Source organism: Poecilia reticulata, linkage group LG19, assembly GCF_000633615.1.
Source record: "Poecilia reticulata strain Guanapo linkage group LG19, Guppy_female_1.0+MT, whole genome shotgun sequence".
Lineage (NCBI taxonomy): Eukaryota > Metazoa > Chordata > Actinopteri > Cyprinodontiformes > Poeciliidae > Poecilia > Poecilia reticulata.
The window spans coordinates 8,804,861-8,865,808 of NC_024349.1; the positions used below are offsets into that span (position 1 = coordinate 8,804,861).

The 60,948-nt window shown below is 37.4% G+C and overlaps 4 protein-coding genes across 8 annotated transcripts in view; 3 read left to right on the forward strand and 1 right to left on the reverse strand.

Moving 5' to 3' along the window:
- Window positions 1–25,183, reverse strand: part of taok2b (TAO kinase 2b) — a 35,107-nt gene extending 9,924 nt beyond the window's left edge. The window contains exons 1-17 of one of the 2 annotated variants that reach the window (XM_008436795.2): window positions 24,600–25,175; window positions 20,532–20,672; window positions 19,513–19,584; window positions 18,538–18,639; window positions 16,899–16,944; window positions 16,720–16,816; window positions 16,436–16,549; window positions 14,965–15,056; window positions 14,789–14,882; window positions 13,058–13,139; window positions 12,090–12,257; window positions 11,040–11,246; window positions 9,708–9,937; window positions 8,847–9,024; window positions 8,643–8,771; window positions 7,063–7,266; window positions 5,973–6,212 (exon numbers count right to left, since the gene is read on the reverse strand). In XM_008436795.2, the coding sequence (XP_008435017.1) occupies window positions 5,973–6,212; window positions 7,063–7,266; window positions 8,643–8,771; window positions 8,847–9,024; window positions 9,708–9,937; window positions 11,040–11,246; window positions 12,090–12,257; window positions 13,058–13,139; window positions 14,789–14,882; window positions 14,965–15,056; window positions 16,436–16,549; window positions 16,720–16,816; window positions 16,899–16,944; window positions 18,538–18,639; window positions 19,513–19,584; window positions 20,532–20,663 (2,187 nt within the window). In that variant the 5' untranslated portion in view covers window positions 20,664–20,672; window positions 24,600–25,175. Of the gene's footprint in view, window positions 1–2,400; window positions 6,213–7,062; window positions 7,267–8,642; window positions 8,772–8,846; window positions 9,025–9,707; window positions 9,938–11,039; window positions 11,247–12,089; window positions 12,258–13,057; window positions 13,140–14,788; window positions 14,883–14,964; window positions 15,057–16,435; window positions 16,550–16,719; window positions 16,817–16,898; window positions 16,945–18,537; window positions 18,640–19,512; window positions 19,585–20,531; window positions 20,673–24,599 lie in introns of those variants that run through there. The other variant, XM_008436794.2, reaches the window with a different exon arrangement.
- Window positions 25,184–28,084: 2,901 nt separating this feature from the next.
- Window positions 28,085–34,974, forward strand: LOC103481391 (interferon-induced protein with tetratricopeptide repeats 5-like). The gene is made up of 10 exons (XM_008436797.2): window positions 28,085–28,262; window positions 29,147–29,371; window positions 30,411–30,600; window positions 31,514–31,705; window positions 31,805–32,032; window positions 32,962–33,103; window positions 33,180–33,303; window positions 33,381–33,534; window positions 33,812–33,859; window positions 34,682–34,974. Exons 1-10 carry the CDS (start codon window positions 28,258–28,260, stop codon window positions 34,877–34,879), a joined length of 1,506 nt encoding a protein of 501 aa, XP_008435019.1. The 5' UTR covers window positions 28,085–28,257; the 3' UTR covers window positions 34,880–34,974.
- A 3,310-nt stretch (window positions 34,975–38,284) lies between these two features.
- Window positions 38,285–44,813, forward strand: cabp5a (calcium binding protein 5a). The gene is made up of 7 exons (XM_008436798.2): window positions 38,285–38,532; window positions 39,824–39,873; window positions 40,196–40,226; window positions 42,452–42,595; window positions 43,603–43,712; window positions 44,251–44,398; window positions 44,491–44,813. The coding sequence occupies exons 2-7, from the start codon at window positions 39,826–39,828 to the stop codon at window positions 44,517–44,519; spliced, it is 510 nt and encodes a 169-aa protein (XP_008435020.1). The 5' UTR covers window positions 38,285–38,532; window positions 39,824–39,825; the 3' UTR covers window positions 44,520–44,813.
- Window positions 44,814–47,321: 2,508 nt separating this feature from the next.
- On the forward strand, window positions 47,322–52,827 carry nif3l1 (NIF3 NGG1 interacting factor 3-like 1 (S. cerevisiae)). 4 transcript variants are annotated; one of them, XM_008436799.2, is made up of 7 exons: window positions 47,322–47,474; window positions 48,475–49,046; window positions 49,670–49,826; window positions 50,069–50,192; window positions 50,854–50,992; window positions 51,147–51,230; window positions 52,447–52,827. In XM_008436799.2, the coding sequence occupies exons 2-7, from the start codon at window positions 48,485–48,487 to the stop codon at window positions 52,629–52,631; spliced, it is 1,251 nt and encodes a 416-aa protein (XP_008435021.2). In that variant the 5' UTR covers window positions 47,322–47,474; window positions 48,475–48,484; the 3' UTR covers window positions 52,632–52,827. The 4 variants fall into 4 exon arrangements, with proteins under 4 accessions (XP_008435021.2, XP_017166237.1, XP_017166235.1 ...); XM_017310748.1 differs by having other exon boundaries at window positions 48,594–49,046; XM_017310746.1 differs by having other exon boundaries at window positions 47,322–47,469.
- Window positions 52,828–60,948: the final 8,121 nt, after the last annotated feature.

A 60,948-nucleotide genomic window follows, 5' to 3' on the forward strand; every position in this document is an offset into this window, starting at 1 on the left:
AGAATGATTTGAGCAACTAGTTACTCAACTAGTTACTAGTTGAGTAACTTTTTGGATAAAAAAAATCTGAGTAGTTTTACTGCACAGTATTTTTTTAATTGAGTAATATCTCTTTTACTCACATTTATGTTCGAGTGAGACCTCTTGTTTGTAGACAAGCTTTGTTCTAAAATAAGACTCTGGATATTGTTACTGGAATAACTTTTCCTTATTATATAAATTACCTGCAGTAAGTTTTGGTTTGATAAGTTTTATTTTCTTTTTGCCTGAACTTATAGTTCTGTAATGACAGGGCCGGTCCAAAGTCATGTGGGGCCTTAAGCAGAACTTGACTCAAAAAGTTATAAAATCATAGCATGTCAAAAAAAAGCAAAAGCAGCAAAAGAATCGTTTTAAATATGGAATTCTGGTGACGTTTGACATTAATTTTGCAATGTTTACTTCCTTATTTTGCACGTCAACAACTTGCCGTAATGTGAGTTGATGGGTTGCCGTACCTCTGCAGGTGTGTGATTACCCACCTGTCTGTGGTCTCAGTCAGTCCCTCAAAAACCAAAACTGCTCTGCTGAAAATAGAAAGCTGATAATCTGATGGGTAAACGAACCAAAACACCAAACATTATGATTGGCTTTGTAGAAAATCTTTAAATAATGGTTTTAAATAATGGTTTTATAGTAAAACCCTCCTCTGATTGTCTATATCATATATTTTAACTTAAATTTGTATCTTATGGAAACTTGGAAAGCGTTACCATTTCCTGTTTTCCTGTTCTGATTCAGATCTGGAAAACACAAAACATCATCAACATGTTTGGTGTGGAGGAAATGTTCAGTTTTAATACGTTTCTTCTAGCTGGAGGTAATATTACCGTTTCCGAGGAGCCTAGTCAAAGTTCAGGCTTGGAGCTCAAAGTTATAAAAAAAATATATATATATATATATATATATATACGTTTTATTTAAAAAGCTATTCAGTAATTAAAATACAAGCTCAACAGCTGGAATGCCAATAAATGTAACTCCCCTGATAATTGCAAAGTATTTTTAACGGAGTATCGGGATCATGCTGAAAAATAAATATATTACTAGAAAAAAGTCATATTATGAGAGTAAGTTCAGCATTATTGGAAAAAGGTCAATATTTTGAAAAGAAAGCAAATATTACAACTTTATTCTGTTAAGACTATTCTGGTAATATTATGACTTTATTCCAATATATATATATATATATATATATATATATATATATACTTTTCTTAGGATGGCCATAATTTGCCATAATTTTTGACTAAAACGTACAAAAACACAATTTGTTTCTTCCAAAGTCTTTACACCTTTCACATCTTTTCAGAGATTTCTGCCACATTTCTGGAAGTCATACTAACCAGTATTATGTAAAACTTTATTTGCTGAACTTTGTTTTCTAGAATCATAACCGTCTAAATGTCTGCTTTATTTCTTCCGAGTCATTTTTACGCCGTTATACAAGATCACCAACACAGCTGAATGGATTTCACTTTAACAGTATTTTCCATAACATTCATTAACGTTTTGGAAAAAATAAATACTAATGGCACTAAAAAGTGTTACTTTTACTTGAGTACAACTTTGATGTATTTCTCAGCTCTTGTTGCTTAATTAAATGGAAAAAAACACCAGAAATGCACCAAACTTACAGTTTATGTTGAAGTGAGACCTCCTGTTTGTAGACAAGCTTTGTTCTGTTATTTTTAATCTGCTGATTTTGGAAAATACAAGAACGATGCGGCACATTTATCAGTCTAGAAGCATCTTTAAAGAATAACATCGAAGCATAATTTTAATTTCTACATTAAAAACTTTTTTTACTTGGTTGAAGAAAAATACTCTGATAAACGTCAGGAAAAAAGCTGAAACTCATCAGAATTAATAAAGGCTTTAAAATATTTTATTTAGTGAACTGAGTTACTGAAATAAATGAACTTTTCAATAATATTCTAATTTATACACGTTTTAATTTTTTCAAATTAATTTGTTAAGATCAAACAGTTCTTGAGTAGCAATTTTGCAAAATACTTTATTTTGTTGAAAACGTTTTCTTCACCAAAAAATGTAGATATTTTTAATGTGGAATATATTTATGCTAATATATACCACAAATTAAAGCTGTAAAACATTTTTTTCACATAAATATACTGTGCAAATCTAAATATAATTATATGCGAATTTTAAGAGACGTCATCGATATAACTTTGGCGAATTATTGATCGTTTCTGTGACACATTGACAGAAAACGTCTGATGATGCAGGAGGAAGTGAATGAGGATTCTGGGTAATAAAACAAAAAAAGGAGAATAGAAAAATGAGGTGACAAAGACGAAAGGGGGAAAAAAAAATCATAAAAACAGACAAAGACAATGATTTCAAAACAAAACAATTTATTTCTGTGCAAATGAAAATCTAACAAATAAAATGTTTTTTTTAGAGCACACAGCCGTACAGAACGCAGCAGTACTCTTTAAAATACTGCATAAATTAAAACAAACAGGGTGATAAAACTGGGAAAAACACAATGCAACATGTAAACAGAAAAACAGGTGAAAACTGAGCGAGTTACAATCCAACAAACTGATAAAACTCGACTTTTTCACATCTACAAGTTTTTATTTTATAATCCTCCATGTAAATAAACGGCTTAAATGTTTTTCCTTCATTTTTATCCCTAATGATATAAAACTTCCTGTTTTTACTGGAGCACTTTGGTGTTTCTGTTAGAAGATAAAAAATGTTTTTTTTGCTATTTTTAAGCAAAATGTGTAAAAAAAAAAAATCCAACATATTTTTTTGGTTTTAGCTTCTTAAAACAGTTTTGGTCGGTCGCTGAATATCTTTGGTTCCTGATACCAATAAAATAAAATAAAAGTCACTTGAGGTGAAGAGTAGCTGCACTGTTTTTGGAAAATTTAAAGACTTTAATTGAAAAAAATAAATAAAATTTTGTTCCATAAATCTGGATATTTTTGGTCGTTGAGTTGCTCCGTTTTTCACATTCGTGTTTCATCAATCCAGCCCTGCATTTCGCCAAAGATTGTCAACTAAATATGGCTTCAATAAAGTTCTATATCAAGCTGATATATTAAATATAATTTTATTATATTATGCTTTAAGTATTACTTAAGAGATATCTTTGTTTTCTGCTCTACTTCGTCTCTTCACAACAGACTAAGACTTGTGCAAAGGAGGCACTTTTCTTTTTAAAAAGGGAAATGTTTACACGGTAAATCATATCAAGACTATTGCATCGAGCGCAATAAGGTAGCAAAACTAAATGCGACTGAAAGATGGCTGATTTCAGCAGCTTTATGTACGAAATGGTTCAAAAAACTGAAACCAGAATTTCTAGAAAAATCAACAGCCTTAAACTATTCAACATTCTGGTTTTTAATAGACCGTTTTATTGGCACTACTGGTTTATTTTCATGACTTTAAATGAGTCTCTTATTACTGCAGAGAGAAATCCAACCTTTAATTTAAACACTTTTATTCGGGATTCCAATGGTAAGAAATTAGTTTTACCAAATTCACAGAAAACAAAATTATAAATCGTGTTTTTAGTTGTGGTGGTAATTAATCCCTGATTCTTGAATAACTGTAACTGCTTCCCTTAATCACGCTTCAAAATGGGAAAGACAAGAAAACATGAAATTCCAGTAAGGGCAGTTTGTGTTGGTCCTAATAAAACAGGAAGTAGCTTGTAGAAAACAGCCATATTTAGATTAGGAGTGATGTGTATGAAGGCATGGAGGAGGACCAGTAATGCTGTGGGCCTGTTTCCGTTTTCCCCACAAAAAAGCTAATTAAAATTCAAAAAGGTTGGATTTCTCTGTTTCTTTCCATCAATAACAGACGGATTTGATTGGAAGCGACGGTAAATATGGCCGCCGCCGTTTATTGCACTTCGATTAGCTAGTGTTGAGGGCGACGTTAGTGAAACCCTTCTGAAATCATAAAACCTTTTTTAAATTTAAATTATTTTTCACAGCTTTTTAAATTGTTTTTTTTTTTTTTGCATAAAGGAGTTTCATTCACGGAGCGTCGTTAACACTGAAGTATTTGTTCTCGGCACACATTCAAACGAGACGATTATAAAGAAAAACAAAATAAAAAAAGATTTAAAAATTAAAAGAAAACGGTCTTAAAATAACCATAAAAAGATTCTTCTTAGAAATTAAGAACAAAGTAATAAAACTGATGGCGGTTTAAGGAACTTTTACAAAAAGCACAATGAGGAATGGGGATAATCTCTGGATTAGCTGGAGATACACTGCAAAAACACAACAGTTATAAAGTCTTTTTAGTATTTTGGTCTTTCCAGTGCAAATATATCTTAGAACATTTGAAATAAGACAAAAACGGCTAAAAGTAACTTTTCATCAACATTATTCACAGATTTTAAGCCAAAATGGCCGATCATTTCACATAAAATAACAATGAATTATTTACTAAACCCAGCTCCTACTCCTAATTCCTGCTGAAAAGTTATTTTTGAAGTGTACCAAGATATTTGCACTAGAAACTAAACCAATGATCCTTGTTAAGTTGTTGTGTTTTTGCAGGAACCAGAACCGGGTCACTTCCTGTTATCTCCACGGTCGGAGTTTCCCTCTCTCAAACCTGCCGGATGCGGTTCGCCTCAAGCCACACTCCCATCTCGTTTCCTCGCGATACATCCTCATCCTCTCCTCCCTCATCTTCCTCCTCCTCCTCTCCCTCTGCCTCCTCTCCCGGACCTCCCGCGGCAGTAACCGTGGCAACCGGCTGGGCAGCTCTTTCCTCAGGAGCCCCAGGGTTCGGAGTTTGACCCGGACACGCGACGGGAGGTTCGTAACGACACGCCTGGCGAGTTTCAGGATCACGGTGTTGGCAAAGTCCGCGAGGACCCCCAGCGGCCGTCTCCCGAATCGCCCGACCCAAAGCAGCAGCGTCGCCAGGCGCGAGTTGCCGTGGCAATGGCGGCGGGCATGATGCTCGGATGGCAAGCTTTTCAAAGGGACAGGGATCCGCGACTGGCGGACGCCCCAGTTGCGCCCGGCTTTGGGGAACATTTCGTAAAGGTTCCGCTCCGCCACGCCGCCCAGAACCGACTGCAGCATGGCGAAAAGGGGGCGGGGCAAGCGGAACAGCACGCGCATGCACAGGCGGTTGAGCTTCCGCGGCGCCCGCTGGAGGAAGCTCCGCGCCGGCCGAACGGCAAGCGCGACGAGCAGAAAGAGAGAAAGGAAGATGGCGGGGGAGCTGAGGAAGGAGGCGGAGACCAGGATGAAGGGGATGTAGTAGAGCCCCAGGCTGATGGCGAGCGCCAGGCTAAAGACGCCGCCGCCCCACAGGCTGAGCCACAGGAAAGAGGACAGGGAGAGAGCGCAGCAGGAGCGCAGCAGCAGGTAGGAGAAGAAGAGCGCCAGGAAGGCGAGCTCGGCCGACAGCACGACGGACGCCAGCGAGGGCAGCGGCGGCGAGCGGCGCAGCGACAGCAGGAAGACTGAGAGCAGCAGCAGCGTCAGGTTGGACGGCTGCGCGGCGGCAGAGAGCGAGAGCAGCAGGCAGACGGCGTGGGAGAACAGGGAGGGGAGAGAGGACTGCGGCGGGGGAGGCGGGGCCGCGGCGCCGACCGTGTCCAGCTCCTGCGGCGCGTCAGGGAAGTAGAACTCTGTCAGGTCATCCAGCTCGGACGGACATCCGTCGGCCATGCCGCGGCCCTCTTCTTCCTCCTCCTCTTCATCAGACTCAACGTGACACGCCTCGCTTTGATCGCCCTCGTACGCCCACTGCACCCCCTCTACCTCTCTCTCTTCACTTTCTTTCCCTTCCTCTCTAAACGCCTCGTCGTCTCGGAGCTCTGCGGCTCCGTCCGGCTCATCCTCACACTCCTCCACGTCGTCGGGCTCTAAGCCCCGCCCCCCCGGCTCCTCCTCGCCGTCCCGGCCCTCACTCACTTTGAGGCTTTTGGGCTGCTGGCGGACCTCCACGGCGTGTTTCTGCCGCAGCTCCTGCTCGCGCCGCTTGTTGTACTCCATCTGGTTGGTGAGCTCAGTCTGATGCTGCGTGCGGATCAGGTCGGCGCGCGTCCGCTGCACCACGCCCAGCTGCCGGAACTCCAGCTCCTGCGTCGACTCGTGGTGCCGCAGCAGCATGGCGCACTCCAGGTCCTTCAGGGTCTGCTTCTTGTTCAGCTCCTGAACAAGACAGACAGGAAGAGGAGCAACGCTGGTGAGTCAAGGGTCAACGTTAGAAAATCAGGATGGTTTTTCACTGATACTTGGGTTTCCATGGAGCCACAAGCCACCATCTTGTTTAAAAGAGCGTTTACAGCTTCTGTTTATTTGGACTTCAGGTCAACACCACAACTGAATCATTGGGCTAAACTACAATATTATTACAAGAAAACAGCCGTACGACAATAAAGTGGTAATAATATTAGAACAAAGTTCAATTATTACAAATATTGCGAGACTAAAGTCGACGGACGCCAGTGGGGCTGTGATTACAAAAAAAAATTAAATACTATTATGAGAAAACAGTTGTACGATAATAAAGTTCAAATTTTACAAGTTGGGGTTATAGCACAAGAATAAAGACATAAAATTACCAAAACATTTTAAAAAAATTTTAATCCGAGAATAAAATAATAATAATAATATAACAAGAAAGAAGTCATAAGACAATAAAGTTGAAATACGACAAATCATAATATTACAAGAATCGTAATTTTAGGAGAATAAAGTCACGCAAACATTTTAAGAATCTAAATTTCTGTTTTTGTAAAAACTGTCAACATGAAGTACTGCTGAAACAGCAGTGAGGTAGGAGAAATACCGCCACCTGTGGGTGGAAGTCAGCATTACTTAAAAATTTGCAATACATACATACATATATGTTAATTTAAAAAAAAAAATCTTCCTTATCATTCGCACGCCAACTGATCTGAATCAAATCACTATTTACCATCAGCAGTGATGGTACCCATTCATTGGATTTATGTAAAAGTACCAGGATTACATTGGGGCTCCCGGTCAGGGGTGATACCTCTCTGAGCAGATCCTGCTCCAGGTTGTGGCGTCCGAGCAGCATCTTCCTCTTGTACTGGCGACTCTGCAGCTCATAATACTGCCGCTGCCTCCGCAGCAGGCCGGCTTCTTCCTCCGCCTGCAGCTGCTGCATGCACTCCTTCTGGTGCACCAGCCACTCCTGCTTCTCTCGCTTCGGCGTCGACTGGTTCTCGTTCAGTTCCTACGGAGAAATTGCAAAACGAATAGAGAGGGAAGTAGGTCAGCTACGCTAGCCTGACTTTGACAATCTTAACAGGTAGGTGTGCTGCAGAATTTGGTTGAGTTAAAAACAATAAGGCGACCCACACAGCAACTCTCTGACATCGGTAGCGCAGATGTTTAAATTAGCTAATCAACCACAGTTAAAGTTCAGATGATCACTTCACTTATTAATAATCGCAAAATGAACACCAAATCTGAAGATGTAAAACTGAAACGGACTGAATATTCTGTTCATTTGTGAGGGAAATGTTTTTGTTTTTTAGTCCTGATACATCTGAAAGCAATATCCGCTCTATCAGCTAGTGGGGCTGATAGAGCAGCCCCACTAGCCCCATAGCAATCGACATAGTCTGTCGGTTGCTATGACAACGGGCCGCCATAATGAAAAGAAGAAAAAAAAAAGAGGAAAAATAATGCGATGAGCGGTTTTGAGTTGTTCTTCATCGGTTTTTCTGCGTCATTTTTGGTGCACTGCAGTTTCCAAAAGATGAATAAACGACTAAAACTGGAATAAATATGTCGTTCAGTTTTTAACAGTCATAAAATAGGACAAAATATGTATTTAACAAACCATCTCTCATACTGGGGCAATTATGTAAAATTAATTAATTGTCCAATATAAGAGAGATTTGATTACTTCTCACCAGGAGTGGGCGACATTTTCCAAAAAATATTATATACATTATTAAATACCTCAATAATAACATCACAGACGATATTCCACATTTTGATTCTTTTTGTTATTACTGGATTCGGCCAAACTTCAAAACAGAGTTGTTTTTTACTTTGCATTATAAAAAGTCAACAAAATAAAAAATTATCTTTATATTTTCATATAAATAGCAGCGTGGCTCTACATGGCAAGTAAAGGAATCGTTTTCTTTATGAAGCTGCCAGATAAGTGGGAAACGTTCTCAAAAAGTGACCATCTGGTTTGGTTTTGCTCGTGTCGAAGCGTCTTCGGCTCGGCCTGTTACCGTAACACATTTTACCGGACGATAACTTTTGCTTTTAACAGTAATATTGTCGTTTTGAGACGGTTTATAGGTATTATAATGGTAATGGAATAATAATCCAAGAACACAAGGATCAATAAACTTTAAATTCTAATGAACATTTAACACTGGAAGACATTTTAAATATCTAAAACAAATAAGGAGAAGCAACAAATAAAATGAATTAAGTCCCTCTACACAAAACTATCCTTCAAATAAATTGGCTAGTTGAGACCAAAACACCAAATCGAAGACTTTTGTCATTCGGATTTTGAAGGAAAGAGAGAAAGATGATACATTTTGCAAACAGACTGATTGGTTACTGCGACAGGCGTTTAACCTCTTTCAGCTGCTCCTTGCGCTGTCGGTACTGTCGCTTCTGGGAATCCAGCAGGCCGGTCAGCTCCTTCTTCTGTTGACCCAGAATGTGCTGCTGGAACTTCTTCTCCTCCGTCAGGACCGCCTTCGTCTAAACAAACCAGAACGTCTCCATCAGAGGCACTGCAGCGGTTTGCGTCGCGTCACCCGGCTGCTCTAAGCTCACCTCCTTCTCCAGGACAGCCTGGTGCTTCTTGGACAGTTTTTCCAGCTCCATGGAGAAATTGTTCCTCTGGTTCTCCAGCTCCTTATCCAGCCTCAGTTGGTGCTCGTCCATCTCGGACTTCAGCTTGTTCTCCAGACCCATCAGCTGCTTCTGATGCTGCCGCCGCATCCGTTTATACCTGCGATGAGACCCAGCGCATCAAAATCACTCGGCAGGAAGAAGTTTAGCTTTTTCTTTTCCTCCCACTCTGATGTAATTAACGGGGTTTCTGGAGGTTTCACCAACACAAATTTGAGACTTTCAGACTTTTAAAATTACATTATGAATGCAATTTAAGACCTGTATCTCCAAAGAAATGTACAAACTTCATCAAACCAACTGGGGATGGAAATATCATAGCTAGCTAGCTAGCAAGGGAGTGTTAGCAGTGAGTCACAGAACCAAAGGAAGATGTAACTCAAACTTTGACACAAAAATCCCACAAGGAAAAAAAGACGTAGAAAATATGATATGAGTTCTGCCATGACGAAATTTAAGAAGTTTGATGAACGTATTTAAGGCCAACTTACTTTTTTAAACTAGATTTAAGACATTTTATGGCCTGGATTTTATATACAGACATTTTATACTTTTAGCAAGGGCATATTAGCAGCTAGTTAGCAGTAGCCACAACCACTTCAGTTCTTAAATTAATAATTTTTTAAGGCCTTAATTTTACATGTATAAATTTAAGTGTTTGTTTTTTTTTAGGTCTTAATTTTGGGTGAGTGAATTTAAGACTTTTTAAGGATGTGTAGACACCCCGTCTAAAGTATTCAACCTTCCCAAAAACAAGACATGTAAAGCGTTTCGTGGTCTCACCCAGACATCTGCTCCCTAAGAGCCGAGCCCTGCTCGTGTTCCTGGATCTGACGGGTCACCAGCGAGGCGGTTCTGATGGTGGCAAAGTGGTCTCGCCGTCGACGTCTGCCGCCGCCTCCCCCTCCGCCGCCGCCACCTCCTCCTCCTCCTCCGCCGCCGCCGCCAGACGAAGCTTCTCGTTGAGAGTCGACCTCTGGCTGATAGGGATCGTCGTAGATGTTGTCGTGGCTCTACAAAACGGAGACGGAAAAAGTTTTTAAACCGTTTTATTCAGCCTCTAGGATTAAAAATAAAACATCTTGGCTTTTGTGCTGTTAGCAGGTAAAGTTTGAGTCGTGTAATGTTTCTGAATTGGCCTTAAATGTCTGACTGGACGTCAATTTTCTGTTGAACTCCAAATTATTTACACATTTTTTTGTGGAAGCTGCAGTCTTCCCAACTGCAGCTGGGAAGACGAAACACTATTGGCAGCCAATCCAGAAGCGTTATTTATTTTTCTTGGTGCTGATTGGCTGAAGCACTGAGATAATCTAAAGTTGTGGATGTTAGCTTCTGCGCTAGTGCTAAGGCAGTTCCCACTTTTCATATTAATTTCATGTAAAGGTACATTTGTCGCTTGAACTGTTAAAGTAGTCAGTTCTAAGCATTTTTACAGATTATAGGGGTTCTCAAGTGTTAATGGATTTCAGCTATTCGCTCCCTAATTCTGTGAATACTAGGAAATTTATATTGAATTTAAAGACGCCAATTAAAAAGATGAATTCTTACTTATATTATTTTAAACTTCAATACAGACAAATGATGCCAAATTATCCCGCTTACTGACTTTTACTGTTTTTTGCTTTTGCTGTCATATCTACCCAACCACCCAGATTAAGTAATGTAAACCCAATGTGCAAATTTAAATACATTTCTTCACATAAGAACCTCCTTGATGTCCAAACTGGGTCTTCTGATCCGTCTTCTCCAGTTCAGAGTGCCTCAAATCATTGTTTTTGGTGAATAATAATTTATTTTGTTGCTGCTTCATTTTGCATATCTGCAGCTTAATAACTCTACTGTGAAGGTAGAAACAATAACATTTCCTCCCTTGCATGTAGAAGTGTAACTTTGTGTTGCTATTACTTCACATTTCCTGTAGGGGGTGCAGTTTCTTAAAAGTCAAAATTAGCCAAAACTGTTTGGTTTTAATTTTTAACAGACATTAAATGTACAAAAAACCCTAAATATTATAACTAAAGGATGTTGCACCAACATGCTAGTGTAGTGTTTTGGGGCTTTGTGGTCTTGTTTAGTGATTTATATTCTAAAATAAAGAGCGGCGTGTCTGACCAGAGGTTTGTGCAGGACAGAGCTGTTGGAGGTGACTGTGTGCTCGCCCTCCTGCATCATGGCCATCTCGCCGCTGTCGTCCGAGCCGTCGGCCAGGCTGTTGACGGAGCTGCTCTGGGAGCTGGCGCTGATCGACATGGACGGCAGGGAGTGGGAGCTCTCCATGCTGTTCACGGTGCCGGTTCGCAGCATGTACCCTTCCACATCCTGGAGGAAGCAAAGGGAAACTCTGGATTTAAACATTCGAGCTGCAGGGATGAACATAAATATTATGTTTCACAGCAGATTGCACTGGTTGATTTCAGAGACGTTGGGCCTCTTATAGTCAGTTTTTTTCCTGGAACAACAAATCAAAACAACTTTTCTTCACGATTAATGTTTAGCATTTAGCGCCGTGAGCTTCCTGCTCCTCCTACAAGATTTTATGTCAAAAATCCAAAACACAATTTCAAGTTCTGTTATTTCAGTTAATATTTTTAAAATTATATGTACAAACTTTCACTTTGAAATTAATTTATATTTCATAAGTTATAGGTAACATGAGTGGATGAAAAATAAACTAACAGATCATATTTTTATGATAAATTAAAATTGTGATAAATTATTCCATAAATTATCCCAATAAATAAAAACATTATCATTTATAAACCATTTTCTACTAACATAATGGTTTATTAATGCAGGTACACAATTTCTAAAGAACATTTAACATTGGTATATCTTACATGGAAGACATTTAAAATATTCAAAATACAACACTAATAATTAAAATAGAAAACAAAATTGGATTTCAAAAAAAAAAAAAAGACCTGGAAAACGGGCAAAAGGTGCAGGTACCAGTTATTTTGCACTTGATGTCAAACATTTGCTTAATTTCTCAAAATGACGGCTCTTCAACAATATTAAAGGGTTAGTGAAAACCTCCGAATGGAGATTATCGCTCATTTTAATTTATGATGCGATTGAGTAACTGATTTGCGGGAGGCTTGGCTGAACGGACAATAAACGGATGAAGGTGTGAACAAACGCAGCGCGTCTTCTCGGCCTCACCTCTTCCTCATCCCCTCCTTCTGGTGCCGGACCGTTGTGAGCCTCGTGAAACAGGATTTTCTTCATCTTGCGGTACTGCAGGTTGTCGAGCTCGCGGACGGCGTCCTTGGTTCGCGCGATCAGATCCATCACCACCGTCATGGGACGCTCCCTGCATAGGAAATGGTGCTGGGCGGCGGGACAGAGCGGAGACGGAATGAAACAACAGCTTTACGTTTCCAACAGGAGAATCCACAGTTTATGAGCGAATCTGGAAAATTTCAAGATTTTACCGTTTATGATTCAGAGCTCAGTGACAAAATCATGTAGGAATAATTAAATTAAATTACTCTTTAGGACAAAGTTTGACTCCTGGGCTTGTTTAATTGGCCCAAAATATAAATTATATATATTTTGTAATGTAAAAAATATGAATTTAGGGCTGCAACTAACTATTTTGGTAATTGATTATTATTATTATTATTTTTATTATTATTATTATTTTTAGAAATAATCGGTTAAAAATTACAGATTTTTTATTTAATCACTTAAACCTTTCTTGTATTCAACATTAGAAAAACAGTAAATATGCAAACAATTTGGTTCCATATTTAAATAAGAAAATAAACATTTTATCGTCTAACATGCAATAGCCCAGCTTTCCATTTACTGAATCTGAACCAAGATAAAACATATTCACAAATGTTTATACCTTAAATGCAAAATGTTTACATTTTGTACAGTTTTGGCTTAATGTGTTCTTTTTGTCACCAAATGGCCTTTTTGCGAGTCAGTTAATGATTAATCAATTTCTAAATTATTTGACAATTATTTTAACAATCGATTAATCATGATTAATCGCTTCAGCCCTAGATGTATTAAAATAAAATATCCTACAATTAAAGGCATTTTCTGTCAAATCTTCTAATTTCTCGGTTAGAAAACCAATCTGAAGACTCTGCCTGCCTCTTTCCTCTGACTGTCCGTACCTTCAGCAGCACATCAGAGGTAGGTCTGTCCTGGGCCAGCTTTTGCAAACAGGAGTCCACAAAATTGCGGAAATAATCCGACCTGGAACAGAAAACAAATAAAAATCATGATTTAGTAGCAGTTCAAAAAGGTTTAAAGACGCTGTCGAGTATCAGATTTATTTTCCACTGAAGAACACTGGTAACTTCTACGTCCTGTTTCTCTTTGCTCAATTTTTACCCAGAGCCAACGAACAAGACAGCGATTATCCCGGTTTGGTTTCAGTTAATCGGATCCAATTCCAGTTCTGAATTAATTTCAATGTTCTTGGTCTCAAAGAGGCTCAGTAATTGTTCTTTGTTCGATTCGAGGCTGGATGCAGGTTATGCAGAGGAGTTGAAGCTCCCAAACTGTGGAATGCTGCAACACTGAACATTAAAATTTAGCTTTAAGAAATTTAAGATCTGAGGCTTCAGATTCAGAGTGACCATTCAATTTATTTTACTCGCTCTTTTGATTTGTTGTATTTTCCGGCCTACAATTGCTTTTCCCCCATAGTTTGGCTGGTTTCCTCTTAATGACATTTTTTGACTGATGTAATGTAAAGTCCATAATATACGGTAATTCTTGCTGCCTATTCTGTTACTAATTTATGCTTCAGTTTCTCTGTACAGTGCTTATTGTTCTTAACCTGCTCTATACATAAAGCTCTAAAACATAATAAAGTTATCCCATCTTTTTACAATAATCATGATATAAAGGATGAAAAGGGCTTAAAAGTTTTCTCTAAATCAAATATAACTTGTAAGACAATCTCCAACAATTTCCTCTGAACAGTAGAGGCCCATGAGAAAACAATGAATCAGGTGGAAAAAATGTGGAAGCAAAGACTTAATTATCTCAGGGCAGCAAAAATATTCTAACCACATTTTACGTTTTTTATTAATCTAAACCAGTGGTTCTTAACCTTTCTTGAGGTACCAAACCCACCAGTTTCATAAGTGCTTTCACTGAACCCTTCTGTAGTGATAAAATTTTTTTTTTTCCAAATTCAAGACATAGATCACAAAGTCTTCTTAAAAGGTGGAGTCTCTGAGAACAGTTCTTCAAAATATAGTCAGTGTTTTCAGCAAAGTTGAGCTGACTGTCCAGGAACGACCCAAGGTATTTAAAATTTGCCACAGTTTCAACAGGTTGGCCATCGAGAGAAACTGGAACCACTTTAAGGTTTTCTTTAGATCATTTAATTAGCTCTACGCTCTTAAGAGAATGAAAAATTAATAATAAATAATAAAGACTCTGTGGTATTCTGATTTAGTAATGTAATTATATTAGTTGTGTTACCACCCCCACACCACTAGAGGCAGTAGCAACCCCGAAAAGATGTGACTAAGGAGCAGATTTAGAAGTACACCAAAGGCTGCAGAATTTGGTAAAAATTGAGCTTTGCTGAAGTAATTAAAGACACAAGTTCAAATCCATGCTGAGAGTGGAACTCCTTCAATCAGGGCTCCTCCGCAGCTCTGATTGGCTAAGCAATGTAACGTGATCCTCTRCAGCAAGTGATGGCAAAGCAGGGCGTCTTCACGACTTTACACAAGTGTGTCTTTACCTCCGCGGCAGTGGCTCCGCCGAACCCCTGAGACCGACTCATGGAACCCCTGGGGTTCGATCGAACCCAGGTTAAGAACCACTGTTCTAAAACTTTGCAAAAGGTGTTAAGGTTTATGGTTGTGAAATCTTTTTCTCACCAGTGATTCGACTGCAACACAGGGCTCTCGTTCTGGGCGATGTGGTATAAGGCACTCATAGCATTCATGTTGAACAGCGGCGGCTTCCTCTCCGCTGCGAAGCATCAAGAAAGAGGAAATGGTTTCAGCTTGTTGAATTTCTGTCCTTAACACGCTAACAGGAGTTTTCCTCTTACCCAGCTCTATGCAGGTAATGCCAAGTGACCACACATCCACCTTCCCGTCGTACTGTCCCTCATCCATGGCGAGGATCACCTCAGGCGCCATCCTGCACAGAGAAAACAACATTTCCATTCTTTTGTTTCCATTTGGTTGTGGAGCAACGGAGAGCTGCATCTCCAGGCAAATCCGTTTCCAGAGTCTGAAAAACATCGACTGACAATATTCAAACTCAAAAATATTTTATTCAATTCAGAGGGAAATGAAATGTTGCAACTTATATTCTACAATTTTCTTCAGAGTTGTAGATTGTGATAAACAGAGGCAGGAAGAATCTCCTCTAGCAGTCAGTGTTACAGCGGCTCTGACTGTCATAAGAGTCTCAGGAAGAGGAAACTGAGGATTGTAAATGTTCTTGATTTAATGAAGGAGACGTCTAGAGCAGGGCTGAAACGATTAATGAGATTCACTACAATTAATCGATTATTCAAATAATTATAAACTAACTATTAACCTAACCATTAACTGATAATCATTAAATGATCGAGCAGTTCCTAGAGGAGTGGTGTGTTGTTGCATTTTAGACATTAAATATTTATTTTGTTATTTAAAAGAGGAATTTATTTGTTTACTTGCTTTTCCCTTCAGGAAGTCGCAGTGTTTTATTTGTGATTTCATGTCACTTTTTTCAAAAGGTTGTGAATTATGTAAAGCTTTATTTTTGCCACAGCATGTTGGCAAAAAGTTGGAATTTCTGCTGATAACCCTCCCCCAAAAAATACACGATTCTAATATTTAAAGTACAAATAACATTTTCCAGTTCCTTCTTAAAAAAACACACTGCAAAAACACAAACTCTAGTTTCTAGTGGAAATATCTTCATACATATGAAATAAGACAAAACTAACTTAAAGCTAACTTATTAGCAAGATGTACGAGTTTATTAGAGTCAAGGAATGGTGTATTGTTGCATTTCAGACATTGAATGTTTATTTTGTTATTTAAAAGAAAACTTGATTTGTTCATTTGCATTTTTAATGCATTTCTAATATTGCATAAAAAAGTTTAAATAAAAACATGTAGAACGTTTTTATTTGATTAATCGATTAATCAGGATAATCGATTGATTAATCAAAAGTAATCGTCAGTTGCAGCCTTACTGTACACTAGCTTTTTGCACTGGTGCAAGTTTTCGACTGCAGGTTAGACTCAGTTCATCCCTGATTACCAACCAAATGTATGTAAACTTCTGAATTCAAAGAAAGTTGTTTAATAAAACATTTTCTTGCCACATTTTCTGGCATTTGGTGAATTGAAATAACTTTGGTAATTCCATCTAACTGATGTAAAACAAGAGAAGTTGTCTCTTTTTATTCTGTGTACATAAACAGAATTAGTTGGTTATTTCAACGATTTGTTAATCACGATTAATCGTTTCAACCCTGGTGTGTATGAAACATTTAAATAAGTGCGCCGTGGTTGTTTTACCAGTAAGGTGTTCCCACGAAGGAGTTGGCCGGGGCAACAATAGAAGCAGAGCCGAAGTCTCCCAGTTTGACCTGACCTGGTTCTGTTAGCAAGATGTTTCCTGCTTTCACATCCCTGACAGGCAGAAAGCATCAGATGGAAGAAAAACAGAAAAACCGAGGAAGAGATGAGATGTCGCTGCAGTATAAACAGTGTTGCATAAGCTTTGTTATCAGAACCGCTTATGCCTCTCGTCAGAAGCGTGGGCGCGGAGAGCGGGGCGGCTGAAGAGAAGCGAGGTTCACCTGTGAATCATGTTGTGAGAGTGAAGGTAGACCAGTCCCTGCAAAGCACCGTGGGTAATGGCAGCTATTTCCACCTCTTGGAGGGGTTTCTTGTGGACTGTGGAGAGAATTTTTACATTTGCATAAACGACAGACTGAAAACGCAGCGAAATCTCGATAAATGTTTTGTTCCCTTGTACCTTCTAGCAGGTCGGAGGCTGAACCCAAACAGTACTCCATCACCAACTGGAAAAGAGCAAACAGGAAGAGCGTTGTTGTTTGGAAACATCCAACCACACATTGGCCATTTTGTTTTGCTCCAGCGCAGAAGTAAAGCTGCAGAAATCTAGCTACTCATCAATGTTTTTATTGCTTTTTAACCTCATTAACTTTTTCAAATATGCCAAAGGTTTTCAGTAAATCGTCTCTGGGAATAAAAGTCTTATTAAGCCCAAAAGGAACCATGAGTTAAACCTGAATTCTAATCTCACTTCCTGCCGTTTCAGGAAGTTGTGGAGTCGAGTTGGATTAGTCAAACACAGACGCTGCGACAACTACGACATGCAAACAGCAACAGAAGTGGAACAATGAAGTGACATTACTGAAATAAATACCGGAGGTTTAGAGTTTCTGCTTTTTTAGTGATGAATTACAAATAGAAATAGATTTTTCTGTCATCGAATCAAAAAATGAGGCGACATGAAAGAGAAATAATGACTTTACATCGTCTCCTCCATTTTTTTGCGTTTTTTTTTTCCAATGTCACTTTTAAATATCCATCTTTTTTATTAAGCATTTGTAGCATTAGGCAGAGAAATATTAAAACTGTACATTTACCAATTAGAAAGAAATCTAATCACAGTCCCTCCAGGAAGTTGCAATGATTTTTTTTGTAATTGTTGTTGCCAAAAATTCCTGATTTCACACACACTTTTTTCAAAAGGTTGTGAATTTTTTAAGCTTTATTTTTATTCTTATAAAAAAATTCAAATTTCTGCACATAACCTTCCTAGAGGAAACAGGATTCTAACTTAATTCATATTTAAAGTGCAAGTAACATTTTTCAGTACCTTCTTTAAAAGAACACACTGCAAAACACAAAATCTTACCAAGTATTTTGGTTTAGTTTTTGGTGCAAATTTCTCAGTACATTTGAAATAACACAAAGCAAACTTATAGCTAACTTTTCAGCAAGACACAGGAGTTTGTTTAGAGTCAATAATTCCTGAATATTTATGAAAAATGACTAGTTCCATTGGAAAATTATTTCACTTATAGCAAGACATTTCCCATATAAAACAATCTCATATATTTTGCTGAAAATGTGCTTGTAAATTAGCACACCTGAAATAAAACAAAACTAAGACTTGAAACTAGACCAACAATACTTGGTAGGATTTTGTGTTTTTTGCAGTGCATCCTACTCTTAATACTTAATACAAATCAAGTCCTGAAGAGCTGGCAAAATGCAAAAAATAAATAAATAAAAAAAATAAAAAATCAAGTTAACATGAACAGTTTACACAGAATAAGTAAATCCTTCAGAAGATCTCAAAATGGCATTTGCCAAAAAAAAAAAAAGAAAAAGGAAATGTTACCGCTTCACACCACATTTTTGTCTTACAGGTTTGACTTTCAAGAGAATCGTTTTGAAACAAGAAGTTAAAATGGTCAAAATTCAGAAAAGGATGACATGCAGAAAATGTTACGGTGGTCAGAGAACATTTGAAAATTTTAGTGTAATTTAATATCAGATGGTGAGAAAAGTATTTTTTTTTTTAATTCAGTGCTTGTAAATGTGTTGCATTTGCTTGAGCTGCAGGTGCAGCGCAGCCTCACCCAGGCGGTGTGCTCCCTCAGGTAGCAGCCTCGGTACTCCACCGTGTTCGGGTGGCGCAGCTTCTGGAGGAACTTCACTTCCTTGATGATGTCCTGCCATTTCTGGAGCAGAAACAGAACCACCGTCACTGACCAGCTGACTCATTCACGGTTCGTACGGTAAAACTCAAACACTTTTCATGCATTTTCAGTGCCACACTTTGAGACAGAAACAATGCAAATAAACTAAAAAAAAGAGTTTTAATTCACTGTTATGTTAAATCATTTTTAATAGTACTACATTCTACAGGAGAGACAAGATAAACTAATAAACAAAACATTTTGTTTTAAAAAGTCTCACAAACACTCTCTATAAACCTGACTGGTCAAAGAAATAAAAACACTAATTTAATTAAAAAATATAAAATAATACTGAAAATCCTTACATTTGAATTAAGTTCATTAGTGTAAAAAAATATAAGCTAAGCTTTATTTTGATTAACACTCTGAAGGCACCACAACCCACTGACCGTTTAAAAAAATACATTATTCGTTACAATTGCTTTTGTTTTTTTGCCCTTTGAAATCTAAAGATATAAAGATTATTATAAATAAAATACATGTTTATTATTAATAGTATCAATAATACACAGATCAATAAATTATTAAGCAATTGCAAATAATAAATATGCATTACATTGAAGTAATCTAAACTAATCCTGGGTAAATGAAACTCCTGCTCAAGTTAAATGCTTAAACACAATATGCAAAGAAAGCTAAAAGAAATCTCTACAAGAATTAAGTTTTCCTGCATTCAGTTAATAAAAATAACTACCAATTATAACCGACGTAAAACAAAAACAGTTGAATCTAATGCTTTTAATCAGATGTTAGACTGAACTTTATCACTAAACTGTGAAGTTTGAATATCAAGAACTTTGAAGGATTTTATCCAGAAATGAAAACACCTGATTTAAATGATTTTTTGTCTCGTACCTCATTGGACTGTTTGCCGCTGTAGGACATCTTCTTGATGGCCACCACCTCATTGGTGCGGATGTCGTGGGCCTGGAGTGGGGAGGAGAAATGAGTTTCAGGTTTAGCTCAAATGAAGGTTTTATTTCTGTAAAGGAAACTATGATTCGTCTTCTGATCATAAAACTGGACATGTCAAAGCAAATAGGATTACACCTTCCATCTTTAGGAGGATAATGTTGTTTACACAGATTTTATAGGTCATTTTATTTATTGTTTCTGTTTTGTTTATTTATTTTGGATATTGGTTCGCCTTATTAAAAAAAGAACCGCAAATTTTCAATGTACCAACTGGAAAAACATAGAACAAAATCTAGTTTCTGATCAGTAAATTAAGGGTTTTGGTCACTTATTCATAAATAGATGCAGATTTAGGTAAATTTGTATCATTTATGAATTAACCAAATTCAGCAGAATATGTTGGCAGCGACACATTTTCACAAGCCAACGTTGGCAACGTTGTGATGCCGTAACTCTGCGATACTTTTCACTATTGAAACATTACAACGGTTTCTGAAAGGGGAGACAATTCCCAGAAAATATTTGGTTATTAGGGTAACTTCACTCCCGCCATTACAGGAAGCAGTTTTTTCTTCATTTTAATCTGATAAAACACTCTTAACAGACTAAGTTGTAAATAACTGCTATATATTAAAAGTTAAGGTTGTTTTGGACAAACTGGCCAAATAATTTACTCAGAGGACATTTAAAGAACTTCATACGGAGATTTGAGGCTTAAAGGGTTAAACTGCAAGCTATCATAACAATGCAGCCTTCAAACTGAAATCTTTTCACACATTCTTTGGATTGGTTTATTTAAAAAAAATAGGGCAACCTGCAGCAAACACAGCGTTTCATCTGACTCAGATTTTGAACAGATTCTTTAGTAAATAAACATCAGAGCGTCTTTCATGTGACAGATTTGGCACAGACAGACACAGGAGACATCAAGACATCCAAACACACAGCAGCAAACTCACAAAGTAGACGGCGCCGAAGCTCCCATGGCCGATCTCCCTGAGGTCGGTGAAGAGCTTCTCGGGGTCCTCCCTGCAGAACAGCTCCGCCACCTCCGGGTCCTTCAGGCTCCCGGCCCGCACACTCGACGGCATGGCCAGCGCCTGGCGGGGAGCGCAGGACACACGCAGCGTGAGCGTCTGCTGTTTGAACCACTACAGACATCTCTGACGGAAACACGGCTTACAAAATAATTTTAAAAGGTCTGTTACAGGTTTAAACGGAGCAAAACATGGAAAACTGAAACAGTCAAAGCTTAACAAATGAACGTAGTAATAAACAATCATATGATGAATTAAAATGACTTCTGATTTGAAGGGCAATTTTATTTATAAAGATATCATGATTCATTTATGGTTTCGGTTGTGTGTAATCCTGCTGAAATAAGCAACAAATCAATTAATCACATAAGAAATTAAAACAAGCTCAATCATTTCCATTTGCATGATTTATAGATTTTCTCTTTCTACCAAAAACTGGATGATAAAAATCTTCAGTCTGCAGATTTGGTCTCAACTAGCTGTTGTTACTGAAAGACAGTTTTGTTTACAAAGACTTTATAATTCATTTATTTGTTGTTGTTTTTATTTATGTTGGATATTTTAAATGTCTTCCATTTCCAGTATTAAATGCTCATTAGAATTTAAACTTAGTTGATCTTTATGCCATTATTACTACTTGAAAATGGTCTCAAAAAAACAATATTATCATTTACCACAATAATTTATGGGACAAGACCCAGTCAGAACTATTTGCTGGTTTGTGTCGGTAAATCACATAAAATTACATTAAAATTTAAATCTGTTGCTGTAAAGCGATAAAATGTAGGAAAAGTGAAGGAGAATAAATACTTCCAGAATAAAACTGAAACTGGGATCAAATGCAGCAGTAAAGTATTTAGACAAAGCCTTTCCTTGCTGTATTCTGATTAGGATAAAACTGTAAAAACTGGAGGATTTTCCCACAGGGCAGAGCAGTTAGGCCACAAGATTTCCCTGAACCAAATTAAACTGTAACCACCAACCACTCTGTAAAGGTAACCAAAGGTTAAAGCGGCACAGTTCACCACATTTAAATTACGACTGATAATTTATTATCCTGATAGGATAAGGCATAATAAACCATGAACGGTTTTATTGTAATGCCACCAACTCCTAAAACGTTTTATTATAGCCGACAGAAGTTTCAGAACATGTTCCTGGTTTAATTTGAATCTACATTTATTTTGTAACTATTTATTCTGAGAGCCTAGATAACAGCATTTAGTTTTAGTCACTGTTCCCAACTTTATATATTTTGTAACCTGGAAAAAGAAAAACGTTGTTAGAAAAGGTTACAGTTTCAGACTTGTTTATAAAATAACAAATATGATATTTAATCAAAATATTTTAAAAGAACATAAATGCGGAGATGTGCAAAATGTATCAAATAATCGCTATCCTCAAATCCTGACACAAACTGTTTAGAAATTTTTAAAACATCTCAAAAGTGTGGCATGCTTTTTTGAATCCAACACTTAGTCGCGGCACCATGTGCTAACACCATACTATGTTAGCACTTTTGCACATTTATAGCAGCTTAGAGCAGCTTCAGCTCAATCAAACTGGATGAAAAGCATCTATTAACATACATTTTCTCCACTGGACTTTGACTAGGACATTCTAACACATAAATATGCTTTGATGTGAAGCACTTTACTGTAACTCTGTCTTCATGTAAACAAGTGTTTTGCTGCACCAAACAGATTTCCTACTGGTTCATTTAGCTTCATCCACATTCCTATCTTCCCAACAACAACAACAACAACAAAAGCATTCCCACAGCATGATGCTTCCTCCACAATGTTTCATTGATGGAAATGTGTGTTTATGGTAGTCACATAAAATCCAATGAAATACATTGAAGTTTGGGGTGGTAACAATGCTACTTCACATATCCAGCTATGTGGAGTTACAAAGCAACCAATCCAGGAGCTGCGTTTACTTTCCTTGGTGCTGATTGGTTGAATAAAAAAGGGAGCCAAGGAAGTCTGTAGAGGTTAGCTTCTGCAGTAGACAGATTTCCCTGCATATTAAAGCATATTCGGTGTTTGAACTAATAAAATCGGAAGCTAACGCCAGAAGATGTCTTATGTCAATTGGAGTAGACAAAAATTGTACTCAAGTAGCCGTCCAAGAAATTACTCAAGAAAATAGTTTTTTAAAAATTGGTAATAAATCTTCTCAGGTACTGAGTAACTGATAAAATTATCAATCATTTAATATTTAAAAATTCCATCATCAAATAGACAAAAATATAAAGATTTTGATATCTCAGGGACAAAAATGACAATAATTCCTATAACTAACAACAACAAAAAATCAGGCAAAAGAATCTTTTTTGAAATCAGTTTTTTTCAATAAAAAACTTGTGAAACTTTAACAAAAACTGCAGGTGTGTGTCTGTCTGGTGAATTTTTGGTTGTGAACTTTCTAAAATTAAGAAATTTTACTGCCCAACTCTGAATTTATTGCAAATGATATAATGGTCTCAGTATTTGATATCTATATATCTATATATCATGCAGTTCTAATTGCAATTGCGTAATCCTATTGGAAAATCATGCAATCCTCTTTCTCGTGTGCTTTGTGTAGTTCTAGCACTCCGTGTAGTTTTAGCATCTTGGACGCTGCTGTCTATGACGGGCGTGAGCATCTACTGAAGTGAGACGCCATCAGACAGGCTGATTATTATGTTAGCATGGCAAAGGTGGAGTATAATTACAATAATTGTTGATTCTGTGAGTCCATTTCTGCTTTATTCCAACAGGACAATAGCTCTAAAGCCCAGGGGCTTTGAATGCAAACTTCAAAACAAAGCCACATCAGATGCTATTCTGTGGTTGTTCTGTTGCCCTCAAAGTGGAACTACTTGGTTCCCTTTAGAAACGAGAAGCTGTTTAAATATTGCAACCAAAGCCGGGCCGTCTTGATCTATTTTTTAAGAGCCTGGTGGCAGGCAACACAAAACGAGACAAGCTATGTTGCACTGATGTGGTTTCTGTGAAGGCTTATTTTTTATATTTCTAGCTGCATGTAAAACGTGGGTGGGTTTAATAAAAACAAGATCACAAAAAGAAAGAAAGAAATTAATTGGGTGATAAATTAAAATGAGAGGAATAATTTTCATTTGGATAATAATGAAAATTATTCATTATTATCCAACAGGGAACCCAGTCCTGTTTTCCCTGTCCAAATTCAAAAATCCAATTTAAATTATTGTTGCATCAGTTGTTTTGCTTGTTCATTTTGGGTATTACAATGCGTTTCAGTTCCAGTTAAATTAGACATTAAAGTTTTTAACCTTAGGTGGATATACTTACATTAAAAAGTAATTTTTATTCCAACAATGTTAGTTGAAAATGGCCTCAAAATTACAATATTATCGTAAAGCACAATAATTTGTTCCTGTGACAAGCCTACACACTAGTAGGCCTGTGTCAAGCAGTGAATCAATCAATTGATAAATTAAAACAAACTCAACCATTTCCATTTGCATGATTTATTGTTTTTCTCTTTCTACCAAAAACTGGATGATAGAAGTCTTCAGTTTGGTGCTTCAGTCTCAATTAGCCATTTTTTTGAAGGATAATTTTGTTTACCAGGATTTTATAATTCGTTTTATTTGTTTCTGTTGTTTTCTTTATGTATTTCGGATATTTAAAATGTCTTCCAGCTCCAGTATTAAATGTTCATTAGAATTCAAAGTTTATTAATATTTTGGAATACATTACATACCTTCATATTCCTTGAAAATGGTGTCAAAACAACAATATTATTGTTTATTTCAATAATTTCTAGGCCAATTAATCGTCTAGCAAAATTTGTTATCGTGACACGCCAAATATGGTTGCAAAAAAAGGGTGTAAAATATTGCTTCAACTATAAATATCCTAAAGGAGTGTCCGTTCTTAACATTCAATAGATAATGATTCAGAGAGGCAACGATTGTTTTGTTTTACAGCAGTTTAAATGATTTATATCAAGTCTTACCGTGGCTTTTGGGATCCACTGTAGCTAGCCCTAGAGCTAGCTGACTGGCCTGGCAGGAAAATCTTGGGTTTCTCCCTCCCCTGTCCTCCCGTCTCCTCCTCGGCTCTGGTGTCTATTCAACACGAACAGCCCACATTCCGTCTGCCCGTCGCGGTTGTAGCTAAACCCCCGGCCATCCCGGTGCTCCCAGCAGCTTTCTGCTACTTGACATGAGTGGAGCCAGCTGACTGCCGCCTGCCAGCTAACCCACGAGCGCAGCTGCCCTGCCGGAGAAAATGTGGAGAAAAATCAGGGCCAAGGCTCCGGGGCTGCTGTTAGCACCGCGGCTAACCGAATAACGTCAACGGCCGGAGCTGATAGAGGACGCCGTTTAGCGGGAGACCGGCTCATTAAAATCCGCCACTCCACTCCCTACTCCGATTCGCAGTGACATTTTAGCTAACGCTGTCGGTGAGCTGCCTCTCCGCTCCGTTTTATCCCCATTTTTGCTCGGCTCTCATCCGTTTTTTTGTTCAGGACTTCATGATGGCGGAGCGGGGCGGGAGCCGAGAGGAAACCGGAAGTGCTCTTCTTCTCGGGTTGAGAAGCAGGCGAGTGTCCAATAACAGTATCCCCATGTGGCCGAGGCGAAATCATCAAAACACCACGGAAATATGAGATCATTCAGCAAAAAAGTATTAAAAATATTACATCAATTCATTCATTCTAACCATTATTTCTAAATCTAGCATGTTATAGTTTGTACATAACATAGTTAATAAAAGTATAACTATGAATTCTATAACAAACGAATTATTAGTTCATTATTAATGTACAGAGTTGCGCAGTAACTAGTTAGTTGTTTTTTTTTCAACAATATTTGTATTGAGGTTTGCATAATTGTAACACAGAAAACATACAAACGCTGAACATTCCCATTCACAATCAACAACAGGAGTATAAAATAAAATAGAATAAGATTTACCTAAAAAAAAGTAGTATAAATAACAATGAAAAACATTAAAAATAAAGGGGTAAATAGTACACAAGGCTAAGTGCGCATATAAATATACAGACAAATAAAAGAAAGTTTCAATCATCCAGCTATCATGGCTAAATATGGCATCACTGACTTGTTAATAAACATAAGTTATATTAATTAACATTAATATTATTAGGCGTTTCTGTTATTTTTGTTCCACTCCAGTAATACATTTCAGCTTGGTTACTTTCCAACAATTGCATGAAGGCATCCCATATTTCTTTAAATTTACTGGTCTTTGCTCTGACCCCATATCTTAATTTCTCCAAAACGATTTCCTGAGTACAATTATTGGCTACTCTACCCACCTCTGAATATATGTTCTTTTTATTATAATAATAATAATAATAATAATAATAATAATAATAATTATTATTATTATTATTATTATTAATTCTAATTAAATAATGACATTATAACTATACAACATAGTTAATTTAAATGTAATGCACAAAAATTGTTGTAAACTAACCATTTTAAATGAAAACATGCATACAGTGAGGTTTTTTGATATGGGCGGTGTCCCAGGGCTGCATCAGAAGTTGTTCCCAGAACAAGTTGTTTGCATGTGTAGTAGCGTAAGTTTCCCTTAGAAACTACATTAATTAATTTTTTCAAATATGTTCAAGTTTTGTACATTTGTACATTTCAGTGAGTTTAAAGTTCTTAACATTGTAAAACCAGTAAAAAAAAAAAAAAAAACTTCATTTCTTTAGCAAAAACCACTAGGAGAGCCAAAGTGCTTTACATTAAAACAGAAATGCGTAAGAAACATACAAACATTCGAAACGCACAAACAACGTACATCATAATCGTGAAAACCAATAACAGATATTTTATTTTGAGAAGAACCAAAAATCATCAATCCACATCAAAAACATTGGTCAAAGTTATATTTATTATGGTTTAAAAGCACTTCTGGATTTTTAGCCTTGAATTGAAGGAACTCAGTGTTTCAGCTGTTTTGCAGTTTTCTGGAACCTTGTTCCAGATTTGTGGTGGATAGAAGCTGAATGCTGCTTCTCCATGTTTGGTTCTGTGGACAAATGGCCTGGATGGCACATAATTCATTTAAATAATATAACAAATTATATCTACGCTGCTCCTGATGTTTCCACCCATCTATTTTCAAAAACCTGTATTTTTGGATAAACAGATTATTACATAACCGATACCCAGAAGGAATAAAGACGCTATACCATGATGCTGTTGCATAATGCAAAACGTCACAATTTATTAATTTCCTGTAAATTACTTTTTGGATTACCTTTGTGACTAGTTAGGGGGATTTAAAGGTAATTCCTGTCGCGCTGACAGACGCTGAGTTTTCCCATCTGTCAGACTGATTTGATGGGAAATTATCTCAGCGCAATAACACATATGACTTCTCTGGATTAGAGCTTGTTTATGTAATCCACAAGGTGTAATCTGCATGTTTTTTTCCATTTCGGCAGACAGGATATGCAGGATATGCACACAAAACAAGCGAGTCCCAGATTACCTCCACCAAAAAATCCAAGCAGATTCCAACATTTTTTAGATTATAAGTTTTTTTTAAAGTGATTTAACTTTATCCACCCAATAATACGATCCTGTCTGACCTGTCACTGCTTCCTTATTCCAATTCCTCATTCTTATTATAATAAAACAAACTGGGTGGAGTAACAGCATTCACATATGATCTGACGGTAATAAATTCTGTGTTTTTCACACTATGCATCAGTTTAACTGTAAGCATAGGCAGCAGCTTCATCACACACTGCAAACTTGAATAATATTTTAACAACAAATGTAAATGTCAATTTTATTAGGTACTTGTGATTATGTTTTGCATTGACTAAATTTGAACATCAGATGCTTTTAGTTTGGAGTCAGTTATTTAAAACTATTATATAGGAGTAACAAACAGCAGCTGACATTAAAAATCTCATTAAAAATACACAATATTTTGTGGGGTTTTTTATTTATAAATTTGCTCCTTTAAATAAAAACAGTTTGAGACCAAAATGTTCTCATTTTTTTTGTTTTGCTATAATTACAACTTGGCTTTAAACATAAAATAACAAAACAGAAAAGTTTGAAAATGGTAATCAAACTAGTTATTTGATAGAAATTTTAAATTTGGCTCCATTTAGCTTATGGAACCAGATGATTTGTCAGGACTGAAAATTACTATTGCATTAAAAGAAAACTCAAACATTTCACCACATGAAAGTCAAAGGTTTAATAAAAAAAATCACTCTTAAACTAAAATAAATACTTCTAGCTATTATCACAAGGACAGAAAGACGATTCTGTCTGCAGCTGTAATTCTCTGGATTCCAGAGCCGTCAGTGAAGGCATTCCTACAACTTTATCAAAAGTTTATTTCTGTCACAGCTGGCAGTGAAGGCATCACCGCAAATGTTGCTTCAGTTTCAGTTTAATTGGAGCGTTGGTGAAGGCACCGCCAGAGCTTTATTACTTTCACTTTCATTTCTGTTGAAGTGAAGTCATCCCCAGCTGCAGCAGTAGTTTAGTTTCTGTCGGAGCGATCGGTGAAACGCTCCCCATCATACATTTGATTTCAGATAATTCAGGTTTCTGAAGAAGAGTGAAGGGTCTGTCCTGCAGACTGAACTCATCATCATCATCATCATGAGGTGTGTGTGTCTCAGCTAATTTCATTAAGACTAAAATGAATCAGGCATAAGTACTTATAATTGTGCGTAATTTGTGACGAATTGATGAACGATCAGGCCCACAGTCCCATCTCACTAACAGATCGGTGTTATGCCGAGAAACCAGACCAGTAAACGAGGTTTTACTTTAATAAATACAAAAACAAACATTTCTGTAACCTTTCAAGTAAAATAACCACGTTTATTCAAAATAAGCAATAAGGATGTAAACAGTGACGTATAAAATGTTGAGTAATTGTGTTCAAATTTGCATAAATATGAGCTCATATGTTGCGCTGTGAAGAATCTAATGTTTCCAATCTCTGAAGTTTATTTCTTTAGACTATGCAGAATCAATATACGTAGCAATAATAATATTACTCAAGTGATGTTCGGCAGTGCAGTAAAAATAGAAGTTCCCTTTTCCCTAAAAAGTTACTCAGTGAATGTAACCAGTACTACTTTTGAACATGGATGACATCAATAGCCTGTACTGTGTCAGCATTAGCTAGACATCAATTAGCTAACATTACCTCCATCCAACAGCATTACTCAGATCACTCGGTAGTTTGTGGAAAAAACTTTTGTTATTTTTGACATTCTTGATAGCATTTATTAATCCAGAAGTTTGGTCAGTCTCAGGGATGCTGAGCTGTACGACTTGGATTAAACGTTTTGGTCAAACCTCTGATGGATTAACTGGCACACTTTAGTTAATTGGAGGAAGACTTGTGGATGTACTTTAAGGCTGCATCTTAAACACATTAGTTCTGGAAGAAATGAACAAACCTAATCTCAGTAAATAAGTCCAGTCTGTGTTCAGATGTGCTGAAACACCATCAGTACTTCCTCTGCCACTCCCACAGTGACAGCAGCAGCAGCAGCAGCAGCAGCAGCAGCAGCAGCAGCAGCAGCAGCAGCAGCGCCCTGTTCTCCATGCTCCAGCAGCTGCAGAGTCATTTTACCTGGGATTTGAAGAAGGAAGACATGGAACTTGAAAACCTGAGCACTCGACTGGAAGAGCACATCGCTCTTCAGTTGGGTCGTCCCGGTGCTGTGGCTCTCTCCTGCAACCTTCTTTCTTACGTCAGGTTCGTTACGTCTCCCCCCAGATGCAGTCTCATGCTGATTGCAGTTTTCTGGCCAATTGCTAATTACCAATATTTAAAAAGCCTGAACTGCCGATTCAGATTTTGGCCGATACCAATTTTCTTTTGTCTGAAATGTCATTAAATTTAGCAAGAGAGTCACTAAGTTGGTAACAGTGGGGTGACTATCGCTAGCCGCAAACATCAAACATTTCTCACGGGACAGCAGAAGAGGACAGAGGCAGATTTTTTAAAAACCTTTGCTGAGGTAGTTAAGATCGACTTCAGATGTAAAGATCGGCTGATCTCCAAAAAATTCAGAAAATTAGTAAATCAGCTGTAAATCCTTTATAGGATATAACATAAACAGAAAGTTTATAGCATCATCTAACTGTTGACTGCAGCAATCCAAATCATTAGCAGAAATGGACGGCCACAAAACCCAATTGCTTTGGGCCCCATGGAGACTTGCGCCAGCCCTGCCACCAGGTGTTTGCTAATTGCTACTGGCTAGTCTGAAGGAGTTCAGTGGGGGAGCAAAGGGAAGAGGGCTGTTATGTGAAGCAGAAGGAAGCTTGAAAACTGCTAGGTTCACTCAGGCGTTGGCATTAGAGGATTTCTAAAACATGCATGATGAATCGAGGCAACACGTCAAGTATTTTTTGATGGGGAAATATTTGCCAAAGTCTATACACAGCATCATTAAGTAGTAAAGGTCATTTTAAATGTCATTCAGTTTCATAATTATCGACAACTTGGATGTGAAGCAAAATTATTCAGGGATCATGGTTTATTATTATTATTATTATTATTATTATTATTATTATTATTATTATTAACAACCTTTATTTTACTAGAAAAATCCCACTGAAATCAAGAATGTCTTTTACAAGATTATACAGAAATACTTAGTCAAGTCAATCCTGCCAGACTGGGGTTTAGCTTTTCTTGGTTCCTCTTGCAGAATCACAGCAATAGGCCAGATATTTTCTTTAACTAACATTTAAACATTTTTATTTTTTGATCACACGTTTGTTTTCAGATACCTTCAGAACCAGCCAGAAGAGGCCCTGAAGCTCCTTCTCAAATCAGAGCAGACGACCAAGGAGGTCTACGGAGAGGACAGTGGAAGGCGGCTTATCGTGACCTATGGAGATCTGGCCTGGATGTATTACCACACCGGGAGATTCACAAAGTCCCAGAAATACTGCCAAAGAGCTCAGGACATCCTGGTATGTCATCCCCATGACGGTGGTCCTGCTCAGGCCTGGCATTACTCTCTGTCCCATTGAGATCAGCAGCAGCACTAATGTTCTGGATCCGATTGGTCCAGAAATGCTGCCTCAGTCTCCTTTTTCATGCTGTTCTATTGAAGAATAAATACAAAAATCAACATTAAACTTTAAGAGCACTTAGTGTGAAAGTCTGGTTTGGTGTTATTCAAACAAAGAAGCTCTGGTTCTTACAAATTTTGAAGAATGACAAAGGCTGGTGTGTTCAACTAGTGAGAGCATTTTCATTAGGATTGTGAAGATGTTTGCGTTAAAGTCAAACTTTAGAAAGAAACAGAGTGAGGCATGTGAAGATACGGCCGTACATGGAGAGCATGAAATGTTGAGATCAATTCAAAGAAAGCATCCTGAAGATTTGAGCTCATTTGGTTGAACGTGTGATTTTTGTTAAGGTTTCGAGGTTAGGCCATTTTTGTGGTTTTTGTGCAGCAAATTTCACAATTTTACAGCACCACCGAGTGGTGGACGTTGACAAAAAAAACGAGAGATATTTGACATTTGGAGTTAACAATATTGTGCTAAAGTGGATTCTGTTTTATACAAAATGTGATGAAAATCATTTAAAAAACATCAGGTTTGATGCTACTGAATTAAATAACACTGGATGGAATCAATGTATTTCTGCACGTGTTGGTGCTACGTAGGTTGTTATTGTCAACTAAATAAGGTCACAGCAGGTCAAACGTTTGCATGGAAGACTGCACACTTTCACACAACAATAATTTTTGTACATTTCAAGTTGTGTGTAAAATATGTTGTGTATGCACAAACTGTATGAGATCCCTGGTTGTTGCTGCTGAGTTCATCTGCAGCTGAAAACCTTGAATTTTCATTGCTTCTTCTGTCTTCACAGATAAAATATCCCACCAGCTCCTCCGAGGTTCTCCATCCAGAGGTGTATGGGGAGAAAGCCTGGACCTACCTCAAGTTATCTAAGCCTTACTATCCCGAAGCCATTAAGTGCTTCCAAATGGCCCTGGAGGTCCAGAAAGATGACAGTGAGTGGAACGCCGGTTATGCCATTGCCCTCTTCCGGACAGAAACGGTTAGTGGTTGAGCCAGGAAACATGGCTGTTTTAAGGCTGCATTAGCAGGGGATCTTCATTTGAGGATCAGTGTAACCCCCAAACTGATCTGCTTGTAGTATACTCCAGAAGCATCTGAGAAAGCCACGGACTCTGCTGCCGTCACACAGCTTCGGCGAGCCCTGGAGATCAGCCCTGATGACGGGGTTCTGCTGTCTATGCTGGCTGTGAAGTTGGGTATCGAGAAAAAATATGAAGAGGCTGAAAGTCTTGTGGAGAAGGCACTGAAAGCTGCCCCAGATAACCCTCATGCAACGCGCTACATCAGCAAATACCTCCGTTACCAGGTTGGTGTGGCAGACCTCTCTTATAACGACAGTACCCAGAATGCTTTGCGCACAGGCCTCTTAAAGTGGCCATATATTTACCATACATTACATCTCCCCTCCTTAAAGGAGGGTATCTGTGTATGTTATTCATTTTCAAGAATGTAGACAGTGTTGTTGTTTTTTTAGAGCTCACTAATAATAAAAAAGTATTTTAACATTAATTAATTTCCAATGCACAATCCTCCTCCCTAAAAATGAAGTAGAGGACACAGTCCCACATTAATCATGACCCATGCAGTTGGTCCAAATAAACCACTACCAACAAAGAGAGCCGACTTTGCAGCAGAAGAACATCTGCACTCCCTAATCAAACTTGAAAGTTGGACGTTATGCTGCTAACACTTAGCTTTCATCAACAACTCATAGGCGGAAGTGAGAGCGCTGCGCAACACAAATAACAATCTGGCCGGAACAAGGTATGCTAAACAAGCTTCGAGGCAGATAAGTTTTCCTCAAGGACTTTTAATAATCGAGGTACTCGACTCATTCGAGGAATCATTACAGCCCTAGTCGACGCAGCGGCCCACAGACAGGAAGAAGACAATGGCAGGGTGGTAGTAGACACCAAATGGCCCAGAAATCGGAGAGCAGTGGGAGACGCGGTAAACCCAAGCTTTCTTGTTCCAAACATGAGCTCAAAATGATTGGCAAACAGATTTAATACAAGCAGAGACACGTTTTGAGCACAAGGAGAAAGGTTTGAGAAGAAAGACATGAAGTCCTGCTTTTAAACCGAAAATGTAAGCACAAGTATTAAAAGTTTTCAAAACAAAAGACATGAAATCTTGTTTTCAGACTGAAAAATGCCCCCATATACTTTCAAGTTTTCATGATGTGTAAAAAAACAAAAGCTCACTCAGATGGTCCATCTCTCCCGTCGACTACAGGGAAATATTGTAAAGTCAATTGAGCTGCTGGAGCGAGCGCTGCAGAGGAGCAACACATCAGCATTCATCTACCATCAGCTGGGCCTGTGCTACAAAAGGAAGAAGATTGATGAGCAGAGATCGCAGCATTACGATAAGCAAAGTAATCATGAGTTCAAAGTAAAGATCCATGTGAGTGTGTTTTTATGGCCTGTTAGTGATGCTCTGCTCTCCGACAGAGGTGCAGCAGTTACGACGTCGGTGCATTCTTAACCTGGAAAAGGCAGTGAAGATCAAACCTTCCTTTGTGATTGCACGGGTAGACCTGGCGCTAATGTATGGAGAGGAGAAAGACCTCAGCAGGTGAGATAAACACAAAGCCTCACAATGTGTGCCTCAGTCTTTACCAATATGTGGCTCTCTTGCCCTCTGTCTACTAGGGCTGAGGAAATGTTCCAGCATTGCTTCAACAAGCCATCAGACAAACGCGATCGTCTGCCTGTTCACGATCGTCAGCTTATTCACCAGCGATACGCTGACTTTCATCTCTATCACACCGGGAAGCAGGATGAAGCAATTACTCACTACACAGAGGTCAGTTCAGAGCTGAAGCTGTTCCAGTTGGTTCCTTCTGCCTGATGTGAGGAGGTGGCACAAAGCTGACTGTAAATTACCCTGAAGCAGGGATTCGTAAAATGTATGTGCTGGGGAGCGTCACCATCAAAACCTTAAAATGAGCTCCTCTCTCAGCTCATCTATGACCCTGTTTCTGACGCCCTGTCTTCACTTCCTGTCTGAGTTTCCTGTGAATCCTCTTGTTATAACTTTGACTAGTTTGTAATGCCTCTTTGACTCCTCTGTAAATCCTCAGGCTCTACAACTGGTACCAAAAACATGGGAATGGAAGCATTGTGTGAAGGTGAGCATCTGGTGTTACAAACATCACTAAATTTCCATCAAAGCTTCTGAACAAGATCAGATGTCTGGAAAGTTTGAAGAAAATAGGTTGGTCTGAGTTTCCGGGACACTTCAGGTAAACCAGAACACTGTAGATCTCCATTAGAACATACAATTGCTAACTCTTAACATAGACCTGTCACCTGTACCTGAACGTATCAACCCAGTACGTTCTGCTCTGGGTAGTTTGATGGGTAGCAGTTCTTTATTGAGGAATTCTGATGCAGTTCAATTTAAACATACTTAAAGCAAACTCTTTAATCAAGTACAGGGTTTCCCCCCATCGTATTATAAGCCTGGCAGGCCACCAGGCTTTTTTTGTGTGCCACCAAGCTAAGCATTGCTTTTTAAAAATGTTTTTATTTTATGTTTGCATTTTTTTAAAAGACTTTATAGTCAATTTTCAAGCATCAATCTTTCAGTAATACATAATTATCAAGTGATATTTTCAAATATCCTGTCAACTTTAAATATTTTTTAACTCAAAAACGCACCGTTGCCTGGCAACCTCTCAGCCAATAGAATGAAAGTGTTGCACTGGGTTTGATTCCCTCCAGCGGGTGTGCCTGTGTGGCTACTAGCGATCGTAGCAACTGGATGTAATGCATCCAGATTCAGTCTGTTTAGAGGAGCATCTAGAGAACTGACTTTCAGAAAACCAAAGCCAAATATTCATTCATCTTCAGAGGGATTTGAGTTTAACCATTGTTAGTTAAAAGTTCATCTTTGAGTTTTCCTCTGTGTCTGCACAATGAGTTGATATTTTCATGGCCTTTTCCTGCAGAAGCTGAAGAAGATTGCAGATGATCGTCTTTCTGAAAACAAGGATGACAGCCTGGCTTATTCTGTTTTGGCTCAAGTGGCCAAAGCTGAAGGAGACAAGAAGAAAGCTGCAGAGCTTTATGAAAAAGCTCTGGACTGTGATGAAAACAACAGCCAGTACCTGTATGCTCTGTGGGAACTGCGAATGGAGCTGCACTGATTTATCACCACTTATTTAAAATAATTATTTTATTGGATATGAAATTAGCATGTTGAATTGAGATATGTCATGTGACTCTAAGTAAACTGTTTTTTAAATTAGATCATCGTAGTTGTGTCTTTTCTGGACTGTTTTGCTGAAGATTTAATGTTTTTCTTGAATTGTGCTGCTTACGGTGGCAGCATGTTGGAGTAGCTCCGTACTTTCATTGATATTTTATGTTATTTTTTTCAAATTTCCAGTCCTGTTTTTCAGGGGGAAATTTATCTTTTTTGGACAACAGCTCCTTCTTGTTTTGGATACTGTGATGGTCGGCAGTATTTTTTAGGGAGCAGCTGATTAAGACCTTATTACCCAGGTCTGTTTCAGGACCTGACCAAAACCTCAGTGTCCTCACCTTGAGAAATAATGAGATTTAATTAAGAAAACAACAGGCCTTTGTGCCGGAAATGATCAAATGTTTTCAAGTCATACACTCTTAAATTTGACAAGTTGACTTTACTTAAAAAAATCTTGGAAACCAGCGCTGGATGGTGAATGTCACTCTGTATCTGGTCCATTTGTATGACTTGCATGGCTTGTAACATTTGATCATTGTTCGGCATTAACAGCCTGTTTTATACTTAACCAAATCTCATTGTTTCTCAAGGTAATAACAGTGAGGGGTTCTGGTCGTGTTCTGAAACTGGTAACTCAACCAGTTCTGAAATGTGCACAGCAACATAAATGGTACACAGCAACAAAAATGAACAAACTACAACAACTGGGGGCTCGTCCAGTTACTCAGGTAAAAGTAAAAAGTAGGTGGTCAAGAAATTACTTGAGTAAAAGAGTATTTGGTAAAAAGTCTACTCAAGTACTGAGTAACTGATCAAATTATCAATCATTTAATATTTATTTAACACATAATTAGACAGAGCAAGTGGATTTTTTTTGTAAAAAAAATAAAATAAGGGAAAAAAAATTTTCCAAATCAGTTTCTTTTAATGGAAAATAAAAAAACGTATGAAATTTTTTACAAAGATTGCAGGTGTGTGTCTTTGTCTGGTCAATTTTTGGTTAAAATATATTTGTTTTTCATTCAGTGGGTAGAAAATCCAGAAATTTGTGCAGGGTAGTAAAAATATACTGCTCAAAAAAATAAAGGGAACACTTAAACAACACAATATAACTCCAAGTAAATCAAACTTCTGTGAAATCAAACTGTCCACTTAGGAAGCAACACCGATTGACCCAACGTGGGTCCCCGTTGTCAATCAGTGTTGCTTCCTAAGTGGACAGTTTGATTTCACAGAAGTTTGATTTACTTGGAGTTATATTGTGTTGTTTAAGTGTTCCCTTTATTTTTTTGAGCAGTGTACTTCAAAAGAGTTACTCAAGTAACTGAGTAAATGTAACTAGTTACTCCCAACTCTGCTCATGCTAAACCTTTTACCACCCAGACGCTTCCTCACCCACATACCTCCAGCCCTCTGTTCCACAGACATCCTTTCACAGCTGCGGATTACGCCTTGCATAACCTCCTCAACTGGCCCACTGCACAAAAAAAAGAAAAAAAGAAAAGCAGATAATAAACCGTTATTAGTCTCCGTTCGCATGGTGTAGCGCATTAAGCTTCTTATGCAAAGAGATTTCAGACAGATTTACATAACAAGAAGAAGAAGAAGCAGACAGACAAGGGAAGGCAACTTGGAGTCCGATTCACCTCAGACAGGTGGGTGTGAACGTCTCCGCTCCACGACGTGACCTTTGACCCTGCAGGGTTAAGAGTCGGGAATAAAAACAGTCAACCTTATAAACACTGTAGCAGATTACCGCACAATAGGATAAAAAATAAAAAAAGATGTCAGGGCCTGTGACCCTTTAATACATCCAAGATCTGGTTTACATTATTGTCTGTGAAAGGAGGAAGAGCCTCATAAGCTTTTGTTGATTTATGGTGACACATACCAGCTGGAGCATGAAAAGTCTGAGGCTTTAGACATTTAAGCTTCTTTAGTTGCTGCTTATTTTAGTCAAATGCGTAAAAACTCTAAACAATCAACATAATACCTACGTAAAACAACATGTTTGTGGTAATTATGTAGTTTAGTTTGATGATGGATTTACAGTCATATTCTGTTGGAGTATTTCTGATTTGACGTTAGATTAATTAATTAAATAAAAATAAAAAAATATCTGCCAAGAAGAAAATCAAAAAAAGTATCTTAACTAACATATGAGTATTGGAGAGTAACCCTGACCCCACTCAATATAATATAATTTTTGGTTAAAGCAAGTTTTTATTTAGTCAGTGGGTAGAGAATCGATAGTTTACTCATGTAAGAGTAGAAATAAAAAAATCTAACTTAAAAGTTGCTTTTGAGTTAGATTTGTCTTGTTTCTAGTGTACTAACATATTTGCACAGGAAGTTAGACAAAAATACTTGGTAAGATTTTGTTTTTACAGTGTAATTCTGATATACTTTGCAAATATAAGATGAATCTTGCCAAGTATTTTTGTCTAGTTTCTAGTAAAAATATCTTAGTTCACTTGAAATAAGACAAAACTAACTCAGAAATATTTTTTCAAGATATAAGAGCTAGTTTAAAGTAAATAATTACTTAATATTGGTAAAAAAGAAAAAAAAGAAAAATAAAGTTTTTTTTCCACTGGCAGATCATTTTACTTGTAACATGGGAAAAATGTTTTGTTACAAATGAAACAATCAGCCAGTGGAACTAGAACTGGGTTGCTAGGTAACAGCTGGGCTTGGCAGGTGTTGCTAGGTAACGGCACCAGTGGAACTAGAATTGGGGTGGTAGGTAACGGCTGGGCTTGGCGGGTGTTGCTATGTAACGGTGCCAGTGGAACTAGAACTTTTTCATCAATATTAAGGAATTGTTGACTTAAAACAAGCCTCTATATCTAACTGAAAAGTCACTTGTAAGTTAGTTTTGTCTTATTTAAATTGCACTAAGATATTTGCAGTAGAAACTAAACCAAAAATACTTCGTAAGATTTTGTGTTTTTGCAGTGTGATGATCTTACTAACATTACTAATGAAGCAAAAATAATTTAAATGTTATTTCTACCTGATAATGCCACCTATAGCAAACATTTTCTATTAATATTAAGGAATTAACTTAAAACAAGTTCCTATATTTTGCTAAAAACCTGCTTGTAAGTTAGTTTTCTCTTATTTCAGGTGATATTGAAATAATATATTTGCACTAGAAACTAGACAAGAAACACTTGGTAAGATTTTGCGTTTTTGCATATTTTCTCACATCTCAGACTGCAGTAATGTTAAAGTGATAAAGCAGAGAAAGCAGGGCATCATGTTTGCTGCTGTCGTCCTCCAGACACGCCACTGACTGACTCCTCCCCCTCCACCTCACATTCAAACATCCCCGGCTCAGACAGACTCCGGCTCACAGACTCCTGAGCATCATCAGCATCATCGGCAGTAGCAGCAGCAGCAGGCGGGCCACACCGGGTCGGGTCGCTGCACGCTGAGAGGCAAAGCTGTCTTGGCTGAAGAGGGACGGCTCACAGTCCAGGAGGAAGAGCGGGAAGCAGAAGAAGGCTCCCGCCGCTCTGCAGGTGTCAGCCCAGGCCGAGGCCTCATGTGGGACGCATTTAACTGACGAGCAGAAATCACCAGAAGAAGGTGAGACACTTTCTACACTGCAAAAACACACAATCTTACCAAGTATTTTTAGTCTGGCTTATTGTGAAAATGACTTAGAACAGCTGAAATAAGACAAAACCAACTTACAAGTAAACAAGTAACTTTTTAGCATAATAAGAGCTTGTTTTCACAAAATTATAACTTAATATTGCTTAAAAAAAGTACTAGCTCACTCTTTAAGACAAACATTTTTCCAATCAATCAATCAATCAATCAATCAATCAATCAATCAATCAATCAATCAATCAATCAATCAAATTTTATTTGTATAGCACATTTCAGCAGCAAGGCATTTCAAAGTGCTTTACATAATTAAAATAAAAACAGAAATAATCAGTGAGAAAGAGAGAAATTTAAAAAAATAATTAAAAAAACAAAATAAAAATAAAAACAAAAAAAACAAAAAACATTACATCATTAAAACGTCGAAAAGAAAGAAGAAAAAATTAAAAACATTAAAGACATAAAAACATGGAAGACATCAAAACCCGCACTCTAACCCTAATTTAGCCATAAGCAACTCTAAACAGGTGGGTTTTAAGTTGAGATTTAAAGGCACCCAGTGTTTCAGCTGTTTTACAGTTTTCTGGAAGTTTGTTCCAAATCTGTGGTGCGTAGAAACTGAATGCTGCTTCTCCGCGTCTGGTTCTGGTTCTGGGGATGCAGAGCAGACCAGAACCAGAAGATCTGAGGGGTCTAGACGGTTGGTACAGTAATAACAGATCTTTAAGGTATTGTGGTGCTAAACCGTTCAGAGATTTATAAACTAACATCAGTATTTTAAAGTCTATTCTCTGAGCTACAGGGAGCCAGTGTAGGGACTTTAAAACTGGTGTTATGTGCTCTATCTTCCTGGTTTTAGTGAGAACCCGAGCAGCAGCGTTCTGGATCAGCTGCAGCTGTTTGATTGATTTATTAGTCAGACCTGTGAAGACGCTGTTGCAGTAATCAATGCGGCTAAAGATAAACGCATGGATGAGTTTCTCTAGATCGTGCTGAGACATAAGAGTTTCTCTAGATCGTGCTGAGACATAACATTATAGATGAACAAATCTGCCACAATTTAAATACTCATACTTTTTAAAAAAAACATTCAGGTAAAGAAGCTCCTATATGTTTCTTAAAAGTTACTTGTAAGTTAGTTTTTTCTTATTTCAAGTACTAAGAAACTAGACCAGAAATACTTGGTAATATTTTGTGTTTTTGCAGTGCATGACGTATTTTAATCAGTTTTAACATTTTTCTTTTTATTCCATAATCCCTCCCACAGAAATGAGCTTTGGTGCAGCGTGCATTTTCCTGCGAGGAGGCAAAAACATCGTAAGTATGGAGGAATATTTCTTTCTGGTGGCGGTTATTGTTTGCAAACATCAGCTGCAGTCTGGATGGATTAAACAGAGACAGAAAATCTGCATCTGCTTTCTGCAACCGCATGCCAGTGACGACTCAGGCCATAATCTATGTGTAAATCCACAACATCAGAACATCCATCAATTTTAATCTGGTTCCTGCACTGATTTATTTTTAATTCTGAGCAACAAATTTTCAGGGTTTCCTAAATCATTTTGCATTTTTAGTTTTTGTCATCTGAAGTTTCTTTATATTGAATCCAGTTTTAGATTTTGTTTCTGTTTTTGTGCAGTCAAGAGAGCTGGCCGAGGATGAAATTGATGGTAAGTTCATCATTTTATGATCCTCATGTTTTTCTTTTGTTTGTTTTTTTGTAGAAATGAAGCAGTCTGAATTTTACAGTCAATTTCCAGAGCTGAATAGTAACTAGATACATTTACTCAGTAACTTGGACTTTTACAAGTACCTTTGCAATGTTGTACTTTTTACTATTACCTGAGTAACTTTTACTACGTTTTAACTTTTATTATGAAGTATCGCCACTCTTATTTGAATAGCATTTTGGATTCTCTACCAACTGTGAGTAACTTTACTAAATAAAAAACTAATTTGTTTTAACCAAAAATTCACCAGACACACACCTGCAGTGTTTGCTGAAGTGTTTTACGTTTTAGATTGAAAAATTTAGATTTTGCCTCATTTTCTCATTTTGTAATTATGTTATTTATGTAAATTATTTTCATTGTCATCATTAAAACACCAAAAGTTTCCTCATAAACTTGCATTGATGTAATATTTAAAATCTTAAGTTGCCTTTAACCAAATTCATTTTTACTTTTACTTGAGTAAAAATATGTTGAAGAAGTGCTACTTTTACTTGAATGTAATTATTGGTTGCTCTGTCGACTGCTGCAGATTTCTAGTTTTTATAAAACTCAATAACTCTTTAGGAACTATGATATTGGAAGATCTGAGCTCTGCTTTCGAAATATTTAACGAAACAGAAACTAAATTATTTGAGAGTTGACATTTTAAAATGTCTTTATAAATCACAGAACTTAACTCTTTCCAAATTTTCAGAAAGCTGACAACATTTTTAAATTCAGCAAACTCCAACACATTCAAAGGTTACAAACACTCTTGTACTTTTCTCAGCCTTCCTATTATCTGCTGAAAGTTTTTCTCTCATCTGCTTTCTCACAACTTGAGAAACATATAAACTGTTAAATATTACAATATTAACGTCAAATGATAAAAAATAAAAATTAAAAAAAGCTGGTCCTAGACTATTAGGACTTTTACTTTCATTCCAATCTGTTTCCAAAACCAGACTGCTAATCTCAAATTAAAGTGTTTTGTTAAGCAGAATTCACCTTTTGCTCATTTTTATGTTTTCATTTGGGACTCGGATGTTTTTTGGCAACAAGTTCCTGTTGTTGGTGTCTGGAAAATGAACCGTTTTAAAAACCTCTCGCCTGTGAAGTCACATTCCATGAGCCGTTACCTAGCAACACTAGCCAAACCCAACTGTTACCTAGCAACCCCAGCAAAGCACCAACACATCAGCTGTACACCATCCAGAAACAGCTTGCTGCATTCTAGTTGGTTGTGTAGGAGGCTCCACTTCTGCTTTTCAAAGATGTATAGCTGTATATTTGAGCTTCTGTTTGCAGCCATTTTCATGTGTGAGTGTAAATGTTGAGTTGGGGGGCGTGGCCAGCAGCAGCTTATTTTGATTTAAATCAGTGGTCTCCAAAGTCGGTCCTCCAGGGCCGGCATCCTGCATGTTTTAGTTCGCTCCCTGCTGGTAGTAACAACCTTTTCAGAATGTCAATGTCCTTCTTAGGCCTCTAATGAGCCATTATTTGATCAAGGTGCGCTAAACCAGGGAGAGAACTCAACATGCAGGATGCCAGCCCTGGAGGACCGACTTTGGAGACCACTGATTTAAAGTGACAAGACACCCTAAAACAGCTCAAAACAGGCAGATTTGAGCAAACTGAAATCTCATTACATAAGGATAATTTTGTGCAAAAATGTAATGAAAATGTTTGTTTAGGCCACAGATTTATATGCTAACCTGTCCAACGAAGCATAATAGGCCATCTGTAAGAGAGATATCACACATCAGTGTCTTCAAAATTTCCCCTTAATTCACAGGAACTCCAGCACATGTATAGCGACAAAACTGCATTAACTTAAATTATTCAAATATTATTCATGACATGTTTGTAAATTTACAAAACAACAAGCTAAACAAAAAGGTTTAGGGTGTTGTATGTGATTTGGTTTTGCATTGCTTTCTTTCCTTTTATGTTTCTGTTTAGGAATTTAAATATAAGAACCGATATGTTTTGGAGTTTTTATATGTTGTATTTATTAACGGGTAATTTAGTTAAATTTGATCTTCCTTTCCAGTCAAGTCAGTTTTTTAAGTATGGAAAACAAATAATTTGATGCCTGACTGCATAAAAAAAAAATTACACTATCCCAGTAAAATCTTGTTGCAGTTCTCATATTTACATAATTTATGTATTAATTTCTGCAGAGCTGCGAGACGCGTTCAACGAGTTCGACAAAGACAAAGATGGGCTGATCAGCTGCAAAGACCTGGGGAACCTGATGAGGACGATGGGCTACATGCCCACCGAGATGGAGCTGATAGAACTCAGTCAGAACATCAACATGAACCGTGAGTCCAACAGGGTTGCCAGATCTGACAGTTTACAGCCCAAACGCAACGCAAGACCCGCCCAACTCCAAAACAAAAGTCTGAAATCTCAACATCTAATGTGTAGAAGGGGATTAGAGCCACTGAGAAAGAAATAATTATGACTTTTATGTAAGAATTCTGAGATTAAATTCTGAATTTTCTCTTTTTTTCATTGGCCCTAATCCTCCTCTCTCTACTGCATAAATATAACTTGGATAGTTAAGTCACATTCCATGGCCTGTTACCTAGCAACCCCAGCTGAGCCCTGCACCGTTACCTAGGAACCGGAGCTGAGTTTTTATATATATTCATAGGTGGGCAGAGTAACCAAAAATTGTACTCAAGTAAGAGTAGGGCTGCCAACTAATTTTTACTGAAGTAAAAGTAAAAAGTACAGCGTAGTAAAAATACTCTTTTTTCATAAAAGTTACTCAAGTAAATGTAATTGAGTAAATGTAACTAGTTACAATCCAGCTCTGTATATATATTTATATATAAGACCCTGAATGCGTTTATAGATTTGCGATGTTTTTAGGTTTTGGTTGTCCTCTATTATATTCTGATCAGAACCAAATCCATTTGGGACTGAAATGGACTCGACTCTTTGAACTTGATGAGATTTGTGTTTTTTGCAGTGATATGAAGTTGCTCTGGGAATTCTGTTTTACAGTACTTCTACATAGTGACACTTGATTAATCAATGACTAATCATTGATGATGTCACATTGCAGTGCAATACCAGTCTTTTATGAATGTTCCTGTGTTTTCTGCTACACAATGACAATCATTTTCAAAAGATTTTCCTCTGAAAACTTTCTAAAAACCTGTCAAATATCCTAAGAATCAGCTCAGATTTTAACTTCCAAAATCAGCCCAATCTGGCAACACTGGAGTTCCCTCTAAACCTCAGCGTGAAGCTAAGGAGCGTGTAATGAAATGCATAAAGCTGAAGAAGTATTTGCTGACAGAGACCTTTTCCTCTGCAGTTGGCGGCAGAGTCGACTTTGAGGACTTTGTAGAACTGATGGCTCCGAAGCTGCTGGCGGAGACGGCTGGGATGATCGGCGTGAAGGAGCTCAAAGACGCTTTCAAAGAGGTGAAACCGGCAGAGATTTACCCAGGAGGGTTAGGGACACTGAAAAAACAGAAAGAATTCTGACTTTAATCTCAAAATTCTGACTTTTTTTTTTTTTTTCCAGAATTCTGACTTGAATCTGAAAATTCTGACATATCCCCCCCCCCAAAATCTCAAAATTCTGACTCTAATCTGAGAGTTCTTACTGTAATCTGAAAATTCAGATTTTAATTAAAAAATTCTGACATCCCCACACCCAAGCACTCCTCACAGAACCTCAGAATTCTGACTTTTATATCAGAATTGGGACTTGTTTTCCTCAGAATTCTGAAATTTTTTTGTTAGACATTTGACCTTAATCTCACAATTCTGACTTTGTTCTTGGAATTCTGATATAATTTTTTTGTCTAAACTTTGTATAGCTTTAATCTCAGAACTCTGACTTTTTCTAGAAGTCATTTTTTTTGTGTCCCTCATCCTCCTCTGTAGAAGTTACCAGGAGTTATTCTGAACAACTCTCTGAGTTTTTCCTTTTTGTTCCCGTTTTCCGCTGGGTTAGTTCGACATGGACGGAGACGGAGAGATCACGACGGATGAGCTGCGGGCGGCCATGAACAAGCTGATGGGAGAGCACATGAGCCGCAGAGAGATCGACGCCATAGTGAAAGAGGCGGATGATAACGGCGACGGGACGGTAGATTTTGAAGGTACATGAGCACGACTCCACTCTGGGTAAATGTGATCCATGCAGAGCTTTACATGTAAGATAATTAAACCTCTTTTTGCTCTTTTCTTGTAGAGTTTGTCAGAATGATGTCCGGCCAGTGAGAATGCAGCAAGATTTTTATCGCAGCTTTTACGATGATCCTGCACAGACGGCGTCTTTCTCCGACGCTGAACCTTCAGGACAAACCAGAGAAGAAGCTCCAGTTAATTCAGCACTGAAAATAAAACCACATCAACCTTTTCTCATTAAGGATTCTATGCATAACATTGACAATTTAATGAATGTATTGAATTGAACAGCAGAAAATATATTGTTTTGTATGCAAACTGTAAATTATTTCAGATTGGTTTGATGAAATAGATTATTTTGGAAATAAAGGCATTACTAATTAAAAACTGCCTTATTGTGTAATTATTACCGTCTTAAACCACAACATGGGGCTCTGCATAACGGATAAATATAGTTAATATACCAACATTTACAGACCAATTGCTTGGTCTGTCAAGATAAAATCAAAAGCCGCCGCAACACTAGCATGATGTAAGCTAACTACAAACAAAGCTAAAGGTACATTTGGAATGATAAAGCATCTGTTGTTGACATGTTGGTAATGTGGGGCCCCAATAAAAATCTGTTTTTGTGTACTGCTCCTGTAAAGTTAAAATCAAAAGCCATAACAACAGCAGCATGATGTAAGCTAACTACAAACAAAGCTAATTATAGCAAGTATGCTACACACATAGCTAAAGCATCTGTCGTTGATATGTTGGTAATGTGGGGGACCCCAATAAAAATCTGCTTAAGACCCCAAAAAGAGTTGGACCGGCCCTGCATATTGAAAAACAAAACTAAACAGAAACATAAAATATGTCTCAAACCTAGAATATTAGATTTAAATTATATTTTACTCTAAATGAAGATTTTATAAGATACCAGACTTTCTAACTGGTTTACCGTAAATTAATGCTCATCACCTGATGTTACTTTCAAATAGTTAAAATAATATGACACTTAAATACCGCTCTGCATTTTAAAATCCTTTTTTTTTGTTTACTTCTATTCTAAGGTTAAAATAAAAAGCCATGACAACACTGGCATGATGCAAGATAGCTACAAACAAAGCTAAAGGTACATTACACGTAGATTTGGAACGATAAAGTGTTTGTTGTTGACATGTTGGTAAAGGGGGCCCCCAAATGAAAATCTGATTAGGGCCCCAAAAAGGCGTGGGCCGGACCTGCATATTGGTTATATCATTTTATGGATTTTTCCCAAAATAAGGGATTTGTAAGTCAAAAACATCATGTGAGCACAAATATTTTACGATTGAGCAATTACTGTACAAAATGACATATCATACCTCTTGCATAAGAGAATTAAGTCCATTGGGGGGAAATGCTTAAAATTAAAACCAAAAGAATATCTAAAAAAATAAAATAAAAGCTCCATAATCTAATTATCCCATTTTTCCTGGTATATCACTGCATGAACACAGAGTCTTTACTTCCACCGCTGACCTGGGTTCAGAGGTTTCTGGTGCTTTATCTTCTAATACTTTGTCAGAAAGCTCCAAATCCTTTCCAGCGGAGATTAAATGCCTAGTTGGAAATTCGGAAAGTGGACAGGGACGCTCTGTGCGTTCCCATGTGGACTCGGCAGACATGTGGACAGATGTTAAAGCAGAGCGACAAACTGTGCTGAGCCTGAAACTGGCGGACAGATGGGGCGCAGGGGGCTTATAGTGCCAATTAACCGGAATAAAGCAGTTCTCTCAGTGAACAGGCTGAACCTAAAACACATCTGTGAATCCCACTTAACAGACTGAACATAAACAACGATATTACCAAAAAAAAATCTAACTCTTATTGGGATATTTTAAAACTAATTTGTTTGTTTTTAATCATTTCTATTTGTGCATTTATGTAAATTCTGTTCATGTTAATGGAGAAGGAAGAATTAGATGATGTAATGATGGATACCGTGCCGTTTATCTGATCCTTCCCTCATCCTAACATCGAGCATCAACCTTTTTTTTTGTTGCTTTAATCCAGACTAATCTCCCTCTTGGTCACTCTCAATCCCGAGGAAGCCAGTCTGCCCAGAAGCCTGCTTTCGTGTCAGACCTGCAGGTTTAACCCTTCAGCAATCTTCATCTGCAGCCATGTTTCATTTGCTTTATTGCCAGACTGGTAATCCTTCTGCGTATATGAAGCTGAACTCTGACCAGCTCCACCTTAGCACGGCTCATCATAGTCGTCTCGTCTTTTTATGTTTAGTTTAATGTGGAGGTTTGTTTCATAATCTTGTAAATAACCTGTATTGTGTAACACCAAGGCTAAAGAATGTTGATTAAATTTCCTCTATTAGCCGGATAAACTTCTTTGTTTTAATGATACAAAAAGTTAGTTAAATAATTTAGGATCCTTTTATTTTTAGAATGTAATTACTCTAAAACCAAAACAGTAAGTATAAAGATAATTCATCTCTAAAAGATCTCAGCAAAAAGAACTTCCTTTTAAAATACAAAATGTTTCCAAAACATTTTCTCTGCTAATCATTCTCTTACTGTAAAAACATAAGATTAAGTAACATACTATTTTATCACAGTATTTTCTATTATATATTTATTCTTATACGTTTAGTATCTTCTAAAGTCTGACTAGTAAGTGAAGTTGCCTGATTTGGATATGTTTGATTGATTAGAAATTAATGAATCAATTAAATACATTTGGGTTGAGCTGGGATTATGTTTTTTTTCCCCAAAAGCGTGGAATAAAATGAAACTAGTTCATTTTCTTTAATCATTTAAAATTAAAATGCAAAACAAGTTAGGAATTACTTTCTAATGACTTGCTATTCTTTATTTCACCATACTGTAAAATCCTAAACCTTCAGTAGTCGTAATCTCTCCCATCTACAAGCAGATGGAAGCCTAGAAAGGACATTTTGAGATTTCTGCTAAAAGTGTGCTGTTCTGTTTCACTTTTCCGACTTAGATCATTTTAGCAACGTAACTCCTGAAATCGTGATTTGTTTAAAACGCAGACCCGGGTAAGGTGAGTCCATTTCTGCTCACATTTGTTACGACGTGCAGAGGTTGAGTCTAGCCGTTAACTGCAAAGGAAATGCTAGCGTTAGCTCTGCTGCTAGCGATAGCTCTGCTGCTAGCGTCTTGTCTATGAGCAGAGTAGCTAATGCTAATATTAAACTAAGCTTCCGCGCCCTGGAATATCCATAAGTTTGTTTGATGTTTAAAATGGTGATACCGAATAGAAAGGCCGTTTTAAAATGTATGCATTATTGTGACTCAATTTTAAAAAGTGAAACTTACAGCAGAGTGGTAAAAGTACGGTCCGAGGGCCATTTGCAGCCCTTGGAATTAATTTTTGTGGCCCCACAATCAATTTGGCTGAACGTTTGATGCAGGTAGGTTTAAAATAAATAAATAAATAAATAAAAATAAAATTTAAAAAATCTGGGAAATATTTTTAAAGACAAAATCTTTATAAATGTGGAAATTTTAGGTACAGTATTTTTCTTTATTTAACCACACTTTTTGATTTAACTTAATAGTAATGGTGACCCCAATAATTTAGCAACTTTTACTCAACAGCAGGTCTGAAGACAAGTTTAACTTGCATTTAGCAAGTTAAACTTTGCTAAATGCAGTAAAAGTGACCTACAAGGTTTCAACCCAACACGATTGTATGCCAGTAAGATTTGTAGATCACATTTCTATAATTAAAAAATCTGAATATTTTCTTTAAAATATTTAATGTTTTTTTGTTGCTGTAGGTAAAATAAACCAAACATTACAATAAATATAGATTTTTACATTTTTCATCATCTGACGGCGGCCGTTATGTTCATGTATCTTTCTCGCACATTTGTGTCCAGATACTTTCTTTTTGTTAGTCTTGAAGCCATATGTCTGCTATTTATTGCGGCGCATTTGCCTACTAAGATGGCGCAGATCACTTCCAGTTCTGACTGGTTGGAGCTATGTATTGTTAAAATAACAGCTGTTTTGTGTTTATTTTCTTTTTGTCCTGACAGATCTCCACTGATGCTGCCAGGATGGAGAAATCTCTCTTGGACTTTTTCCTTTCTGAAAAGCAGAAGATGTTTAATCTGTAAAAATTCAAACTTTAACACTTCAGCTCTGTTTCTCTCAGCTTCATCCGCCACTCAGAGCAGACTGACCTCAGGTCTTCTTCTGCGTTCCTCGGTTAATTCTCCCTCTGCCCGCCGCCTCTCGGTCTCTGCCGGCCCAATGGAGCTGAAGGAGGTTCTGCAGGTTCTGGAGCAGCTCGCTCCTCTGTCTCTGGCCGAATCGTGGGATAACGTTGGCCTGCTGGTGGAGCCCAGCAAACCTCGGCCAATCAAAACCGTCCTGCTGACCAACGACCTGACGGACGCTGTCATGGAGGAGGCGGAGGCCCTGAGCTGTGACCTCATCGTCTCGTACCACCCGCCGTTGTTTCGGCCAATCAAGCGGCTGGCTCAGAAAGACTGGAAGCAGCGGTTGGCCATCCGGGCCGTTGAGGCCGGGATGGCGGTCTTCTCCCCGCATACGTCCTGGGACAGCATGAAGGGAGGGGTAAACGACTGGCTGGTTGGTGGACTGGGTGAGACGCCATGAAGCTTCTTCGTTTTGTTTTTGAGTGTTGTGAAGTAAAATTATAAATCGTTTTCAAACCTTTACAAAAAGAGTACAAAAAAAGAAACTATTTGTCAGACAGCAATATTTAAGTCTCATCACAGATTCTTAGTTCACTTGAGGTCTGGACTTTGACTATGCTGCAAGTGGGAAATGCTGTAATCATAGAAAATTGAAGTAAAAGCTGACAGCCAACAAAATTGGAACAGAAAACTGATTCAGACACAGACAAAATTGCTGCAACCATAAAGCCGTTGCAATAGCAAAACCATTACTACAACCAAACTTCAACACTGGTTGAAATGTTAAAGAAAAGAACTGATGCAAACACAAAAAAATTGCTGCAAAGGCAGCGAGTTTACAGCTTTTTATACTCACTTTGCATTTTGTGGCACTTTTCCTTTTACTTCTGTTTTTGCAGTTTGCAGTATTTTTCCGCATCATTTATTCTTTTTGTTTGTGTTTTTTGGAGTTTGCATTGTTCATGTTTTTGCAGTTCGTTTCATCATTTGTTGCTCCTGTTCTACACCACAGAAAATCCCAGTAAATTAAGTTGAAGCTGGGTTTTTTTCCCTCATCTTTGTCTGCCAGGCAGCGGTCAGGTGTCTGTGCTCAGTCAGGCCCACGGCGGCGCCTCCCACAGTCACAAACTGGAATTCATGGTGAGGAGTCCAGAGGAGCTGAACGCTGTTGTGGAGGAGCTGAAGACCAGTGATGATGGAACAGCGCTGCAGTGTTCGGGCAGCAGGTAGTGTCAATATTAAACACTTATCCTGCAATATGTGTGTAAGAATCTGCAGTTTATATGGTTTACATGACGCAAGATTTAAAAAGTCAAGTCTAATCTATTGGTTAGGAATCATACACTTTGTGGGGATTTTGTCATTTATTCCAACAAAGCTGCAAAAAACCAAAATAAAACAAAAAAAAACCCCTATAATTTTTAGTCCATTGCATTGAAAATAAAATACTTTTTTTGCTTCACCACAGACCAGACAGCAGCGGCATCCATGTCAGCTTAACCTGCAGTGCCTCAGCACTGACCCCTAGTGTCCAGATACTGTTAAAGCACAGCGCTCCCTGCCAGTCCCTCAGCATCCTCAAGTTGGAGAAGGTACAATTTTAAAGTTATGTCTGCAGCTGAAGATTATTTTAGCAATCGATTATTCTGGCGATTAACCGGATTTGAAAAATGGCCACATTTTCTATATTTTTTCATTTAACCAAAAAAATTTAACCATTTAACACTTAAGCCTATTTTGTGTAATATTAAAAATGCAAACAATTCAATTCCTTTAACAAAAAAAAAATATTTTATTGCCTAAAATGCAATAACATAGCATTCTATTAGTGAAACCTTGATCATTTGTAGCAAACAATGCATCTACAGAGTAGAGCTGATCATTTGGTTATTTTTTGGGTTAACTGATTAATAATTGGACAGCAAAAGGAGATTTAAAAATAAAATTGAACCAGGTGACTTGAGCAGTTCTGGGTAAAACATATTTACAGACAAAAGTTTTTGTTTTTTTTACCTTGTAAACAAAAAAATACATATTTTTTGTACAATTTAGTCTTAATTACAGCTCTGAATGTGCTGTTCTTTCAGCAAATTAACTTTGAGTCTGTAAACTTCAGTTAACAACTAATCAATTTTAAAGATTTCAACAATCAATCACAATTAATTCGATTGTTTTAACCCAAGCTGTATTTTAAACTTTGGAGTTTAATGCATTTTTCCACAAAATGAAGTAAAGTTATGATGTCACCTGCAGGCTCCTCTCCCAGGCCACGGCCAAGGACGTCTCAGCGTTTTGGACCAGCCGGTCACCGTGGCAACAGCTATCCAGAAGATGAAATCTCATTTGGGATTAGCTAATCTCCGTTTGGCTCTGGGAGCAGGCAGGACATTAGGCGAGGAAAACTGGACACAAACTCGTCACTAAGCAGCATATTTTCTAACATTTAAATCTTTATTTATTGCACTTACCTTCTGTGAAGAACATATTTTTGACAAATCAGCCTTCTTAAGACGATAATAACGGGTCATTGTTGTGATTTATTTCAGAGTCCTCAGTCTGCACCGCTGCAGTTTGTGCCGGCTCTGGAGCCTCAGTGCTGAGCGGCGTCCAGGCCGACCTCTTCATCACCGGTAAATCTGAAAACAAACCGGAGCTGTAGACAAACATTTACTGCCACTTCTGGCAAATATGGAAAAACAAGCTTTAAAATGATCTTCATATGTACAAAATGTTTAAAACAACTGAAACTGTGACAAACAAGGAGAGATGTAGAACAATCTCGCCACCACAAACAGAAGCTGCTTTTTCATTACAAATGTCCACAAATCTTTTAATATTCTGCTAATGTTGGAAAAAAAAACCATTGCAGTGTTTCCATTCAGCGAAATTATTTTTGTAATTCCAATTTGCATAATTTTATGGTTAATGGGAACACAACAATTCAAAAATTTGGACCAATATCAATAACTGATATTTATCCAGTTTGTACATTTTCCTATCCTGCATCATGTGACAACACAACACAAACAGCAACAAGATAGAAATAAACTAAGTATGTAAATAAAACTCAATTATCACAACGGTGTACCACAAAAAAAGGAAACAAATCTCCTGTTACAGGTCACAGAGTCTGAAGTAGCAACTACCTATTTTGCATGTTTTTGTTCTTCCGTTTGGGTTTCTACTGCCTTTAAAACAACTCAAGTGCTTAAAAAAGAGACACTCGGCCGGTTTTTTAAAGTTATGCTTTTGGTAACTGGAAAACAAGTCATTTCAACATTAAGTCACATTCGACAGGCACCACACCGTTACCTAGCAACCCCAGCAGAGCCAAGTCTTGTTACCTTGCAACCCAAGCGGAGCTCCAACAGATTTAGTTTTACCGCTTGCGTGTGTTTTACAATGGCTGCTGGGAAAGATAAGTGTTTTGTTGCCAACATACCATTCAGAAACCACTTGCTGCTTGCTTTTGGGTTGTGCAGGAGGCTCCACTTCTGCTTTTCAAAGATGTACAGTTGTATAATTGCACAACTGTTTGTAGCCATTTTCACGTGGGAGTGTAAACGTTGAGTTGGGGAACGTGGCCAGCAGCAGCTTATTTGGATCTAAAGTGACTTTAGTAGGCAGGACTGACCAGATTAAAATCTCATTATACAAGAATGATTTTGTGCACAAAACGTAAAGAACATGTCATGTTTGGCCCATAGACTGATCCTAACCTATTCAAGGAATTATACTGGGTCACCTTTAAAGCTTTTTCCACATCTTTACCTTTTGATTCTCTTTATTAAGTTAGGTTTGCTTGATAAGTTCGTGCCTGTGGTGTAATTAAATCTGATCTTCCAGGTGAGATGTCCCATCATGAGGTTTTGGATGCGGTGGCGAAGGGAACCAGTGTCATCCTGAGTGACCACAGCAACAGCGAGCGCGGTTTCCTGGCCGTGTTCAGGGAGCGTCTCGCCGTGCGGCTGCCCGACGCCATGATGGTGGTGCTGTCCAAGGCTGACAGAGACCCGCTGGAGGTCGTCTGAAGGACTCGGAGTTACAAATAAATCATAAAACACAGGAAAATTGTCTACTGAACATAAAAAGGCTGCTTTTTTTGTAAAAACAGGCTGTGATGGAAAGTATATATTTTGATTAAAGTAGCTTTTATGCATGTTAGGGGAAAAAAACATCATCTTGCAAGTGAGAGCTGAAGATAAAGGAGATAATCTGTAATTTAAATGCATGGAGTAAGCAGTGGATCTATTTCTGGATGACACACAGAGAGACATAATCCCAACATACAGGGGCTTCAGCCTTCGTGCACTGCAAAAACACAAAATCTCAACAAGTAGTTTTGTTTAGTTTCTAATGCAAATATTTTAGGACACTAGAAAAAAGTCAAAACTAATTTAAAAGTAACTTTTCAGCAAGAAATATAGGCTTGTTCTAGGTCAGTGTTTCTCAACCCTGGTCCTCACCGCCCCCCTGCTCTGCATGTTTTAGATGTGCCTCTATTCCAAAACAGCTGATTCAAATGATTGCATGACCATCAAGTGCTGCAGAAGCCTGTTAATCACCCAGAGATACAATTCAGGTGTGTGGCAGAAGGGAAACACCTAAAACATGCAGGACAGGGGGGCGATGTGGACCAGGGTTGAGAAACACTGTTCCAGGTCAATAATTCCTCAATATTAATGAAAACATTCTAGTTGCAGTGGCACCGTTACCTAGCAACCTCAGCCAAGCCCACCCTGTTGCCTAGCAACCCGGTTCTACTGGCATATTATTTCACTTATAACAAGACGTTTTTCCCCATGGTGTAAGTGTAAAAACTAATAATTTTTAATCAATGTTGAGGAATTACTGACTTAAACCAAGCTCCTAGAAGAAAAAGTAACATGTTGTGTTTTTGTAGTGTTTCTTTCATATAATTTAATCTGTATACAGAATTTTCAGATATAAACTTTTGCCATTTTCAGACAAGAATCTCAATTTATATCCAGAATAGAAACATCTATAATATAACTGATATTCATCAAATTAAAGACAAGCTGTTAAATGCAAAGATCTAGACGTAAAAAATGTTTAATTTGTTAATTTTGAGGTTTGGTCCTTGCGTATTAAGTAAAGTTGAAGACAAAGTAAAGAAGGTTACTGGGTCTGTGCTCCAAATATGTTTCCTCACAAAGATGGAGAAAACCTTAGACTCAGCAGTCACTTAGTGCTCACCTCGAGGGAAAATGTATATTTTGCTTCCAGGTCATAAATATGAATCACTCATTTTAGATCTCATTGCAAAAACACTGAATCTAGTATTTTTGCTGTGAAAATACACCTTAAATAAGACAAAGCAAACTTTTCCAGCAAGATATAGGAGCTGGTTTTAATTCAATAATTCCTTAACATTTAAGAAGTTCTTCAATATTCTTCTAATTTTTTAAAAACTTATGACATTTTTTCCATAAGTGAAGTGTAAATGATCTCCCAATAAAATTAGTATTTTTTAATTTATTTATTTTAAACAACGTATCTTGCTGAAATGTTACTTGTTAGTTTTGTCTTATTCAAAGTGTAGTAAGATATTTGCACTACAAAACTAAACCAAAATACTTGGTAAGATGTTGTGTTTTTACAGTGTGTGGGGGGTTAAAAAGAAATGCTTGGATTGATAAATTTTCTCTAAAAGGAAGTAATTACATAGAGCACAGGACCAAAAGTAATCCCGATCAGATTAAAAAGCTTGTTCAGTAGCAAAGTAGGGAATCAGAAATCTCATTTCTGCATGAAGGGTTCAATCAGAGCTCGACTCAGAGGATTTAGAGCCAAATAATGACAAACAGCGGATTGGGATGTGTCATAAATTCCTCAAAGAATGACCTTTAAACCCCTCAGAGCAAACATGGGTGGACATCAAACCATTTAACACATCCATGTTAAAGTGTTGGGCTCTTAGTCCTGATGTTTCCAGCTGCCCCCAAACAAAACTAACAGTCCTCATCAGCGGCTACACCTGTCCGTCCGTAAAAACATTAAGAGCCATCGAACGCCTCGCCGCTCCCATCAAGGTGGAACGACCTCGACCTCGGCTTGACGTTCACACCTCTGCTTCCCCTCGAGCTGCGCTCACTTTCATCCCCAACGACAAACACAAATGGCGAAGGAAAACAGCAACTAAAACAACACGTAGAGCTGGCTGGTGTAAACCGACTCCAGCTGTCGCTGTTTTATGTCGGCAGAGGCTGGAAGCAGCCCGGTATGAGGCCTGGTAGTTTGCTTTCCCCTGCTAACCAGGAAACAGCATTCTGCTTTAATGAGAACTCCTGGAAAATCTAGATATCAGGAGAGGAGTAGAGAAGAAAAAGGAAGAGGGAAAAAAAGACAAAAATTGGTTATTAGGTGTTCTATAAAAACAAAAGGGAGATTTTACTTTAAGGCCATATTGAAAAAAATCTGATTTTTTTTCTCAGAATTTTTAAATTTGATTTCAGAAGATTAAAAGGGAGATTAAAGTGAAACTTCTGAGAGAAAAAATCTGAACATTGAGAGAAAAGTATGAATTCTAAGAAAAGAGTGCAAATTCTCATAAAAAAGGCTGGGCTCTTAAAAAAAAAAGCCTGAACTCAAGAGAAAAAAAAGTCAGAATTCCGATAGAGAAAATTACAAATTTTAGAAAAAAAGTCAGAATTCCGATAGAGAAAATTACAAATTCTAAAAAAAAGAAAAGTCAGATAGTATGAGAGAGAAAACTGCAAGGTCTAACAAAAAAGTCAAAATTCATTCTGAGGAAAAAACTAGTTATGAGAGAAAAAAATTTATTTTTTCCCCAGTGGCCCAAATCCTCTTCCTTACAATATGGCTGAGAATTTTTTTTTTTACATTACACCAAGTTTCTGATTTTAATAGTTTTTTTCTTTCTTTTTTTTTTTTTTTTACTTGCTTCCTTTTTTTTCTAAAGAAATTACAATAACTTTATTAAGAGGTAGTTATATTATTAGCAGGAAATTACAATTTAATCAGAAAAACCATTAAAGATGCAGAAAAAAGTTGCTTTAATGGCAAAAAGTTTATCTACCTGTTAGCCTAAAACAGTTGTGGAAACATAATTATCGCCCCACACAGTGACAGACAGGAAGCTGGTTTTCAGCTCAATCTGGATGAAAATCAGGATTAAGCTTTGAGATTTGGTGAGTTTTCTTCTTGAGTCATAAAATTCTGAGATGAAATTAAAACAAAAAAAAAATTCAACATTAGTTAAAAAAATTACATTAGCAGCTCTAGATGACACTGAGCTTAGATGCTGAACAGCGAGGACAGGTGTTTGACATAAACAACTAAATAATTCAGATAGTTGTAGGTAGCTGTAAATACTGTCTTGATCTCCAGATCTAGGAGATGCACCTGAACTCAGACGCATATAAAAAGCTGCAGACACTCATGTTTATCTAGAGACCAAACTGCAGCTGTGAGCCAAACTGCATCCAGAGCCTGACCCCCTGAAGGGAGTTTAACAGGCAGGAAGAAACGTGTCATCAAGCAGCTGCAGGGGGCGGCCGCCGTTACTGCAACCAGACCAACCTGCATGCAGAAATGCTTCACATAATCTGGATAATCTGGAATAAAACACAGCAGCTGCTTCATGTGCAACACAGAACTACAAAACAAACAGAAAAACTGAAAATTAGTGAGAAGTTTGTATGATTTAGTGTCTAATGAAGATCCTCAAACAAGTTCAAATATCTGCAAAATCTTCTGTTTTCTTTTTTGTTGCACTTAAAGTTTAAATATAACCAGATTAAATTTCATTTAAGTCAATCTGACATTTTGATTAATTAAAACCTACATTGCAAAAAGACAAAATCTTACTATTACAAATAACTGTTGAGTAAGATATAGGAGCTTATATTAAGTCACTAATTCCTTAATACTGAAGAAAGAGTAGTAGTTCTACTTCTTTTATAACATGGGAAAAATGTCTTATTATACAGTCATATGTAAAAGTGTGGGCACCCCTATTGATCTTAATCATTTTTATTTCTAGATATTTGAGTGTTTGCAACAGCTATTTCAGTTTGATATATCTAATAACTGATGAACACAGTAATATTTCAGTACTAAAATGAGGTTTATTGTACTAACAGAAATATGCAATATGGATCAAAACAAAATTGGACAGGTGCAAAAATTTGGGTACCCTTATCATTTCATTGATTTGAATACCTTTAACTACTTTTCACTGACCTACTGAAGCACAAAATTGGTCTGGTAACCTCATTAAGCTTTGAACTTCATAGCCAGGTGTAGCCAATCATGAGAAAAGGTATTTAATGTGGCCAAATGCAAGTTGTTCTCCTATTTGAATCTCCTCTGAAGAGTGGCATCATGGGCACCTCAAAACAGCTCTCAAATGATCTGAAAACAAAGATTGTTCAACATAGTTGTTTAGGGGAAGGATACAAAAAGTTGTCTGAGATTTCAGCTGTCAGTTTCCACTGTGAGGAACATATTAAGGAAATGGAAGACCACTGGGACAGTTCTTGTTAAGCCCAGAAGTGGCAGGCCAAGAAAAATATCACAGAGGCAGAGAAGAAGAATGGTGAGAACAGTCAAGGACAACCCATAGACCACCTCCAAAGACCTGCAGCATCATTTTGCTGCAGATGGTGTCACTGTGCATCGTTCCAACAATTCAGTGCACTTTGCACAAGGAGAAGCTGTATGGGAGAGTGATGCGAAAGAAGCCGTTTCTGCAAGCACGCCACAAACAGAGCCGCTTGAGGTATGCAAAAGYACATTTGGACAAGCCAGCTTCATTTTGGAATAAGGTCCTGTGGACTGATGAAACAAAGATTGAGTTGTTTGGTCATAAAAAAGGCCTTATGCATGGCAGAAAAAAAACACAGCTTTCCAAGAAAAACACTTGCTACCCACTGGGAAATTTGGTGGAGGTTCCATCATGCTTTGGGGCTGTGTGGCCAGTGCCGTCACTGGGAGTCTTGTTAAAGTTGAGGGTCGCATGGATTCCAATCAATATCAACAGATTCTTGAGAATAATGTTCAAGAATCAGTTACAAAGTTGGAAGTTACGACGGGGATGGATATTTCAGCGAGACAATGATCCAAAGCACCTCTCCAAATCTACTCAGGCATTCATGCAGAGGAACAATTACAATGTTCTGGAATGGCCATCCAGTCCACAGACCTGAATGTCATTGAACATCTGTGGGATGATTTGAAGCGGGCTGTCCATGCTCGGCGACCATCAAACTTAACTGAACTGGAATTGTTTTGTAAAGAGGAATGGTCAAAAATACCTTCATCCAGGATCCAGGAACCCATTAAAAGCTACAGGAAGCGACTAGAGGCTGTTATTTTTGCAAAAGGAAGATCTACTAAATATTAATGTCCCTTTTCTATTGAGGTGCCCATACTTTTGCACCTGTCAAATTTTGTGTTAATGCGTACTGCACTTTTTTTTTTAGTCCAATAAACTTAATTTCAATACTGAAATATTCCTGTGTCCACAAGTTATTGGCTGTATCAAACTGAAATAGCTGTTGCAAACGCCCAAATATTTAGAAATAACAATGATTAAGATTAATAGGGGTGCCCAAACTTTTTAATATGACTGTATGTGGAATAATTTAATCTAAAATCAGTATCAGTATTAAGGAATTACTGCCTTAAAATAAGCTCATATCTTGCTCAAAAGTTATTTATAAAAGTTTTACTAAGATATTTGCACTAGCAAAAACGTATCTGTCCAAAAATTACTCAAGTAAGAGTAAAAAAGTATTTGGTAAAAAGTCTACTCAAGTACTGAGTAACTAATCAAATGATCAGTCATTTAATATTTAAAAATTACATCTTCAGACAGACCAAAATATTAAATAAAGTGGAAATTTTGATATTTAAATGACAAAAATGACAATTTATATAAGTAACAAAAAGAAACAAAATCAGGCAAAAAATGTTTGGTTAAAACATGTTTGTTTTTCATTCAGTAGGAAAAAAAATCCAGAAATTTTACTGAAGTAAGAGTAGAAATACTTCATAATAAAAACCCTAAAAGTAAGAGTAAAAAGTACAACAAAGTAAAAGTACTCCTAAAAGTATTTTTTTTTAAGTTTCTCAAGTAAATTTAAATTAGTAAACTTAACTAGTTATTATTGAACTCTGGATATTATGCACTAAAATTAAAGTTCAAACCAAGTTCTGGATGTTATATGACCTGCAGAAATAATAAATAACTTAAATAAAATGTCCTTTATGGCTGAAGAAAAACAAAATCAAAGTAGAAAAACAAAAACTGTGGCATCAATCAGTCTTTAAAGGGACGCCAGAGAACGCAATCAATCCAAATTATTCCAAAAGCTCACTGATGATTCACCCTGGAGGTCAAAAAACTGCCCCAGTTAAGGTCAGAGGTCATGATTAACAATAAAAATCACCTGATTTGGGGCTATTTTGCTTCCTTCAACTTGCTTTCATTGATTAAATCTTAAATTTTTCTCTGTTGCTTTGACTCTGCAGCAGGACAATAAACCAGAGGATTAGAGGAAGTCTGAAAGTGGCCTAGTCAAACTCTAGACTGAAATCTGTCTTGGATATTGTAGATATTTTATCTTCTGAAATCAAGCATTTCTCCAAAGGAAACTGGGCCAATCTTAAATTAACAGATAGATGGTCCCAAACTCAGATTTACAGTAAGTTTTCTAAAAATCCTTTTAAAACTGCTGACATCACCCAACTACACTGCAAAAACAGAAAATCTTACCAAGTATTTTTGATTTGTTTCTAGTGCAAATATGTTAGTAAACTTGAAATATGACAAAACTAATTAAAACGCAACTTTTCAGCAAGTTATAAAGCTAAACCTATAATTCATTACATTGATGAAAAAGTACAAATAAATGAAATAAATTACTTTTTAATAAATATTCACAAATTATTTACGTAAAACAAGCTCCCATATAATGCTGAAAAGTTAGTTTTGTCTCATTTCATATGTACTAACATATTTGCACTAGAAACTAGACAGAAATACTTGGTAATATTTTGTGTTTTTGCTGCGTAAATGAAGAACACACCTGTCACTTTTGTTTGACTAATAAACACTTAAAAAAAGTCAGATTTTTCCAGTCAAATCCATGACGACCATTAATGTTGATGTTTTCCGAGCAGAGGCAGAAGTAAAGTTTAGAGGACAGGGAGGAGAAATGAGGAGCGAAGTGAAAATAGGGCCATTTGGCCGAAGGTGTGAAGTCCGACACACCTATTTAACCGAACCGGCCAGGGCAGAGAGCTCTTACAGCGCAGGACGGCGACAGAAACACAGACCGACGACGAGCAAGAAGCTAAATTAACAACTCTGAAACTTATTTTAGAGGAAAAAGGGAAAAGCCAGGTGAAGAAGTGAGTTTATGTGCAGTAAATGAGGAGGACAGGTGAGACAAAAGGACAAGGAGAATGCTGAATGTGGAGATGTACCCGGGTCTGACTCAACGGATGGGAGACTGCTTCTACAGAGGTGAGAGGCCTGGACCATGAAAACCTGTTCACACTGCAAAAACACTAAATATTACCAGGAATTTATGTCTAGTTTCTAATGTAAATGTTTTGGTTCACTTAAAATAAGACAAAACTAACTTGCAAGATATAAGAACTTGTTTTAAGTAAATAATTCTTTAATATTGATGACTAACTACTAGTTATGCTCACAGATTATTTCACTTATAACAATACTTTTTTTTCTATATTATAAGTGAAATAATCTACCAAAGGGACTAGAAATTTTTCAACAATATTAAGCAATTATTTACTGAAAATAAGCTACCATACCTCACTGAAAAGTTACTTGTAAATTAGTTAGTTGCACTAGAAAATAGGCAAAAAATATCTCGCAAGATTTTGCGTTTTTGCAGTGTAAAAATGGAAACGTACAACCTGATCACTGCAAAAAACTACATTTTACAAAGTATTCTTTTTTTAAAAGGTTTTGTTCGCTCTAGTGGCCTTTATTTGAAGGTAGTTTGACAGAAAAGAGGGTAATGAGAGGGGGAAGACATGCAACAAATGTCACCAGGCCAGGAATCGAACCTGCGACCACCAACATGAGGACTAAGGTTTAAATACATGGGCTGTGCTTTGCCCCTGGGCCACCACAGCACCCCATACAAAGTATTCTTGGTTTGTTTTTAGTGCAAATATCTAAGTTCACTTGAAATGAGACAAAATTAACTTAGTAGTATTTTTTTAGCAAAATATAGGAGCCTGTTTTAATTCCTTATGAAAAAGTAATTTCTTTCTCTCTTTATTGTTTATTTGCATCCTGACAAGTGTTATATATAAACAAATACTAAA

Coding starts and splice junctions, on each gene's coding strand:
- LOC103481391 (XM_008436797.2), top strand. Junction 29,372..30,410: donor AACCTTCTTTCTTACGTCAG/GTTCGTTACGTC, acceptor GTTTGTTTTCAG/ATACCTTCAGAACCAGCCAG. Junction 31,706..31,804: donor CCCTCTTCCGGACAGAAACG/GTTAGTGGTTGA, acceptor ATCTGCTTGTAG/TATACTCCAGAAGCATCTGA.
- cabp5a (XM_008436798.2), top strand. CDS start 39,826: ATGAGCTTTGGTGCAGCGTGCATTTTCCTGCGAGGAGGCAAAAACATC. Junction 40,227..42,451: donor GGCCGAGGATGAAATTGATG/GTAAGTTCATCA, acceptor TAATTTCTGCAG/AGCTGCGAGACGCGTTCAAC. Junction 42,596..43,602: donor TCAGAACATCAACATGAACC/GTGAGTCCAACA, acceptor TTTCCTCTGCAG/TTGGCGGCAGAGTCGACTTT.
- nif3l1 (XM_008436799.2), top strand. CDS start 48,485: ATGCTGCCAGGATGGAGAAATCTCTCTTGGACTTTTTCCTTTCTGAAA. Junction 50,993..51,146: donor GGGAGCAGGCAGGACATTAG/GCGAGGAAAACT, acceptor GATTTATTTCAG/AGTCCTCAGTCTGCACCGCT. Junction 51,231..52,446: donor GGCCGACCTCTTCATCACCG/GTAAATCTGAAA, acceptor CTGATCTTCCAG/GTGAGATGTCCCATCATGAG.